This window comes from Vidua macroura, chromosome 3, assembly GCF_024509145.1.
Source record: "Vidua macroura isolate BioBank_ID:100142 chromosome 3, ASM2450914v1, whole genome shotgun sequence".
In the NCBI taxonomy this organism is placed as follows: Eukaryota; Metazoa; Chordata; class Aves; order Passeriformes; family Viduidae; genus Vidua; species Vidua macroura.
In genome coordinates, this window is record NC_071573.1 from 51,484,234 (window position 1) to 51,553,327 (window position 69,094).

Below are 69,094 nucleotides of genomic sequence, written 5' to 3' on the forward strand. Positions count from 1 at the left end.
CAATCTTTATCTTGTCCACAGCAGGGTAATTCCTTCACTCTATCTTTAGATACTATGCTAAAGCATCTGTTTATTCTTTCTTTTTTTTTTTTTCTCAACATTTATTCTTCTGTATGGAGAGGACTTCAATAGTAAATTATTTTGATGACAATGGTGAGGAGCTGAGTAGGACTTCAGCAGCTCTCCCCTTAAAAAAAGAAAAAAAAAAAGGGTTGGCAGCAGAAAAAACAAATTTCTGTAAAACTGGTCTACCAAATAAAGAAATGCCTTCTCTGAAGTGTAAGGCAAATTCATCAGTTCAGTTAGAAAGCATGAGAAATGCTTTTGGACAATGAACTATTACAGACATACCAAAAAACCTTAAACCTATGGCCTCTCAGAAGCTGCTGTCCTATGGTCTGGACTCCATCACTGCCCCATAAGAAGAAGGTCAACACAGAGAGATGCATTTATATGGTCCAGGTGATTCAGATCCGACAGTCCTTTGTTAATGCTCTAGAACCATGTGGACAGAAACAATTATTTGGAGTGTTCCACATACACCACAGATGCATATATTTCTATAGCATCTCCTGGAGGTGATACAATACATTTTCCTATATGATTCTCAAAGCTATCTGAAATTACTCTTACTTCTCTTCACCAGAATGAGTAAATTGGAATTTGTAGCAAGCAGCTACAAGTTTTGCTTCTGAAGGATTAAAAATCACAAAAGTGGGAGCATATGACATGAAAACACACTCTCCCCATGTATGTAGCAGAAATCTTAAAAAATCCTCTCTGTGAAGTTAAGAATCAACGACTATGTTAAGTCTTACTAGCAAATGCTGTCATTGCAAAAATGGGGAGTCCCTTTGCTCTGAAATTAGAAGAAAACAGTGTACTTTTTGAGCTAAAGCACATGATCAGGGTCACCTCGTGGACATTGACTAAACCCATGTTTACAAAGCAAACTCACCATTTCCCTGATGGGAGATGACTGTTAGCTTTTAGGGAAAAAAAAATCTATGGACTCTGTTATGTAGTTCAGCATATTCTGGTAAATTACCATGTGTAAATAAATATCCTTCTTTGGATGTATTTTTCTTGGGGAAATTCTGGCACTGCTGATACAGGGCAGATAGATTTTCTCTACGTTTGGAAAGCTAACTTGAATTTCTGGCCACTCATAAAGCCTCTCATGTTATTCCCCATGCACAGAATTTGCTCTACACAAAAGAAATGTCTTTCCTCTGCTTTTGAAAGCCCAGGAATGAATTCACTTCCTCATTGTCACTGAAGGCTGTGAGCTTTGAACAGCTCCAGAATGTAGTTAACCTCTTAACACACAAGATTCTGAAACCTATTGAATGCTTAGCACTTTTGAGGTAAAACCCCAGTTGAACAGTTTGGTTGAGGGTGTGCCAAGTGAGATTAATTCTCACATCTAAACTAGTAACTCTAAAACAGGATTTACAGTAAGCACTGTTGGTACCAGACCCCTCATACAATTCTGTTCTCTTTAACAAAATCAAAACAGTCTGTTCCTGAAAGAGATGTTGACCATGTGGCAGCAGTTATGGGCCTGACACAGCCCAAGTGGCTCAATAGACTGTGTTGCTGTCTGTCATGTTTAGAAAATTGTGAACATAAAAAGTCAGCCAGAAGCATTCACTAAATACTGTAGAAACTGATATTTCATGGCTATGAAATACAGATGATTTGGGGGAAATTACAAAAATTACAGAAGATTGACAAGCTTCATGCTCTATTATTCATGACTAAAGATTACCTTCACATGGTCACTTTTTATTCACTTAGCCCTACCCATGTAATCACTAACAGCTGCTGAGAAGAGATATTTCCATCTTGAGAGAAAACAATATCAGCAGTTTTCCTATTTTGTCAAGGAATGATACAGTCACTCATTCAAGTTTGCACCAAGTACATGGAAATTAAACACAATTCAAAATAGCTTTACTGATTTTGAAGAGTGTAAGGCTGGCTTAATAAATGGAAACATAGGTAACAAAATACATTATTGGACATATATAAAAGAAATGAGAACAGTTTGCAGTTATTTTTTTTCCATTCAGATTATACAAACTGCTTATATTTTGGGAGAAAGTAAGAACTTCCAGTGAAACTAGAATTTAGTGGGAAAGAAATACAGAATGCTAAAGATCTGAAAGACTGGAAAGTCTGCTGAACAGCAGGTTATTCTATCTAAGAAAGTTTTACTGACTGCATTACAAGTTGAAATTGTTCGAGGAACAGAGGAGAGAGGAGTAAGAGCTTTAATTAAGTGAGCAGGTATTTGCTAGCTACATTCCTTCCCATCCACTCCCAGAGGATATAGCTTTGTGCTAAATGCTTACTTCATACCTAAAGTTAGAATAGCTGATCATCTCATCAGATAGGAATATAGAAAGGAAAATAACAGTAGTCCCTGCTTGATTTAACATGAGGCCTTATCTTTAGCTATTTATTTGTTAACCACTTGCTGACTCATGGATGCTGAAGTGATGGCTGAAGCAAATAGCTCCAAAAGCAGACTCTGCTTTAGAGTCCCCTGCTGTGATGTGCACTGACATTTTGGCAGCACAGCAGTCATGCCAGCCTAAAGATCAAGTTAAAAACTACAATGATTGGGCTTGCACTACCTAAACCCAGCCACTGCTCTGTGCATTAAGGCAGTTTTGGAAAGAAAAGACATCCCCGTGCAGAATCCATCCCTCTGCAGTGCTCTCTATGCACTGCTTTATGCTTACAACCCTCAACTTAAATCAAATATCATTTTGACAGTAGTAGTTCACAGTTAAATGAAGTCTGCTACACATGGATGGTAACTCTCTGGAAGCAGGGACCACACTGCATGGTAAATAACCATGTGTCTAGGTGTTAAAGTACAGCAAACACAACACAAGAAAACATTCTATTCTAAAGAGTCTGTAGTCAAAGTTAAATAAGCATGATAACAGAAAAGTGTGAGGAAATAAACATTCACAAACTTTCCATACAACTGAGAAATTAAGGTACCAGAATGTAAGCCACAAGGAACTGTGACAAAGCACAGGATGGAAAAGTACTGGGAACAATCCAGCCTGTTTCTATGCTCTTTCCTGGACAGCTTTTCAACCTCTGTGAGAAACAAGGCAGTGAGGTCAGTAGGCCTTTGATTTGGCTTACTACTGCTGTACTTACTCAGTTTAGCCACACGTTTAGTCTGAGCCTCCATCAAAATCTACTGAAATCACTTTGCTCTCCTAAGCAGAAATAATGTTGGTCTTCCTCTTATTTCTTGCTGGCGCCTTGTTGGAATTGTCTGTACTGTGCACTGAAGAGGGTCAGTAATGCTGGACTATGCTGATGTCTCAAATGCAGCTATACATAGCTATGTCTGCAGTTTTTAGGGGCCCTGAGGCTTCCTGCAATATCTACAGATATCAGAAGAATAGAAAACAAGTTACAAAGATTTTATCATCATCGCTTAAACTTTTTCATGCATTTCACAGACAACATTGCTGAAACTTACCTACAGACCAGGAGGTAAGTATATGGTTAAATGTGGTTAATGCCATATTTAATCCCCTTACAGGTAATAAAACCTATTCTTAAAAATGTCCAGTGTTTGCCTCCATAGTTCATTTTTCATAGTGCTTCACCAGCCTTAATGGAAGAATACCACCCTTTCAGCTTAACCTTCAGGTTGAAAAAAGGGACTAAGGCAAGATTTGAACTTTCAGCCTCTTTGAACGCACTGCAGTCCCAGCCCTTTACTTCTGATACTTCTCTCACAAATATTAAAAAGAAGGAGAAAATGAGCACACACACAGGAAAAAAAAAAAAAAACCAAAAAAAAAAAAACCCACCAAAAAAGCCAGAGGAAGCCTTGGCCCTGGGCCATAAATAAGAATCCCTACTTCCAGTACACTCACTTGCCAGTATACCCTGGTAAAAGTCTTCTCTGGAATCTGTAGTTTCTTTTACTGTATTCAGATGAGTGTAATGGAAAAAAATCACAAAACCAGTTCAGCACTTGCTATCTAAGTGGCAGACATGATTTGGGTTTTTTTGGTTTTGTTTGTTTGTTTTTTTACCATCATTACTTGATTCAGTAATAAGCACCAATCTTTCTGTCTGATAAATGTTTAGGGGATTTTCCCCCTTCTCTTTCCTTTGCACTGACAAGCTCTTATCACTTCTCCACCAGGAAAAGAAGCAACGGAACAGCTCCTGGAAGACAGAAGTGCTGAACTCAAGCATGACCTCAAGCACTGCTCTTGCATTAAAAGGGATTTCCCTTTAATGATCCTTTTCCTCCCTTCTAGATGAATCACACCTCTTACAGAATTATCTGATATTAAAAGACACAGCAAATTATTGAATTATTAAAAGTCTGAATGTTACTATGCATAAATATTACTATAGTCATCATCCTAGCATTGAATATTATAAGAGTACTGCCTTAACAATGAGTCTTAGTGCAGCCTTTCAAACATTTGGCAATGGTGTTCTGAATACTCTGAGGTCTTGGTTTAATTTAGGGAGCATGAACTACTCCTTCCTGAACACTAAAAAGAAGCAAAGTTATTAAAATAATTTAGAGATACAGAGCTGATTGGGGCCTTAAGAGATTTCTTTTTTTGTTCCCAAGTACAATAAAGAATTGTTATTGATTGATGTGCATGAAACTGATTACTTAAATTTTCACCAAAAAATGGATATTCTGCAATTCCCAGTGACAGCTTTCTCCAGGATTATGTAAACATTACCACTTACAAGGGTGGACTGTTTCACCCTTGTGCTTAACCAGAATGTAGATAGCTGAAAAATAAAATATTTCTTATTCTGTCCTTAATGCCAAGAACTTCCCTCTTCCCTCAAGAGATACAGACATGCATATATATCTAAAAATACATGTGCACATGTACATAGTAATGTGTGTGTATTTGTGGGTATGTGTGCGTATTTACATACACACTTTAAAGAAGAAAATTTTCCTTGACTTTATACATCTGTCTATATGTTTATATTTCATGACATATAAACATTATACTATAAATTATGATAAAAACTATAGGGTATAGCTACAAAAAAAAAAAAAAAACAGGAGTCATTCAGAAAAAAGGAATGTATATCCTTGCATTCTATAACTACTGATGTTGCTGATGTTTTTAATGTATTCCCATATTGCTGAGGAGTTATGGTTGACAAGACAAAACTTTTTATTTTGTGCTGTGCAAACTCAGATCAAATGAATTCCTGCCATCCTGCTCAGACCTGTTTGATAAACATCTGCTCTAGCAATGTGCAATCAACTTTGAGTTTATCAAGGTGTAAACAGTAATTATTAATATTCAGATGTGCTTACCATTTAGAAACCAAAAATAAGCTGTTGCCTTTTCAAGTTTTCCTGAGTCTCAGCATCTCCATCGTGGCTAGGACTACATGTTAATTTATTTGCTGCAGTTTCCTATACAAAGCAAGGTACAATTCAGCTCTTTTTTCCCTACTTCCTACCTTAGCTCATAATTCCTACTCCACAGTGAAACCCTCCATCACTTCAAGTACTCTTTGTAAAACTCTGTGAGGGGCTGAGCTTCATATTATGTAAGAGAATTTTTTTGGATAAAAACATTTTTTTTCTCTAATCAGATCACTTCAGTAATCTGCTACCTCAGTCCCCATGAGAGGACAGAGGAAAATGTCCAGAAGAAGGGAACGGTAAGATGCTAACAGAAACATATACTGTATAAATCACAGCACAGATGCTGCCCTAGTTATGCAAGCCCAGTTCCCTCAGGCATCCAGTTCCCTGGATTTTAGCCGCCTCTCAGGTTATCAATCATTAAATGTGGAGCCTTCCTACCCAACTGTATTTTCCAAGACAGTAGAGAGTCTAGGGAACAAAAAGAAAAATAAAACAACACACCCACAAAAACCTTTAAAAGAAAACTCTCCAAGAGAGGAGGAAAAAAAAAAATGGAAAGGATTATTCTTTTTCTGGCCATATCCCTGACTTCTTTTTCAACAAAGGCAGAGGAGAAGGATGGGCTGCTGTGCAGAGCCAGCACAGGCCTGTAAACCCTGGGAAAGATCATGTTGCCACATAACCCTGCTGTGTGACATGAGCAAATTATCTGAGCCAGCTGCTGCTACTGGAGGTGAGGTGAAGGAGTTCAAAGCTGAACTCTTCCAAAATCCACCTGTTCTCTGAAGGAGTCAATATTTAAGACCTGATTTCAAGGTGTGCAGCAACCCTGGCTTCTCATCTTGCCCCTGGGAGAGGTGGGTACTCAGGAACAAGCAGGAGCTCATTATGTGGGAAGATTAAGTGTTTTAATACTGCAAGAAACTTTGTTCCACTGTATTTCATTTCTGGGTGCCTTCAGACTGTAAGGCTGTTAAGCAAGAAATTGCCCCTTTTCCAGCATACATCCCATCCATAAATCATATTAACAGGCCTTAAATATCGGGGTTTTATTCAGTGAGTTTTTTCACTGCTAAAATTTCACAATATTAGCACATTGTTTAAAGGTGTGCATTGTTTACAATAATTCAATTTAATGATTCCTACAAACTGCTAGTTGCAGTCAAGAATTTCTAATCATATTCAGACACAAAGATCTCCCTGACTTGATCGTTTTAGTCCAAGGTTCTGCTCTTTACCTGACCTTGAGCAGGGCTGGATTAAAGCACATTAAACATCTCCTGCCGAAAATGCCAGCATATTGGGACTATGGGGTTCTATATCGGCCTAACCTCTAATTGAAGAAATGAAGTCACTTGTGGTTACGTACAATACAGAGCCAAAACTGTGGAGCACATACAAGCTAAACGAAAAAAACCAAAAACTTGCTTGGGTCTGAAAACCGTCTGGAAGAACAACACTTTCCATGGGACGGGCCCCCTTAATGTCCTGCTGGAATGCTGGGGCAGGGATGTGGGCAGCTACACCCGAGCACCTGCAGCCCGAGAGCTGTGTGCAAGGGCAGGCGCTTGCCACGCGTGCCCGTGAGGACCTGGACACGGGAAGGGCTGCGGGGCACGGCCGGGGCGCCGCTCTGCGCAGGGACACGGAGCTGTTCCGGACCCAGCGACGCGACAGGGGGCCGGCCCGTGAGCGGAGCGAAGCCTGCGGAACGGGATGGGCAAGCCCCTGCCCGGGGGGAAAGGAATAAGGAAGGAAGAAATGGCATCCCGGCTCCCGAAAATCCCGTGGATGAGTCACGGCGGGCGGGGAGGCGCCGGGGCTGCCCGGCGGCGGCGCCCCCTGGCGGCGGCGGCCGCGGGTGTTGTCACAGGCCGGAAAGTCCCTGCGCTCTGCCGGTGGAAATCCCCGGTGGGGTTTTTTTGTGTTGTGTTTTCAATCTCCTTTTTTTTTTTCTTTTTTTTTTTTTTTTTTTTTTTTTTCACCCGGGCGCTTAAACAGAAAGGGAAAAAAACAAGAGGCTGGGCTCAGCCCTTCATTCCGCAGCGGCGGCAGCGGCAGCAGCAGCTCCAGCGGGAAGAGGGTGGACAGAAGGGAAAGAAGGAGCTCCGGCGCGGTGGGGGTTGATGGATTCCGAGCGCGACTCCGTGCCATCGCCTCAGCCTCGCTGCTGAGCAGGAGTCACGGCAGGATCGGCCGGAGGAGGAGCCGCCCGCGGAGAGGTGAGCGCCGCTCTGGGCAGGGCCCGGCGGAGCCCGGAGCACTTTTGCAGGAGGGCGCCTCGGGGGCCAGGCGGGTCTGGCGGCGGGCTCGGCCGTACCCCGTGTGCCGGCTCCCGGCCGGGCGGGGACGCTGTGCCCGCTGCTGCCGGCCCGGCCCCGCCGGGGCTCCGCCGCTGCTGCGGCTCGCAGAGCGGGCACAGCGCGGCCGGGCTTGCTGCGAGTGCCGCGGGGAAATCCGCCCTGGAGCTTCGGGCTCCTTCTCCTGGGAAGCTGGCGGGCCGTATTGTGTCCTTGCCACCTTGCACGCCCAGCCCCCAGCGGAGTAGTAGGTCAGGGAACTAAGAGCGCGGAACATTTACTGTGTGTAAACCAGCCCTGTGGGATCTTTAAAAGATCCTCGCTCCTCATCTTCTGATTTGGCGAAGAGTAGTACTGTGTTTTGGTTTGTACCGAGCAAAGACCCAGGCAGAAAAATCTCGGGGGGCTTAAAAGGTATTAAGCATGTTTGTTTTAGAAGTTTTAGCACTTTACGGAGAAGTTTATTACTTGCCGTTTTTCAGACAGGGGACAGAAAATGAAAATAACTTTATGAAACTTTATGAAACCATCTCAGAACAGTATTCAGCTTTCCCAAGCCCAGCATCCTCAGCATTACACCTTTAGAAAGGATGCTGTCTCTAATTATTGTTTACAGCTGTTCCTTTCTGGGAATTCCTAGTCATTACTTGTGAGAAGATTAAAGTAGCATAGCACACAGCAAAGCACAGTAGACTACAAACTAATATAACTGTAGGTCAGTTTTCTACTTTTAAATCTCCATCTTAGGTGCAAATTGAATTCGGTTTGTTTCATCACATTGATTTTGAAAATAAGGGTTGCTTGGCTCTTGCCTTGGTTCACATTTATGACTGTAAATAGCACAGGCAGTAATTTCCACGTGTGGAGGGGAAAAAATGCTAGTAGAACATAGTATCGAATAATGTAGTTTCAGTGAGTGCTTCTGTAAACTCAGTACTTTTTGTTACTTAAAGCTGGAAATAACCATTTCAAGAGTCGATGCCGGGTAGTGCTTAGTCATGTGATTGGTCTTTATTCGTGTGAAAAAAAAATCCATTGACTCAATGTTTCTACTAACATAAGTAAGGAATTCAATATTTTGGTCATCTCAGAGCAAAGTAGAGCTGTGGTTATCGCACAGTTTAGTAAGGAGTCGTTTATATTTGCTCTTTAGACACATTCATACATTTAAATACGGGATTACATAAATAGCATGTGTAAAACTATATTGGTGAGGAGAGTGGATGAGAAAATACACAATTTTCATTTTAAGGCTGTGTGCTGATGGGGGACTGATAAGAATATGCCATCTTTATTACCTAAAGGAAAGCTTTTCCATATGTTGCAAGATGTGACAGCTCTGCACTTGGTCCCTAGTGCTCTTAGGGCGTGTGACATCACCCTGAAGTAGGACTTTGTAGCATCACCTGTTTCATCTGCCTCTATTTAGAGCTTGTCGGGTTATCCTGACAAACTGTATCTCTCCATCAGCTGGTTCTCAGAGAGGTTATAGAGCTCAGCTCTTGGCGCCTGGAGTTTGAGGTCCCCTCTCACCCTGTGAGGGTCTTTTCAAAAGCTTTGGCTGGGCATTTGGAGGTGGATGTTGCCAATGGAAATGTCTGGGTGAAGAGGAGAGAGCAGCTGTTTCCCTGTGGGGAAGGAGATGCTGAAGCCCTTCTGTGCAAGAGGGGTCTTCTGCCTCCATAGACTTGGGAATGCCTTCCTGGTCAGTCTGTCAGGCTGGAATTCTTCTTCCTCTCTCTGTGCCTTCCATCTCCATGAAAAAAACGTCCTAATAGGTGCATAAACAATTTTTAGTTGTTTCTTGTTCCCATGTACTTGATGTCCAGAGATTGATACACATATATGGCTTGATACTTGTCCTTAGATTCATAATCACAATGGTGGATGCTCTTAATGTGACTAGTTGTACTCTAAACATTTTAGGCATGCATACTTTTACTTGTCTTGATGCAAATTTTGCTTTGCTTTTAAACAAAGCAAGAATGTTTGTGGACAGCATGTGGACTCCCTGTAAAAACAGGTTATTGTTGTTATTTTTGTTCTTACTGTAGTGCACAGGGGTTTTGAGGGATGTGGTCTGTACGTTTGGCTCTAACTAGCCACAAAGTTAGTGTCCTCTGAGTAAGTATTTCATTGAGTATAGCAAGTTTGAGGTGTTACGGGTTTCTTTTTTTGTTTTTCCTGCTATACCGCATGAGGCCAGAGTTACTGAAGAAAGGGATGCAGAGCAGTAAACATTACATGTCCTACTGTGGAAATATATTGGGGGTTTTGAGCCAAATGGAAATGCTTTTTCAGCTCTGTTGACTTACCACTGAGTAATAGTGGCACTGCACCCCCACACACCAGCACAAGCACTTCTGAGCCATAGCTCTACCACTTACAAAGAGCCTCAAGAAAAGTAACCTAAGCCTGTCCTCGAGTGACAAATTCCTCATCTACCATATCTGGTCACAGTAAGTATGGGACTGATACTAGCACAGCCTGCGATTCTTTGTGCTTTTTCTGTACTCTACTGACCATCACTACTCAGAATGTATGGGCTATGGAAATCTGAAATGGTCTTTAACTGCTTTCTTTTTTTTTTTGGCATGTTATCAAAACAAGAGCTTGAAATGTCCTGAAATTCAGCAAGTGCATATGGGATTACACTGTACTATTATCAATTAGTTAAGTTTCCAGGATAATTTTCCCTTCCCTTGATCTTGCCTTCTCTTATCCTTATTTTGATTTAAATGCTTTTTTTGAATGATTATGCAATTTCCTTAGTTATGCATAAATCCTCTTCAATATCACAGTAAATTATATCAGCAAATGAGTGGGATAAGCTGATCAGTGTCTGTATCTGAATAATGCAGAAAGGTTAGTGAATATGAGCTTTTAAAAAAAGTTATTTATGAAAGGCTCAGTTGGACTGCATCCACTCTGTACTTGTTTTAGGCAAAACTTCATCTCGCATCCCACCCTGAAAGTGCCTTCTCAGTCACTGCACAAGTGATAGCACTGTGATAGAAGGACACTAACATGCCAATAAAAAGATCCTTTTTCATTTCAGATGTCTTCTAGAAACATGGCTGGCCAACACATCCTTCCTCAAGCTTTGTATCAGAGCAATATGCTGAAGGCTATGAAGATCAGAGAGAGGACACCTGAGGATCTAGTCAAACTTCCCAGTGGAATAATTCATCACTTCAGGACTATGCACAGATACACCATAGAAATGTTCAGAATGTGCCAGTTTTGTCCCCAGTTTCGGGAAATGCTTCAGAAGTCCCTGACTGATCAGGCTACCCAGACTTCACTGGAGCGCCACAGGAAGCTCAACTGGTGCAGGGAAGTTCGGAGACTTGTTCCTTTGAAGACTAATGGTAAGTTACGAGCAGGTCTTTGCACTCACAGTAAAACAGGTCGTATAAATGTAGCACCTTTATTAATAGCATCTGAGTTCACATTACTGAAACAGAAGCACACGGCTTTAAAATTGTGCTGCCTTTCAGTCTGTTTTGAAATTAAAATTCTTTCCACCTGATATGCTGTCCTGAGGCTGTAGCAGACCCTTGCCTACACCACAGTATGTGAATATTGTGGAAATTTCACACATATTTTCAAAATATCAGTAACCTGTGGCACTTCAGAGTCAAGAACAAGTTAGGGAAACTTGATTTGGAACCTACTGCTTTCCCATGAATCTGACTGCTACAAGTCAGCTGCCTCATCGGAAGTGCCAAACATCCTTTAATGCCAGGCAAGAGGAGCTTTCAGATGCTTTGAGTGACCAGAGATGCATTCCCATGTATATTTAGCAGAAGCTAATATCCTTCCAATAAGCCCTGCTGTTGTAGCTGGCAGGCAATGCTTGCTTGCTGATCCAGCTTTAACAACAGTGACGGCAATAGCACTCAGAACATGGAGCCTCCCAGGAACCTGACACTGCTGTCCCTGGGGTCAGCGCTCCACTCTGGGGCTGTTCCCTCATCCTCAGCTCCATGCCTGAGTTTGCCAGCTCTTGCCTTCCCTCAGGGCCCACTGGTAACTCCCATGTGTGTGATTGACACCCATCTTTGTGCAGCACAAATTTTGAGGTGCCCTTTTCTTTCAACGGTCAGTGCTGGTTTCAGGACTTGGCTTTTGGGTTACTCTGTGTGTGTATTGCATCAAGTGCTACAAATGAAAAGGCACAGCAGTAGTGCCAAAATTTCCTGAACAGGTTGTGTTTGTCCACAGTCTTGAGCAGGAAACCTTGGCACATGACTGTAAGAGTCACCGGGCATTTTACATTCAGTGGAGGAAAGACTGGGTAATGGCTATGACTTATGGTCACGCAGCTGCAAACTTGGACTCAGGATTCCTTACAGCACAGGTTGCCCCTAACCAGGAACAATAGACTGGGACAGTGAGGACTTCAAGAAGATGAAAATACATACTCTTTGCTCAAAGAGCAGATCACAGCAGTTATAGAAACACTAGGTGTGGTGGACCTGCAGCATTGTTGAAGTCCATGTTGTGTTCTGGGTTTGCTTATTTTCATATCTGCTTGTATACATGTTGCCGTTATCTTCCTAGTCCACATTTTTTCCTTTCCAAGTTCTGCCATATTTCTCAGTCTGACTGTACACAGCTGTGTTGTACAGAAGCCATAAAAATAGACCCACTGAGTAGATGTCATTGCCCAACCTAAAACCTGACGCTGATGTGCATGTCTATAACTGTTGTAGAGGCATTGACCTTCTGGTGGGCTTTTTGGGCTGCCTCCGTATTGATGTAAAATTCTCATGACTGCGATTAGGGGTGTGCACAGAAGTCACAGAATCTTGAGCTTTGGAAGGACCAGAGTTGCAGTCAAGGCAGGCAGTGCTTTGCACATAACGGGAAGGTAACATCACTCCAAGTGTTGGATCTTAAAAATCTCACTCAAACATATTTTCTAGGAAAATGGACAATGTGCACAATTTTTGCCCAGGGCAAAGAGTAGCAGTTTTAGAATCCCCCATCTCCCGTCAATACAAATCCTGCAGGAGTTAATGCTGCCTGGACAGACCCTTGTTGGCGACCACATTACATTCAGCAACAGTGACCTTCTTTATTTCTTGACCATTGGCTAGTGTTACACGTGGGAGTAGTGTGGACTTGGATCCCACCCATGAGCAGGCGTACCTGTATGCAAGGTGCTGAAATATTAGGGCAGGTTGAGGGAAGGCAAAGCAAGATTTGTGGTCTCCCCATACACTGAGCAGACAAAGAACTTGGCTTCAGTTCAGTGCTTCAGGGTCATTAAGTGCAGGAGTAGGAGTGGCTTTGGAGACTTGTGGGTTATGCAAAGTAGTTGCATAGAAGGACCTTTGTAGGTGAAAGAAGGTAGATTTGACTGTAGGAAAGGATCTCTGAAAGAAGTGCAGAAGCCTGGAGAAGCCCTGTATTATCCCAGAAAACAACTTTTGTTTTTCTCCCATGTGGCATGAAAAATATTTTTTAAACATTTAGCTGCTTAACCCATAGATACGGGAGGAATATGTTAGTTCTCTCAGTTAACAGTGGACTTTCTTCAGAAGATTCTGGGTTTTTTTCTGATTAAGGTTGTAGCTGTTGAAAACAGAGAAAGTATCTCCTACGGGATCTTTTGATGTATATTTTACCTAATATGTTTGTGAATCTCTGGAGTGGTGGGGTTTTCTTAATTAAAAAAGCCACTTTGAATCACCACATATTTCTTTGCAGACATCTGAATGGAGATAGAAGGAAAGCAGTAGGAGGTACAAAAATCGAAACTGTTAGGGTTTTTTCTTCTTTTTTTTTTTTTTTAATTTAAAAATTCCAGCATCTATTGGCTGTAGAGATTTCACTTGTATAATGAATTGGCATTCATTCCAGCTCGCCCAGCCACACCCCCTGGGAAAGTCCGAGGGAGGCCACTCTGCACCCGCAGAACAAAAAGTACAACTGTTGCTCAATTGCTAGTCAAACGGTGTGGGGGAATTCCAAGTGCTGTGTAAGGAATTTTGGGCAGTGCTTCTAAATAAAGAACCGAAAGTGAGCTCTCAGAGAGACAAAAAATTCAGTCTTATCTTTGCTCTAGATTTTGCAAAGGGAAAATTTTAATGGGATTAATGTCATCTTTCTTGGTCAGAAGGAAACACAGTCAGTTTTTCTGTCTTAATGGTTGTTCCCTGATTTTTGAGCTCAAGTAAGCAGCCTGCAGAGTTGAAGTAAGCTTTGCAAGATAGCAATCAGAAAACAGAAGGCAGTTGCAGGAACCTGATATGCACCAATCCCATAACAATTTATGAAGCATTGAGTAGATTTCAAATTATATCTTATTTGGGAACTGGAGTCTGTTGTAGGCTTTTCTCTGCAATTTCACAGAATAAGTAGCAACAGTGTTCACAAATGGTGTAATTGAGCTCATCATGTATGTGGCAAACTGGGTTTAATTTTTTTTGTGGGAGTTCTTTGAGTGGGTTTGTTTGGGTTTTTTTTTCACGTGAGAAAAATTTAGTAGCTTTACCAGGGTTGATGTCGTCTATTCCAAGAAAATTGCTGTGGTTTCTTAGCATTATGTGAATCTGTTTACCACTGTGGTAGGCATCAGACCTAGTTTTGCATCTGAGGACGTGACAGGAATGATTCTTGATGTCTCCCTTTCAGGGGAGACATCCCCTTTTGAAGAAGATAGCTAGAGATAGAATTTGAAACCCAGACATAGATATATTTCTTGTCACACCTTTTAATTAAGTTAGTTATCGCCTCTGAGTCTCAATTTCCCCTCTGAAACTGCAGAATATCACAATCTTTCCTACCTGTGAAGAGGAATTTTTCAATGCAAGGAGATTGTGTAAAATAAAATCGAATCAGTTTTTCATTAACTTCGTTTTAATTTTGTGTTTTAAAATCAGCCCTCTAAATAATATGTATGTATTATGTAACAACCCAAAACGCTATCATTTCTGAGAGGAAGACCAGAGGTGTTCCTATGATTGCTTTATATAAATCATCTGCCATTCCCTTTGTGTCTCCTTTTTTATTACAATTCCTCCATCAAGCACAGCTAAGTGCCAAGCAGTGCTCATCAGAAGATGTGAGGCTTGGTGTTACTATAATATTTTCTTAATGGTTTCCATTATCTCAACCTCATGCTATTGGGTGTATATTTGTATAAACACCAATGAGGGAGATTTACATCTTTTTTTTGTAATTTTAAGATGACTTCGTTGTGTTTAAAAAGCTATTTCAGCTTTGTTTGACATTTGTAGTTGACCCCAAAATTTAGTTTGTGATATCAAAGTTAAGTAAGATAGGTAAGGAGCATTGCTGGATGACAGCTTAACTTGGACTGGTACAGAGACAAAACCAGTAGGGAGGGAAGTTTTTTTTTCTGTCTCTGAACAGAGATCATAACTTAGGTCTCCTTTTCTACAACCCTTCTGTCTGAGGATTAGAGAGAAGTGCACAGGGAATATGCATATGTGTGGTGTAATTCTACATCCCTCAGGCTTGTGGCATTTTATTTAAGTAGCCATTTGAAAATAATGCACTCTGTCTTTTTTTCCAGGTGATGGAAATTGCCTTATGCATGCTGCATCGCAGTACATGTGGGGTATTGAAGATCTCGACCTTGTCTTAAGAAAAACATTGTTTAGTGCTCTCAGGGAGATTGACACACGGAACTTGAAGCTCCGCTGGCAGCGAGAGGCTGTTAAATCCCAGGAGTTTGTAGAAACAGGACTCCATTATGACACCCGGGTAAGGCGGCCTGAGGGAGTGGTGCTGTTTTCTGAGTGCTTGCCAGCGTTGCCTTGCTGATTCTGTTTGCTTTGTGGCTTCACGGATTCTGTCATTAATGGAGAGCAGAAATAGTCTTCCTTTGGAGGAAATGGGAAAATGTGATTATTGGAGCACTGCTGTGCTGCAGCTGGTTCCTGACTTCCATGTCTTTGAACCATTGGTGACAGCTGTTTCTTTCCTCAGAACTGGGAGGAGGAGTGGGAATACCTCATTGAAATGACCTCCCCAGAAATATCTGGGGCTCAAAATAGGCTTCCCTATAATGCGCTGGAAGAAATCCACATCTTCATACTTGCTAACATCCTCAGAAGGCCAATCATTGTTCTTGCAGGTGAGTTGCCTGGTCAGTCATCCCACTGGTGTTACCCTTGTGCTGTGTTAGTAATCTTAGGCAACAACTGTTGTTTTCAGGTAGATACACTTCAGAACACGGTGTTTTCAGCAATTATTATAAAACCCCCAGCATACATTTTTTCTTGCCTGTAGCACATACTTATTTGTGTTTTCTTTTTCTTCTTTATGCAGATAAAGTGGTTAGAAGCTTAGAGTCAGGCTCCAGTTTTGCTCCTCTGAATGTTGGTGGTGTTTACTTGCCTCTCCTGTGGCCAGCTGAAAAATGCTACAGATACCCAATTGTGCTTGGCTATGACAACATGCATTTTACACCACTGGTGACTCTGAAGGATAGCGGGCCAGGTATTTTTCAAGTAGCTCATTTGGTATTTATGTTACTTCTTCAAAACCACTCTGCTGATAAAGCATTTGAAATATGATCTGGTTTAGATTTGCATTTTTAAAGTTAAATAAGATTAATTTGAAATATATTCCTAAAATGTGAGCAGAAAGAGCTTTGTCTGTGAATCTGAGTAGAAACTAAAGGTTACCTTCAAGATATTCATTGAAAGTAGAGTACAGCTCACCTGCTTGCAGGCTGGAGTTGGTCAAAGGGTTACCTCTGCTTTATTATGTTCTGGCCTCCTTTCCACATTGTAAGAGAAGAAGCTTTGAAGGATGCAGTCTCACAGCAGAGTACCACTGCCTGACAGGAATAATGAAATATATGCTTTACCATTTTTAATGCATCTCTTCTGAGTGGACAGCAGTTCTCTAGGTTCAGGTTACAGCATCATCCCACCAAAAGGCATAACAAACAATAATAAAGATCTACAATCTTGTTCAAGTGGAGAAGATCATTGCTATGGGGACATTAAAACTACTGTGCAATGGGGCTAAGTTTGTGATGTAGCTGTGTTTGCAACCTCCCCCAGTGGTACCATGCAGAAACTCCTTGCTCTGCCCAGCTGTTCTCCTCTCTCTCAAAAATTTAGTGGTGGTATCTCCATGTGTTGCATTTTATGGTTATGCCTGTCTGGTTATGCTTGTGTAAATATACATATACACACACATATATGTATGTGTGTCTGTGTGTATGTGTGTGTGCATGTGTTAATCCATCTTGTTTTCCCACAGAAATCCGGGCTGTCCCTCTGGTCACCAGTGAGCAAGGCAGATTTGAGGATTTGAATGTGCACTTTCTGACAGATGCAGAAGAGAGGGAGAAAGAGCAGCTGCTAAAAGACTACTTGATAGTGATAGAAATTCCAGTGCAAGGCTGGGATCATGGTACAACTCATCTAATTAATGCTGCAAAGTGAGTGTCATTCCTGTTTCCTCAAAGTTATATTATTTACAGAGGTGGGACAAGCTGGGCAGCCCAGCGTGTCCTTTTGGTCTTTCCTTCCTTCCTAGGTGGCCCATGTGTTTACTACCTGAAATATGAAACACTGGCATTACTGTTGATATGTTTTGAAGTAGTATGAGCTGAGGCCAGTCTCAAATTTAAAGGCAAAAATGTATTCAGATTTAGCTAACTGAAACTAGCATTTTAGAAGAAAAAATCCATTTGATCAGTTTCACTGACTTTTGGATTACACAGGAGGGTGGCTGAAAGGTAGTTAAATGCAGGAACTAGTTAGCCCAAGCTCTTGTGCTTTGTGTAAGGGCACATTGTATAATGGGCAGTTGGTGTAATTTTGGCTGCTCTGGGCAAAGTGCTTGGCAGTATGTTCTGAGCACAGATGCCTCAACACCCTGGGCTGTTCCGTGTGGCAGCAGGCAGGAAGCTGTGGCCAGTGGAGGAACCGGCATCTCTGCTGGTCCCCCTGATTATTGAGCATCAGTAGTATGCAGGGAGCAGCTGGCAACACCCATCAGCTTCTCATATTCAGTGGACACTGGCAATGATGCCCAACCAGTCCCCTCAGAACTGATGGAGGAGAATAACTCCCTGTATCCTCTGTCTTTGCTTCCACTATGACTTGTAGAGGAATCTTCATGCTGTTGGCTGGTTCTGGTGTAGGGGCCTGGAAAATTGAAGTCCTTCTACCTGAAGGATATATGCACACGTAAAGGGTAGCACTTGAGCTTCCCTAGTTGCTCTGCCTAGATGTGTTCCAGAGTATTGCCAGAAATGTTAGCTCCTCATCCTACCAACTGTGGCATGGTGAAGCTCCAGTGTGGGGTTTTCCTTGCAGCTGGAGGCAGAGTAAGCATTGCACACACCACACTGAAGCCCCACAGTTTGTTAGAAACATTCTGCTGGTAGGTACAGACCCAACAGGGCAGAACCAGGAGCAGATTTCATGATAAACTGTATCATGAAATGCTGAGCCCACTGTAGGAAGGGCTTATTCTTAGTGTGTGTTGGTGAAGAAAGGGGTCTCCTACTCTAACCTCTGCTCAGTTGCGCATTGGTCCTCAGAGAAATTCACCATTTGGGGGACTTCTGCTTCTGAGAGATTACCCATATTCTTTGTGCAAACAGCTCTTAGACAGAAAACGCTCACCTGGCAAAGCCTTTTAAGAATACTTCTGTTTAGCATTGTGTCAAGACATTTATTTCAGATGTGAAAGTCTCCATCACTGAACACCTGCTTTTAAAATTATTTCCATTTACAGCAACAGTGTAACATCCCAGATCTTCTGTCTGAGTAATATAGATGTGCATTAAATCTACATTTCCTTCCCACATTGCTTGTATTTGCTTCCACCCCCACCATCTGCTCTTTTCAACCACTGATGCAATCTTCCTTTTTTGGCTGTCAGGTTAGATGAAGGCAACCTACCCAAAGAAATAAACCTCGTGGAAGATTACTTTCAACTTGTACAGCATGAGTACAAGAAGTGGCAGGAGAATGCTGAACCTGCTAGAAGAGAGACATGTTCCAGGAACAGACAGGATCTGTCACTTTCCCAGCTCTCCCTCTTACAGATGAAATGTGAAACGCCAAATTGCCCTTTCTATATGTCTGTGAACACCCAGCCTTACTGCCACGAATGCTTTGAGCAGAGGTCCCAAGGAAACAAAGGAAGAAAGCAGACCTCCAAAGCAGCACCTGAGAAACTGAAGGCAGCTGGGTCAGGCTCCTCCCGTGGGGATATTTGTGAACCTGGGGGATGGACATCTGAAGGGCCTATAACAGAGCCTCGCTCTGCGCCTCCGACCGCTCCGAGCCTTTTCCTGTACAGTGAAACCACAGCCATGAAGTGCAGGACCCCAGACTGTCCCTTCACTTTGAATGTGCAACACAATGGGCTGTGCGAACGCTGCTACAACTCCAAGCAGCTCAGTCCCTGCAACAACTTGGATGACCAGAGACACTTAGATTATGCCACATGTAAAATGTGCCATCAAAAGGCCAAGAGGACCTTCAATGGTATATGCAGCACTTGCTTCAAAAGGTCTACAGAGCAGTCCCCAAATGGCAGTCCCACTTTCCTGCCCACCTGCCACCAGAGATCAACATCTGACCCGTCCCAGATCTCACAGATCCTCCAACACTCCTGCTATCAGGGTCCCAACAGCCATGGCAAGGAGCCCTCACCAGCAGCACTGCCTCCCGAGGAGAACAGGGGAGGCAACCTCTGTAGGAAACCTGGTTGCAAGTTTTTTGGGACATCACAAAATGAGGGCTTTTGCACACTGTGTTTCTTTGAGTACAGGGAAAACCATGGTAAGTGGAGATGAAGTGAGCTTTGACACACTTTGGCTGCAGATCAGCCTCCTTGAACTGTGAAGTTCTGCATGTACTGGGTGATAAAAGAGCAGGGGGTGATGAAAACAGTGTGAGGAGAAGGTGATTTTCTGTCTTTTATTATCCCATTTTCGTGGTTTAACCCCAGCCAGCAACCAAGCCCCACACAGCCGCTCGCTCACTCTCCACCAGCAGCTCAGGTAGTGAATAGAAAGCGTAAAAGCTGGAGAACTCATGGGTTGGGATAAAGAGAGTTTAATAGGAAAAGCAAAAACTGCATACACAAGCAAAGCAAAACAAAGAATTAATTCGTTGCTTGCCATGGGCAGGCAGATGTTCAGGCTGTGTCTTCTCCCATGCACCCTTGCCAGCAGGGCAGTCTGAAAAGCAGAAAAGGCCTTGGCTCTGTGTAAGCCCTGCTTAGCAATAACAAAAACATCTCAATATTATCAACCTTGTGCTCAGCACAAATCCAAAACACAGCTCCATACCAGCCACTATGAAGAAAATTAACTTTACCCCAGCCAAAACCAACATACCATAAAGGGGAACATGGCAGAAGTGTGAGAAATCTGTGAAATCTCCTGTAAACTTCCTTTCAGCTTTGATGGAAGCAAAACCAACTCAAAAGGGGGTGGATTTTGATACCTCCCTATCATGCAGTGCCATCATGGTTTGATATGAATTTTCCTCACAGCTAGATAAATTGTAGAGGTCAGTGAAGGAAACACTCTAAATGTATGGAAGGTACTGAAAATCAGTCATGTTAGCAAGGTGTTTAAAAAGCCTTGAAGAATCTGTAGATCTTTATCTGTTCTGGACGTAACGGGTATAATGCTCTGGAGTAACCACTGTAGTTGTCTTGACCAGCAGAGCAAGTAGAATTTGACTGTAGGTAATTAGCTTGTATTTTGGAGTAACTTTGGAGTGTGTTGTTATACTCTACCTTGAAATCTTCCTTGCTAATACCCTGTGTGTGGATGCACATGTGTTTAAAGACTGACTTTCAAAAAGGCAATAGTTTGTGAATAAATTACAGCATGAAATCTTCATCTTTCATGCTACTGCCCTGTTTCAGAAGTAAAGATCCCTTAGGTATAGAGCCTGAAAGGCATATGTAAGAGAGAATTGTTACTTATCTCTTCAGAATATTTAATTGCTGCTAAGTTTGCCGATACAAATAAAGAAGCATGGAATAGGTTGGGTTGGAAGGGACCTTTAAAAATCATCTAATTCAACTCCCCTGCTGTTGGCAGAGACATCTTTCACAACACTGAACTTTCCACATGCATTCAGATTAGGGAACTTCTGTGCCAGCTTGCAATACCTTATTTTCCAGCATTGCTCACAATGAAATTTTTTTTCCTTCAGATTGTGGAATATATAAGATTGCTTCATGAGACTAAGAAGTATAATGCACTTTTTCCCCTTAAGCTCTGTACCACTGTACTTCAAGTGTCTGATATGACTGAAATGGGGGAGGCTGAAATGGGTAGGTCACAGATGACAGTCAAAGGTGAAATTTGTCGTGACTTCAGTGTGATCTAGGTTTCCTACTTAGGGCAAGTTTTTCCCAAATCATCTGTTTCAACAACTTATATGAAAATCAGGCCGCATTAGCATGCTTATGTATCTAACATGAAGAAAGATGTACCAACTGGGGGAGTCTCAGGATTGTCAAAAACCTATGTTTGAGGCTAGCTGATATTTTTAATTTATTTTCATTTAGGGTGGGGAGCTTTTTTTAGCTGCCTTTTGTCATCAGATCTATTGGACACATTCAAACTGCTCCTATTCATGCTTTGCTTTACAGACAGTGTTTTGCTACGGCACCAGAGGAGATCTCAGAGGAAGTCTTCAGCAGCAGATCAGATGGGGAGCTCCGCTGCCGGCTTCCATAACACGGTATCCTGCCAGCGGCGCGACTGCAGCACCCTGGGCAGCACAATGCTCGAGGGGTACTGCCAGAACTGCTTCATTATAGCCCAGAACCAGCGATTCCAAGAAGCCAGAAGGACAGAAGAACAGCTGGTGAGACAGCCAGAAGTAAGTATGAACTTCTCAAAATCTTCTTCTTGTTTAGCGCTGCATGTTTTTCTCTTGTGGGAACAACTTGGGATCCATACTAGAAAATCCTCAAATGGCTGCATCTTAACTATCGTGGAAAGACAAGCACAGAGCATACCATGAGTTTTTTCTGCTGCAGTTGAGCAGCACTCATAAAAAGTCATTCTCAGTTTACGGTTGTCATGGCCATGCTCAGTTTTACCTCCGCTGGGATTTTGCCAGCAATTCCAGTGGAAGCAATTGGACCAACAGCTAGGTTGTTTTATTGATTGGGGAAGGATTTTTGTTCTTACCCTTAGAGCTGTGCAGCTGTGTCAAGGGGTTCAAGTTGCATTTTTGATTGAGTCCATCACAGATTGTGTTTGTTCCAGATAAAGCTTTTCTAAATTTGGGTTGTTTTGGTCCTTTTAGAATTGAGGGTTGCCAAAGATAAAAAAACCAGTATTTTTTCCTAAGAAATGACAGAATTTGTGATTTTTCTTTGGTAAAACTCAACTTGGCTCTTGGTACTGCACTTTGTAGAAGTACCTGTGAACAATCCCCAGTTGGTTACCTATACAAACCACAAGCAGAGCAAAAAGGAAATGAAAAGCCATTTGTGCTGCCAGCACAGCAACTGACAATGTGTTTTAATATTTTTCAAGAGAACAGGGCAGCACAGAGGAGATGCGCAGCGAGCAGCATTGAGTACCCAGAAGAGACAGTGTGCTGTGGCTTCGTGTAGAAACAACCTGGCCTGCAGAAATGATGACCTGTGCCCGGAGTGCCGGCACCTTGGTCAGCTGCCACCATCAGGGAGTGCCAGGGAGCCAGTGGCACAGGAGCCTCCCAAGCAACGCTGCCGAGCCCCTGCCTGTGATCACTATGGCAATGCCAAGTGCAACGGCTACTGCAATGAATGCTACCAGTTCAAACAGATCTATGGCTAGTGGGGAACAAGAAAGCAATACCAGCTACTTCCTTCCCTGAAATGGTGCTACGTCCAAAACACTTAACCGTCCTGAGAGTGGGAGGCTGGGGGGAAACATAAGCTGTCTGCTCAGATCATGTTTATTCCCAAGAACGGGAATAAATTTCTACTTCCTCTAAACACTGCATACAAGGACTGCTGAGAAGGTCACATTGCCTTCTGCACAGAGCTCTCGTTCATGACTAAGCTCCTACAATGCCATATTTAATTCTTGGACTTCCCAGGAGGAAGTGTGAAGCATTTGAATCCAAAGAACTTCTCAGGTCTGCCTGTTTCTCAATACCTCCCCTCTCCCAGGCAAGGAGCCAGGTCTGCTATCAGAGGTGCAGGACCTTTTTATGGTTGCATACATCAGTCAGGGGCAAGTCCTTCCTAAATGGGATTAGCCGGGACAGACTGATGCTACTTCAGTTGATATCTGAAGAACCATGATTTGGTTTGCCCATGTCCTTGCTGTTCTTACAGAACTCACCAGGGCAGGAGCTCCCGCAGGCATTTAGGGTGATAACTGCAAGCATTTCTGTGTTTGCAGAGCCCTCAGCAAACCACAGCCAAAAATAAGACCAGCACTGGTCTGCTCCTTTAACCTAACCAGCATGTAGATCCTTTCCCAAATTCCAAGACAGCTGGGAAGACAGAAGTTGCAGAAGAAATGCATGTGATGGTGAAAATCTATCCGGCCATTTCCCACTTGTGTGGAAGGAATTACCTCCAACAGACAAGAAAAACCCAAATGCCCTTTGTCTTCACTTCTGAAGCAAGATTGACTCTTGTCTCTCTTGCACTGCAAATTTCAGGAGTATGTGTGTGCTGTTCATACCCTCTTTCTCCATTTCTGTCACACTTTCTGTCATTGTTAATGTGATTCTGTTGCCACGCGAACAGCTGGGAGCTCAGTAACGAATTCTTCAGGGCTGAGATTTTACTCCTGAAGTTTATGCATCCACTTCTCAATCTGCAATACTTTCTTTAGCAACCTCAGGTTTACCATTGTGCCTGTTACCTGCTTCTCTCATCTTCTTTTACACCTTTTAGGTTTTCAGCATCTGTTTTGCTGCTATGATTTTGGAGGTGATATCTCTTCTAACTTGCTTCTCAAGTTTAAAATCTTTTTCTAGTTACTAAAAAAAACAGTTTCTAAAAAGAAAAAAAAATAAATAACTCATCACTTATTTCTGTTAAATTTTATATATTTTGTGAACCTTAATGTGAACATATGTTTTATTAAAATATTTATATTATTTGAAACAATGCAATTTGAAATTTGCACAGCTAGGATTTTTTTACATATATTTACTCTAGTGTTGAAAGTTACAAACTTAAATGTATAATTGAAAAACTTTCTCTGGTATAAAGAAATAAATTATTGAAGGATTGAATTTGTTATTTTTATATCTGTGCGAGAGAACACAGTTGAGGAGGGGACACTCCCAGAAGGAAGCCTTTCTGTTCAGCATTACCATTCAGCATGTTACTACTGCTCCTTGGTGCAGATGATGCAGCCAAGTGCTTTGAAGAGGTGATAGATAACTTGCTGTAAGTGGGCGTTCTCTCAGGAAGGGCTCTTGGTTCTCTTGAAGGACCTGGGCGTAAGGAGTTGGTTCCTGTGAGCGCAGAGTATTTTCAGTCCCCAGAAGAATGACTGTGGGAGAGTATGGATGGTGCAGGAGCAACAAAACCTAAGCTACAGTGATTTGCCTTGGCTTTCTGTGTTAATCCATCCGTTATTTCCGCAATTCCCAACAAGTGCTGCTTGAGTGCCACCCTGGGAGGTGGTGTTGGCAGCACATGATCCCAGCCTCCACACAGCTGTGTGTGCAGCCCCAAAGGCACAGATCAGGCCTACAACCTTCCTTCTCCCAGGGACAGCAGGGAAGCCTTGGCATCAGAGTTGCTCAGGAGTTCATGAAGAGCAAGTTGCCAACTGCTGTTTGAAAAACTACATGAAATCAGTGTTTTCTTCTCATCCCAAGCTCAGCCTAACCCAGCCTCCTTGCCAGGGGATTTCTTCACCATAACTCCTGTGCTGGCACTCAGGTGTTTCAGACCTCTGCCTAGACAGGCAATACTGCACACTATCATGGCTTTTAGGTGTTGCTCATGACCTGAAATAAAAATATGAGCCCAGGCTGCAAACACCCCTGTGCAGTCAAAGACACTTTCCTAAGAGGCTGACCTCAGCTCAGTTGCTGTCTGTCCTGGCTAAATCTTTAAGCCATAGCCCAGCTCCCTCTGCACTCACAGAGCTTACCTCTGCTTTCAGAGCATACAACCTAGAAGTCAGCCTACACCCCAGAGCAGAGCCTGCTGGAGCTACCAACCCCATCTCTACAGCATAATTCTCTTTTACAAAATCTGTTGACCAGTACCCACCTTACCCTTTCTTTACAACTCATGCAACTCACACATCCCTGTGATTCACTGAACTTTGCACCAGGCAGACACCTCAGTGGTGAAAGAACAGACAAATATTGGGAGGGACATCTGCAGCCAGGCAGCAGGAGATGGAAGCAGCTCACAGCATCCACTCTCAGCAGCCACCAGCCCCCGCCCACTGAAAAGACAGGACCTGCATCATGACGCTCTCAGAATCAGGAGGCTGATTTACTCCACTTGCTATTAATTGCAACTTCTGCAGAGAGGAAGGATTTCAGATCAAATGCCCCAGATCCCACTGATTTTTCTCTGCTGTTTTCTGGGCCCATTACTCATAACCCTTGTGTCACATGAGGCTGGTCTCATTCTGAAGCTCCCATGTAAATGAGTGCCCAGCTTGTCTCTTGTGATTTACTTGTGTGGGAATATTAGAGCTAGCGGGGCCTTTTTTAATAAATACTCTGGTATTTCCCTTATGTCCCATGGGGATTTTGACCCTCTTGATGCTTTCTGCTCTTTGTCCAGACAACTCTTCAAGTTCATCTATTTTTCCTTCCTGTTCTGCAAGAGAGAACTTTTATTTGGAGTCTCCCTTTTTGTGACCACTTCACTTAGAAAAGAAGGCTCTTTTCTAAGACACATATCTTTGATAGCCAGAGATTTTTCCTTAGCAGAAAGGCAAAACTAGTAGAGAATCTTAGAATTGTTAAGATTGGAAGAAATCACCAAGATCACACAACAGTCCAACTGTTAACCTAATACCACTAAACCATGTCCCCAGGTGCCACATCCACACCTTTTTTGAACACTCACAGGGATGGGAACTCAAGCATTTTCCTGGGCAGGCTGTTCCAATGCCTGATAAGCATTTCAGTGAGGGAACTTTTCATATTACCTAATCTAAAACTCCCCTGGTGCAATTTGAAGCCATTTCCTTTTGTCCTGTCACTTTTACCTGGGAGAAGAGACTGACTCTCACCTGGATACAACCTCCTTTCATGTAGTTGTAGAGCATGATAAGGTCTCTCCTGAACCACTTTTTCTCCAGGCTAAACAATCCCAATGTGAAACAAATGGCTTAATGACTACTTCTATTATACTGGAATTCCTTGTAATATAATGCAGGAAGGGATTGCTGCGCAGGCTTACACATTCATTTTATTTGGGGAAGGGAGATACTTCAGATGAATAGAAGATGATCAGAATATTATCTATGTTTCTGGATTTCTCAGGGATATAACCACTCAATTCACAGATAACATGATACAGAGAAGAAAAAAGCAACTTTTTGCAGTATAGAGAGTACATAGATTTATCTTTTGATATTTTAGTGTTCTGCCTGGTAAGTCTTTGGCATAATCTGAAGTGCTAGGCCGCTTAACGCGTTTGGATGTACTGTGTTAGATTGAAACACCTAACACTGAGCTACTGGCCTGATAGCCATTTTGCCAGCTGTTTTTCATCCTGATGTCTCTGCATTTGCTGCAGACTGTCTAATCTTTACCACCCCATTTCTCAAAGGTGCCTGAAGTCAGTTAAACCACTCTTACCTGGCAGCTATGGCCTTTATACTGCCAGTGATAGGCACAGGAGAAAGGGCATCTCAGTGACTAGGATAAACACACAAAAATAGGCCCCCATCATGAGACCAAAGCTCTTGGGTTATGCTGAGGTGTCTTTCCCATCTAAGACTGGGGTACTGGATGCTCAGCTCCTCTTCTGAACAGGCACAGCAGGGACTTTTGAGCAGCTATGTTAAGAGGATAGTCAACCTACCAAACAAAAATTATAAATTTCCCCTGCTCATCTCTAGTTGTGTTTAGGAGGCCATGAGTAAACAGGGATATCTGGTAGAACCAAGATCTGGCAGTCCATGTGTCCAGGCTGACGCTTTGTTTGAGAGTCTTGCTGAGACTTTGGCAGCAGGAAGGCTTCTGCAGTATGGGACCTGGGACACAGACTCACCACAGATATCCCCAGTACCTGGAGATTTTACTGACAGAGGTGATGAAGGACTTCTGAGGCTGAAGGATTTGAGAGGATTCATGGAGACTTCCCTAGTGTTTAGATGTTGAATATGTGTTTTGGGTATAAATCCCAAAAAAATCACGCTGAGCATAATTTTGTACATGTAAGTTCATCATGGTGACATAATGTATGGTTTGTTCAGGTGAGAGCCACAGGGGAGCAGTGGCTACATAATTTTATCCTGCACACTTGAGTAGGAGATTATAGTGTAATACGTATATCACCAAAGGAGAAAACCACAACAAAAAAAAGTTATAATTTCAGACTATATTAAACTGCAAAGCCCCCTTAAAATCTGGAGTTAAAAGTACATTGGAGTGCTTCAATTCTCAGGTCCCATATCTAACACACAGAGCAGCAAACGTGTCTCTTATGGGAGCAGACTCAATGGACTAAACTGAACTTGTTCAGTCATTCCTGTGCTGATCCTTTGTCCCACATTAGTGATACTCTTAGCATCAACCCTGCTTGGTTCAGAAGGGTTGTTCTACCTGAATAGTAAGAAAGATGAGGGGTTTAATTGAGTTTCATTTAATTCATTTAATTGCTGCTTCATTAACTCCCCTTTCCTTGACCATCTGTGGTTATTTTGGAGAAGACTGCCTCTGGCTGTCAGGTGGGTTATTCATCTAGCTGTTCAATGCAGTAGGACACACATATGTACCTCACAGCCCAGTCCTGCACCTACACAGATGTTATCACTTCCCAAGCTGTGGTCAAGCCAGCTCAATGAGTCTGCCCAGGTTCCAGCAGCTGCCTGCTGCTGATGTCTGGTCAGATACATGGCTGTCTACCCACTGCCTCTGAGGCAGCCCAGCACCCTTGCCAAGGGCTCTTGCAGCACTTTTCAACCAAACCAACAGCTGCTGTAGGAAACCTGGTCAGCCCCATGTGATTACATCTCCATTTGTCAAGATGAATGTCAATTGGAAAAAAGCTTATATATATATATATATATATATATATATATATATATATATATATACTAAAAAAAACCCCTATTGTACCATCCATCAAATCATCAAAGACAAAATAAGAGCAGGTAATTTTGCTTGGGAGTTTTATGATGATTTCTTTTTGTACTAATCTTAATTTTCAAAAAAATTCCCTCTGTCTAATACTGAAAGACAGTCTACAGCATGCTATCCAGACTGCCCCCCTCCTCCAGCCTCACTAAAGTGAATGTTATGAGTGCAAACTCCCCTCCCTCCCTCCCACCACCCCTCATCTCTGACAGCAATAATGCTTCTTGTTACTAGTTTGGCTGGTTTTTTCCCCACAATTTTTTTTTTTTGGTTTTTTTTTTTTTTTTTTTTTTTTTTTGTTTAAGGTCTAGTACACATACATGGTGTTGGGCAGGAATTCAGATTTCCCCTGGTGAATTACCGGGGAAGGGGGATCTTAGGTTTTGTTCTCTGTTTGTGGCTCAACGTCAAGGGGGGATTCATATGAGCTCATAGAAATGCACATCATGAGTTAGTCCAGTTCCCAGCCAGTACTGTTTTTTAAAAGAGCCACTACTGGGTGTCATGACAAGACAAGAAGGAGTCAAAATCCCCTTCTCATTTACAATGTAAAGCAAAGCCAGTGAGCTGGGGATCTGCTAAGAGGAGCACAACTCCATGTGGTGCTTTGTGCTTTGAAAACAATGCTTTTCCTACTGACCTTTGTCAGATATGCTGCTGAGCACCGTGGGGCAGAATTTGGTCACGGCATGAAGTATGGTGTAGCATGAGATTTTCTGCTCAGAGATCCCACGTGCTAACATTATTTTTTGTGGGACTCATTTAATTTCCTGTTGCCTGACACTGGTGACAGAAGAGTGTAAACTGCAGTGATGCTGGATAAACGTCTTGCTGCAAACTCCAGTAACATTTGTATTTAAAGCTGTAATAATTCTATTTGTTCCAGGTGTTCTGTTGGGGATTTGTCCAGCTATTATAAGAAAATAGTCTGTTACTCCTTTTATATGTTCTGGAGTGAAAATATGCACTCCCACTTACTCACACCTTCATGATGGGGAGGAGAATCAGAAAAAAAATTTAAATTCATAGGTTGAGATAAGAACAGTTTAATAACTGAAACAAAGTAAAATACTACTAACAAAACCAACAAAATAAAATAATAATTATTATTATAATTATAATTATAAAGAGAGAGAGGAATAAAACTTGAGAAAAATAAGTGATGCACAATACAACTGCTCACCACTGACCAATGTTCAACCAGTCCCTGAGGAATGAGATATTCTGTAGAATAAATAAGATGGAAATTTGGTCAGATAATGTTTAAAAAATAGTCTCTTGCTTCCTTTTTGGAGGGAAAAGATGCACCTTAAATTTCTGCTGTTGGTACCCTCATGCCACAAAGGCATGCCTACCTGAGCAAGTCTCGTTGCTAAAAGTCATTGCATTTAAATGGATGCATGTCTTGATGGATTGCTATAGTTTAATGGGAACTAGGTGTTTTAGCCTTTGCTGTGGTCCTGAATGCACAGCTACTTAAAGGCAACAAAAGTAGCCAAACTGATATTTCAGCATGATAGATTACAGCTTATTTATCCTGTAACTTATTACCTGCAACGGGGACAAAGTTCATTTTTTTGGTTGGAAGAGATGACATTATTATTCATTTACATATTAGTAAAGTGCAGCGTAAAAGAAAAGGATGATATTGCATAGCTTTTTCACAATCACGGGTATGTCTAGACCGGCCTACATTTGCCTAAAAGAAAAGTCATCATTTCCAGAGACTTTTTTTAGGAAAAGGGAAGTTTGGGCAGTTGTGATAGAACAATAAATGATAACCCCTGGCAGAGCCCTTCTCTTTGAAGGCTGGTGCCAGGTCAGGTGAAAGGAAAGCCTGCGGTGCTTGCTGGCACTCTTGTGCATTTGAGTCATATCAGAAATGTGCACCATTAAAGTTCAAAATGCATTACTCACACTAAACATGTAACTCAACCCCATCAGGCCCGGCCAAACCTAAGTTTATATGAATGTCAAATTTAACATATTCATCACCAGAATTTCTTCCTCTTGCTTTTTCTTTTGTGCACTCAGCAGAGAGGACTTATCAAAGCAGAATTTCTTGTCACCAGGCTTTCATGATTTAATTAACCAACTTTCAGTTCAGATAGTTTGATGTTGCATCAGACTTTTATCTTTGCTCATCTCCTCTGCAAAGGGGCTGCACCAGCTTTCTACTCTGAGCACCATGATACATTGAGTCCTCCTCAATTTGGTAAGATTTTTTCTGAGGATTGGTTTGTTTGTGCCCCTGCACACTGTAAGTTGACTTCCATCCACAATGTTGAGTTATCTCACTGCCACATGTCTGTCCTCTGATACAAGCTCACTCTCCCCTCCCAGAAGAGAAACTTGCCATCCATTGGCTGGGATCAGGAACAGTATGATCTTTAACACGCAGAGCTTTGTTATATTTTCCACATCTGCATGTGCTAAATAGATGACACAGCATTTCCAGTTTTAGTCAACTTCCCAAGGTACCTGTGATTGCATTTCACAGTGCAATGAGGTATCTGCTTCACTGTTTTCCTGCTATCATGCTGGTATAGGTGCATCTTCATTTGATAGCACTGTTGAGCCAGCTCCTAGGGCATCGCGTTCTTCTATTTCCTGAGGCTTTGGAGAAGGTGAGGGTCACAAATGCAGCTTCCTGAAAATTTCTAGCCCCTAAGGTTCCTCCTTTATGCTTGCCTTCTTTGTCTTGAAGATGGATTTATCTGTAGAAATGCAGAAGTCCGGCCATGCTTTGCAAAATGCTGACCTTCCCAATTTCACAGTATTTATCTATTTATCCTTTTTGAGTTAACAACACTTCCTATTTGCACATAACTTCAAATCAAGCTCTCAACGAAGTCCAGCAGCAAACACAGCAGGTATGGGTAGGTTGTATCTCTTTTCTTCTTGTCAACAATGAAATCTCAATCTGCAATAATAACATCTGTATTATAGCTGCCAGAGGTGTGTTTGAGCTTAATCTTTTATCAATATGCTTTTTCTATTGCAATTCAGGGTGTAACTAAATATTTTCAGTTCCAGAGAAAGTCTAGATCACATTGTGATTTATTTTTCCCCAGCCAAAAAGCCATAAACTATTTAAAAATACTTGCTAATGCATAAAAGATTGGCTATATCTCTATTTTAATACTGCAATGATGAAAATATCAGCAGATAATGCAGAAAAGCCTGCAATAAATTGAAAATAAGCACAGGACATCAGAGACATCATAAAAATGAGAAAATGATAAGTTTATAGGCATGTGGAGCCCGTAAATGTTTAAAATCTCTTTGTTTTGAGCTGATTGAAGCAGAGGCAAGTACACACAAGAAAAAGTACAAATGAGTGCTTTATTCCAAAACTGAATTAGAACACTAAAGATAACATCAAGGACTGTGTGGAAATCCCCTGGATATGTTTTGTAATGTTTTTCCAGTGAATCTCTGTATATCAAGGGTAAGTGGATGACCACAGCTGGGGTAAGTTGTGTTTTGGTATTCCACTTTTGCGGTGCAGACACGCAGGGCGGAATTCATCTCTGTTGTCTTAACCCTCTTTGACTACCAGGAGTGTTCAGGTGATTGATGAACTGAATCCCACAACCCATTTCTAAGGAGATGTTTCCTCTTCGAGAAAGTTAGAAAATGAAGGCAATACACATTCCTGACTAATCAGTTAGATGGCAAATGACAGAGCCACTCCAAATGTATGACAGTGAGTGGTTCCTGAAATCAATGGGTGTTAGGCATTTAAATGTCTTGTGTTTCTGGGTAGTTAACTTCTCACTTCTTTCATTATATTTGTTCCAAATAAAATTGGAGAAATAGCACTTAGCTCTCCTCAGTAGTTAAGAGATTAAATTAACTGATGATTAAAACATTCATTGGCATTCTGAGGTGAAAGGTATGATATGTAAGTAACAATAATTATTTCTATCTGCATCGAGAATGTACTCACTGCACACTAGCAATACCATAACTTTGGGATCAACTGAGTCTTACTTTTTTGAGACATTTCATTTTTCTGAAGTCACTTTGTCTTGTTTTCTTTCAGGTACTCCATGGGATATAGAGGAATCAAAATGAAACTTGCCCAAATGGAGCATGTGAAACCACACACGTCTCAGGACTGGACAACACCTAAATATTAATGAATTACCAATCATTACCATTGCTTCATTACCATTTCCTTGGTTATTTTAACAGTGTTCTAGAAATTTATTTCAATTCTAAAAAAAATTCCTATTTCAAGGCCAACATGTTCTCATTTGTGTAGAAAATCAGACCAAATGGATATGTATCAGGACAGAGCTGTTTGGAATAAGTGTTCATGGCAAGGCAGTCGCCAAAACAAATATATCCTTGACATGCATTAATTTTCTTCTGTAGACAATGGAATTACATCAAACACCTAGCTGGCTCCATTATCAGTTTCTTTTCTGACAAAACAAAAATCTGAATTTTTTTCAAACAACAAGGAAAAGTACTGAGTCACAATTTTCTGTACATCACTTGCAGCTGGCTGCAGATCAGTGTTCAGCTTCTTTGAATCATAATACAGTTGAGATGTACCAGGGAATTTGTATCCGGCTTACACGGTGATTAATGTTATAAACTGGGGCAAATAAAGGACCCACTTGTTTACTCTGAGGTTTTCAAGGTTATCAAGGGAGATGAGAATAAACCACTGTGGCATGAACAAGGAAGTGAAGTGAGAAGTTAATCTAGCTGGCTTTCATCTGTTACTATATTGACTTACTGACATAATCAAGGGATAAACACCCTCTTTGTAGTGGAAAAATATTCATAATAAAATTGTGATTTTAGTGAGACCTGAGAAGAACCAATAAAAAGTTTTAGAATTACTAAATCTAAGCATGGAAAAAAAATCTCAGCAATGAGAAATACGGGGGCAAGAAACATCTTTTCTGTTAGCTTACCAGGACATCCCTAAAGAGTTTTACCCCTGTAAAACTCTGAGCTCATATTGTGCTATTTGTTCACTGTGCCCCCAAATCTCTTTGTTGCTCTCAGGATGTAATACCCCACTTTGTACTTTCCTGTATTAAAGTGCATTTGTTTCAATGGGTCTAGTTTGCTAATCCAGCCATTTTACACTGACTCCTCTTCCTCATCCATACTTAGTTTTCCCAGTTTCTTGGGATCTTTGGTTTTTACCAAAAAATATTAAGTAATGACTTAATATTTTCTTCTTGGACAGAGATGAAATGAAAATGTAGAATGAGATTAAATCTGGCACTGATCTCTGCAGAAAATAACTAGAGAAGTCATGTGGTAAAGATTTCTTATGGCCAATGTATTAGTAATTGTGCCAGGGTATCAGTTCTTAGTTTAATGGGCATGGGGTTTTTTGCTAGCAAGAGTTGCTAGATTTTCCTGTCCAAACATTCTACATTACCAATACAAATACCTCACAGAAGTCTATGTATTTCCTTTTATCAACCAGGCTAGAACTTTACATCAGCAAAGCACTGAATCAGGTTTATTAAAGAAATTTTTTTTCTAATAATTAACATAGAATGACACTGGCTGTTTTCCTTCTTCTTCAAGCAACTCTTGTAGGACTTGTGGGTGTAAGTTGCGTTAAAAAAGAAGTGATGTCATTTACTTGTACCACATATGAACAATAATTTCCATTACATTATTATTTAAGGGAAATATTATATACAGAACCAAGATGTTTGCTGAACATTTTCTCTCTCTAGTCTTAGAATTTTATTATCTCCAAAGGATAATGACTGCTATTAATTGGATTATAAAAATCCTTCATAAATTTTAGATTTCCCTCCATGTGGGCACAATTCAGATTTGGGAAGATATACAAAATGTTCCTAATGTATTCCTTCTACTAATGTTCATGTTCTGATAAAGCAGAATTCCTTTGAAAAGGTCTAATCATTTTAGCTCAGTTCTGAGCTGCAAGGCATTTTGACTTCAGACAAAAATTTACCTAGGGAGATCACCTACTGTATAAAGGCTTTCCAGTGTCATTAATGTTTAGCACTCCCAGTGTATCTATCTAATCCACAAGAAAAATAAGCAAAGTCAAACCCTTGAAAGTTTCATACTAGGTAAAACTTTTTACCTACCTCTGTGGAAAAGGTGTAAACCACCCTATCTCCTGGCATCTGAAGTTAAGACTTCAGGGAGTTTCAATCCCTCTATGTGGGAGAGATATATTCATGCTGTAAACAAGTCAGATGTCAAAAGAACAAATGGGTGACACACAGGGTGCTGGGTTAGGGTTCAAGTTTTGGCATTATGTGGCAGTGCAAGAAGTTCCCTACTCCTACATGTCTGCACCATCCACGCAACTCTTCTGCTGAGCTGCTCCAGCACAGCCAAGGGAAGGACTTTTTGGTGCCTCAGTCTGGAAAATGTGATGTTCTTGATTTTTAATTCTACACAACTGCTGTGTTGTACTAGGGCTAAATGAACTGCAAACACAATAGGAGCAAATAGCGTGATGTTGGTTTCCTCCATCAGGTCACTGAAAATTTTCAAGAAGACAGCATTAATTAAAAAAAAAATTAAAATATTTGTATTAAGATTTAATAGAAACACAAGTGAAAGAACCTAAAGTATATTTGCTATCAGTAGCAAAAGTGCCATTTAAGTGAGAATTAAATAGTTCTTGGATTAGTTTATATGCAGGAGTAAAAAAAAAGCTTAAGAAGAAATGAAACATTTTTCTTTTTCTAATTAAAAGAAATAAAAAATAACAAATTTTCAGTAGACCAGCTAGCATCAGCCTCTGTGCTATGGGGTGCTCTGTGGTGACTAGAATTCAGCGTGACCACACCTACACTTGTCTATGTTTGCTGAATCCTGAGGCAGGTTGCTAGGTTCCCCCTGTCCAGCACCAAGCCTCTTTGCAAGCTCAGCCCAGATTTGGGCTGTGTTCAAATGTCATGAGTGCTATCAGCAGTCCCTCTGGCAGGATCCCAGGCGTGGTGCTGCCACAGAGCAGGTGAGATATGTGGCAGCTCACCTGGACAGAGCATAGGATAGCCTATCCCCAGAGGAGAAATTAAAAAACCCTTATTCTACAGGGGGTATTTCTTTCTCTGGGAAAGAAACACCCTGGCCCCGCTCAGTGGTGAGCTGGTGTTGGAGCTTATTTTGTACATAATCCAAGGGAACTCTGTTAAGGCTTGAACTCAAGAGAAACATCCTTTTGGAGTTCCCTGTCACTCTCAGTTCTGAGGACTTTAGGTTGCAGCTTGAAGAACTAAGGATACCTCAGGACCATTTTTCTGCATCAGATTCATGCCTGATAGGTCTGAAGAGGAATTTTCCCCTTTGCAGGCTCTGTCTGGAGAGAGTCTGAGTGGTGCTTTTACAAGGTGGTGTGCAAAGAGGGGGTTTCCCACTTGTGACCACAGGAGATTACCATACTGCCTGCATAAAGAGTTAGTTACAACAACAGCACCTGTTGACTCTCAGGGCAGACTGCTGGGCAGAATCTGCGTGAACCAGCCAGGGGTTCACACCAGTGTCCAGGTGCTTGGGCAGTGTGATAGTGCTGGGAGGGGACAGCACACCTCTGTGCAGCTGGCACCTGGCCACCTCACCTTTGGCAGGACTTCCAATTTTTTCCTCATCTCCATGCACTTTGTATGCCAGCAAGCACCAGCACTGCCACTTTACTCTGAAGTCCCCGTGTTTGTAAGCTGAGGCATTTCCTGGCAGGGTACTCAGGCAAGTCAGGGCATCCATACCTGTCCAGCAATACCCTGAGTGATCCCTGAATGCAAAGGCCAGAGCACTCCCCTTGGGTTCAAAGCAGTATGGAAAACTGGGAAAGTCAGCTCATTGAATCCTATTTTCACCCCAAGCATAATGCAGCCTCCATCAGTTCCCCCCATACCACACAAAATAACAGCCCAGGGTCTTTAAGGTATATGGCAAAACCTCTTGAAATCTCTTTGTCACATCTCTTTGTCAATGTTTTGTCACATTTTCTGTGAATTTTGAAAGCATGTGTCTCAAGAAGTCCCCAAACAAGTGTGTTTCCAGCATGGGAGGAAGGAACACCTCAGCAATATTTCTCCTGCCCAACCCAGCCATTGACCCCAATCCAAAATGTGCAGTGAAGCATGAGTTAGATCTTAGTTTCTAACACTGACATCACCCCAGTCACCACAAATAGACAAACTTTATTGCCATTAAAGTCTAGTTCATCCATTCATCTCTCTTCTGAAAGATTCTCTAGAGAGCTGGAGGCATGAGTGTGGATGGACACATTTACACTGCACCAGTCACTTGGGGCAGATCAAGGTGCAGAGCTGTTCTTAGCCTTGCTCACAGCAAATGAACCTGGGTATCTGTGCCCTAAATAATTCTAGGCTTTGAAATTTCAAGGGAACTGTAATTACAAATTTAAGAGGCAACATTTTGCAGAAGTAATTTTTCCTGAAAACTTCTGTTCAGGGTGAAGAAAGAGAAAGCAGACAGTTTTGTTTCTTTGTTGTTTTTTGGAGTTTTTTCAGACTGCAGATTATCATTATAAAGTTATTTCTGTCAAAGCAACATAAGCTTTTTCCAATATCATTGTATATAATGTCAAAGCCTTAAGTCCTTACCTAGCACAATACAATATTACTGAGAGGCTGGATAAGAGGACAGGGTATATTTGCATTGTACCTTGCCTTCCTCCATAACTAACATAAGTTACTTAACCAAAAAAACTAGTAACAGGAAAATGAGGTCTTGCTTACAACACTTTATCTTGTCACCAGAACTAAGTTTATCACGTAAAGATAATAACTGCAATTACAAAGCCATCTTCTCACTGAACAACAGTGAGAAACAGGAAAAGATAAGTCACACCACATCCAGAAATTTCTCTTGCAGGTGATTTTTTTCCAGCCTTCAAACATTCACTTTAGTCCTCCTACTTCTAGCTTTCACAAAGACCATGTGAAACACTTCATTTAAAAATTTACCCTTAAATACTCACCCAGACTGTATGAGTCTGCCTTCATGCTTATCAGCATTGCAGTGCATGGGCTCCTCTCAGCAGATCTCCCCCTGTCCCACCTCCTCTGCCCCTCCAGGCATGAAGCAATTGGTGGGATGATGTTCCACCAGGCCACATCACAGCTCCCCTGCTACTTTGCTTGGACCCTCTCCAGAGGAATATTGCTACAAAAGTATATTTTATTTCATTTGTTCAATACCCACTTGAGTGTAATGGGGGATTGCTTCACCATATGTTCCCTGCTTTTCCCCTGGGTATTAATTACGCATATTCTCCCCACCTCTTCTCATTAAGACACAGGGGAAATTAGCCACTGGTGATGGCTTATCTGCACAGATTTCATGTGGTTTGTCATCACAAGACAGGGTTTAGTAGATCATGCAGCTTTTTGCTAGACTGAGTGGTTTATTCTGTCACTTTGCTTTTTTTGTCTAAAGTCTAGGATTTCCAAAGATGGATGTTTTAAAAACAAATTCTGCAAAATTTAGATGGAATCTTTCCTCCTTAAAACCTCTCTACTGAAAATCTAAATTGGAAGTATATAATGGTTCATGCAAGTTCTTCTTTTCCCCTGTGAAAATAGTTCTAGATCCTCAGACACTTTATCTAGGTACTTTTCTATGTACCTTAGGTGGAAACACTCATTACATAAGTCTCAGTTATTCTTTATTTCAGTTTATGATGAGTTGTTTTAGACACTCTCTTATCTCCAGCCACATCTCTCCAAGCAACATGAAAATATTGTCATATTTTTTCAAAATGTCACAGGTACTTTCGTACATTTCAAAAGTGATTGTGGCCAGAAGATGTCAGATGGGAAGCAGGCCTTTGACTGGAGCAGCACATCCTGCACACTCATCCAATGTCCTCAAACGATGCCTTCAGTTCCCACTGCTCCACTGTCTTCCAGGGGCTGGTGGACCTCCAGAGCTTTGCTGTGAGCATGGTTTCCTGTCTGCTCTGACATCTCCATGTCTCTGGGACGGTGCTTTCCAATGGCAGAGGCTGGGTGTGCTCAGAACGCTGAGCCAGCTCAGGCATCAGGGCAGTGCCCGTGGTTGGCACAGCTGCCATCGTGCAGTGAGAGCTGTCACACTGGCAACTAAAATAAGTTCCCTAGTGGGCAGATTCTCCTTCCTAGTTCCTCTTTTAATTTTTTTTTTTTTTTTTTTTTTTTTTTTTTTTTTTTTTTTTTTTTTTTTTTTTTTTTGCCTCCCCCTGCTTGTCACAGCCTTCTCCTGCCTGCTTGGCCAGCAGCTGGCCTGCCCACTTGTCGCATTTCACCCTCCCCTCCGCAAAGGAGCCCTTTGCGCCGTGACCAGCCCCAGCCAGCCCCGGCCCAGCCCGGCTTTCCAGCATCAGTCCTTGCCGGCGCGCCCCGCGCTCCACAGCTGCTCGGGGAGGCCCACAGCACTTCACAGTGGCTGCCTGCCTCTGCTACATCTCAGTGCTTCTCTCCCTCTTTAAGAAGGTGTGGTATCAAAAGGGAAGAAGCGTTTGCCTTTGTTCTAGGAGGTTATTTAAGGCTGCCTGTTGCATAATTAGGAAATGTTTCCACCAAGTGATTAGCAGCCTACCCAGCTGTATCTTTTTTTCACCATGCACTTGGGAGCACACCCGATCTTTTCCTTTGTGCTGAGCCACTTGCACTTTTCCCCTGCAGTTGTTTTCAGTGGAAAGGGCCGAAGGCATGCTCATCTTCTGGGAAGAGCCATGCAAAGGCCCCCGGAACGGCAGGCCCCAGATGAGCTGCATCCATTCCCTTGCCCCACACCGGACAGACAGAAGGGGCTCCATCTCAACTGGGTACGGCAGGGCTGACTCTCACACTGTTCCACTGCACTGTCTGTGTTTCAGAGAACGTGATGTGAGTGTAGCACTTCACCTTGTCCCTTGCTAGCCAGATCAACCAGCACTGCAGCTGCTCTGGCACAAGATGAGGTTTTATTTCTAATCATAACAAAAACAAGGAACTTTGCTACATAGTGGACAATGAAAGAAGAAATTTTCTAGACTTCCAAGAGAAACAGTCTAGTTGTCTGTAATCCTCTACAGACATTTTCTATACCTACCTTTTCTGAGGCATCCCCTCCCCAGTGCCACGCAGGTGCCCTCTCTCCCTCTTCACTCAGACTGTGCAGTGTGCTTGCACATGCCCCATGGAGCCAGCGGCCCACGCATGTCTTTCAAGAGCTGCTGTGCTCTGCTTACATGGTCAAGCCTAAAAGAACATGGCACAAGACCTTGGGAGAATTATTCCCTTAAGAACCACTTCCTGACATTTAACTGCCTTTTTCTGTTTGTTTGTTTTGTTGGTTAGTTTTTTTGGCTTGAGAAGTAACATAGCTACTATTTGTAAATGTTTCCTTCCTCTTCAATAACGTTCTCCATGTCTTTCCAGTGTCTGTTGAAAGCAGAGAAGAATACCACAGGCTTCAATAGCCATCATGCATTACAGAGTTCAATAAAATATTCACATACTACAGCAATGAGCAAGATACAGCAATGGGGGCTACAGCTTGATCTAGAGTTAGAGCTAGCTAGCTAGCTAGGGCTAGAGCTTCATGAGAAATTCTACCCAGAATCATCCCTCCCCAGAGGGATGATGTGAATCAGGTAAATAGCCCATACTTCCCTGAGCACTTAATTTATGGACTGCACTGTAGTCAGCTTGAAGGAGGCAGACAGTCAGTGACAGCTTTCCCTGTGAGCAGAGTCAATTTGAAGTCCTCAGGTTCAAATCCATCACTCTGAGGGCTGGGTTACCAGCACAGCAGAGGAAGGCACATTTACCTAAGCATCCTCATTCATTGATTAAAACAATAAAAGGAGAAGACCAGAGAGGAATCTCTTCTTAAATTTCATGCAAATTTCAGGAAGTGACCCAAAGGGCCACTAATACAGTTACTGTCCCAATGGACAAGCCAGATAAGATGTTGCTTGTCAATACACTTCAGTTCTTCCATAAAGAAGGCCCTAGAAAACCCCACAGCTACACTCTGCCTCTCTGCCTGCAGTTTTACAACTTGACATCTTTTTCCTTAGGAAGGTGTCAGCTTCACCACCTTACAGAAAACCATACAGAACTGACCTGGCTTTACTTGCAGCTTGAAGTCTGCCATCCTTAAAATCTAGTTTCAAGAAGCAAGCCAATGCCTGGGTTAAGACCACAAGCTTTCCAAAAAAGCTTCCTCTTCACTTCAAACCTTGATTGTTGGTGGAACAATCTGATACCAAAGATAGAAAATGCTTAAAACTACAAGTACAGAGCAGCAAGGGGTATTGTGTGTGGTTGAGTAAGGGGAAGTACTTGACCTCGTGGCACCCTTAGTTCCAGATGAGCAGTCCTGAGCCTTGTGAATCAGTATCTGACAGCTTGCTTTTTCGTCCGTGTTCATCCTTGAGGTTATGTGTCATATTTTTAATGAAATAATCATAACTTCATATAAACAGTTGCTATAGGTATTGATGACAGCTGTTAAAAGAATGCAGATCAAGCAATATGTACCCACAAGAAGCTGCTGCAGCCCCTTTAAGCCACAGAGAGAAAGAAGGAAAAGGTAAACAACACATTCATTTTACAGAGAGAGGAAATAAACATTGGAGTTCAGTTTCCAAGGAATATAGCATTTAGATGAATCCTTCCTAGAGGCCTGTCTATGAATAAGATGATTTTGTGAGTTTGGGAGAATGTGTGGCAGTTCTTAAATCTACCACAATTTTCCTATATAAGCTAGACAAGTCATTTAACCTTTGTTAAAAATTGTTGGTGTTTTTTAAGTAGCATTCCTAGCAACACTGCTCTGCATAACATTTTCATACACTAGATCAGGTGTTTGAGATATTCTATACAAATATATATTATATATGCACACCCCATCCCATCTTCTAGTGCTGGTGCAGCAAACAAAAATCACTCTCACCTCTTGAAGGTACAATGTTTCTATAAGAGAAGGAGATAGAATGAATCGGACTCATAGCTGACAAGCACTAAAGGGAGGCTCATAATCTCAGCTCACTTTCTATTTGGCATCACAATGGGCAGTTTCATCCAGGACTGACTATACAGAGGTGCAAGATTAGCACGACAGCCTGTTAAGAAATCCATCATTTACCCATTTTAGAAGGCTGCAACTTTGTGTTTTCTCCAAATTTGCATGAGTCTTGCTCCTGTTATTAGAAACAACAGACAGAACTTTGGACATTTACCGGCAATTGACAGAAATTGACAAAAAGTTAATAAATAAATCACCACTCAGCATAAGAAAAGTCTCTAGAGTATGCTTGTGTAACATTTTATTTGCATACTTTGAACTTGATTCTGATTTACATCAATGCATGACATTGACAAAGAAATGTTTGAAAGAGTTTTGCACAATTTTAATTAACTTCTGTAAATAAATTTGTAGTTGCCAGTTTACATTATATACTCTGGAAAAAGAGCCTTCTTTTTCTGAAAGACTAAGATGAAGATAAAACTTTGATTAAACTATTTCAGCCTCAGATAAATCTCATTGTAGACACATTCTGCTGACCTCAGTAGTTTTATTTTGAATATTGTAGCTAGTAATGTAGATTCAAATCTCACTGCTGGAGCAGAGAAAAGGTGTAGAAGAAACACTGTTGTCTTCATCAGGGAATTTGTGAAAAGATTTTGAAAACAATTGTCATGGTCAACAAGATACACCAGTCTGTGGGTCAGTTATTTCAGTAGCTATTGCCTGGCCTGCCTGCCATTCTCCATCAGTGTTTTCTTCTTAATCCTGGCAGTGCACATCAGAGTTCCCACCCAGGAACTCTGCCTTGCTGGGCAGAGAAGGTTTGTGGTCCACATTATTCTTCCAGAAAACCCTAGTGATTAACCCACAGCTGTACTGACTGCTTACATTTCACTGTTTCATGTCAAGAAATAGGAACCTAATTTAAAGATTTTATCAGACACAGATACAGAAGGAAAAAATTTTTATCACTGGGCATTCATCTTAATGCTTGGCAACTGGGATGCAGCATTGCTTCAGCTCAGACAGAACAAGCTTGAACTTTGGCTCCTTTCCTAAGATGAATCCACAATTTTCACATTTTACATGTACAAGTAATTGTTAAAGACTTTCCATTAAAAAAAAAAAATTACTCTTCTTTTTCTAATCTATGTAGAAATAAAACAGCTGTTTTACAAGGAAAAAGAAAAATCCTTAAAACAAGTAATTTAGTTGCTTGACCAAGAATGAGACAGGTCAAAGGATCATAGATGGAAAAATCTTGCCATACTGAAGTCAATGACAGATTTTCCTCTTGTCTGTCTGTGAGGCCAGGTTTCCGCATTCTGCTTTGTAAAATCAGCCTATCACAGTATCATCACAGTTCTAAAAAAGCAGGTAGTCAGGAAGAAAATGCATTAGAAAAGTAAACTGCATCCAAAGTGATTGAAAAAAAAACCAGATACAACACTTCAGAATTAAAAAGAAGCAATGTTATCAAAGCAGTATCTGCAATATCCAGTCAGTTCTGCCAAAATACTATTTAACAGAAAGTGAGAAACTTATTACATAATCAGATTATCTGCTTAAAATTCTCATTTAAAACAACACTGAAACTACAGATTTTTGTTAAAGTGAAATTTCTGTGTGAGTCTGAGCTACAGTAATTGCAGGCTTAGATTTCTTCTGCTGAATTTTTATCATTTATCTAGAGTTCTTTGGTGACAAGTTTAATATTCAGGTTTCAAAATTTTCAAAATCTTTTGTGAAAGAAATTCTTCAGCCCCTCTTAATGATTTTTAATTTGCCTTCTCTAAAATTTTTAACATAAGAATTTGATTTTTAAATTGTAATAGAACCAAGACAATTATTAATATGCAATGTTTCTTACTCTGAGTGTTATATTTCCCCTATGGAATGGATCAACATTTTCACACAGGGGAGAGTACCACTTCTACACAGCCTCTCAGAGGCACTGAAGAAATTCCAGATGTGCTCAGACTGCTCCCATGGCTGTAGAAATGTCGTGAGCCCTTCCCAGTGCACCCAAGGGCAGGCTCTTCACAGCTGATCATTGACAGAAGGTTCAACACCAAGTAGACACACTAGGTATTACTCTTCCATGATTTCAAAGGGAGTAGAGACTAAGGAGGAGGCAAAAATGAGGGAGAAGCAGCATGGGAGGGAACATGAGGGATGCACATTAGAGCACATGAATATTTCTGAAGGACTGCATCTTGTAGAGAGCACACATCAAAGCAGATTTTTCCTGACAGCAACTGCAGTTCATGGGCAAATCAGAGGAGCAGAGGAAGTGTGAGGAGGAAGGATTAGCAGAGAGAAACCACTCTGTACTGATCATATCCACCCCTATCCCACTCTACACCATTTGAAGTGGGTGGAAGAGTACAGATTGAGGGAGTTAAGTTGAGACTGGAGAAGTGGAGAGGAAGGGTGTTGTTTTAATATTTTTCTTTTTATTTTCACTATTTTAGTTGGCAATAAATTAAGTTGATTTTCCCTTAAGTAGTCTGTTTTGCCCATAACAGCAATTAGCAAGCACTGTCCCTGTCTTTATCCTGGCCCATGATCTTTCTCATCCTATTTTCTTCTCCCTGTGTCCTATAGGAGAAGGAGGGGAGGGAGGAGGGAGTGAGCAGCTGGGTGAGTATTTGGCTGTTAGCCAAGATTAACCCACCAAAGCCTTCTTTTGGCATCCAAGGACTTCTCCTTTGTGGGAAGGGGCAGAGATGTTGTACTTTTGCATTACCCTTCCTCTGCCACCCAGAAGTATGGCTGGCACAGCCACTGACAGACCAGTGCTCCATATCTGGCATTTCTAGCAGCATCTCAAACTGAGTCAGGGGTGTCTCCCCATAGTTCTGGCAGGAAATGTCATCCTTGGCCTCTGTTAGGATCAGGCTGAGTCCAGCACTAGGGGACAGCCCAGAACCTACATGCTCAAGCTCCACGCTGTCCAAGGGGTCCTGCTCAAGCTGGTTCTGTGAAGAACTTCTTCAGGGTGGGTTGTCCTGCCTCTTTGGCCTGTCCACATTAATTTTACTATGAAAAGACCAAGTGATTTTATGAAAATGGTACTGCATTTTTATTACAGCTTATAGCAGAATAAGAAGGCACGTGTGGCCTTTTGTTGCTGAATACAGACATCTAGTGGCTATGTCTTGCTTAGTTTTCAAAAGAGACCAGTGCTTACAGAAGATCAAGAGAATGAAAATTTCCTTCCTTGTACCTCACATAGAGTTACCCTGGAAGTCTTGGCCCTCTTAGGGACATAACCATCTCAACTTGTGGCTATTGCCAGAGTTTCTAAAAAAAAAAAAAAAAGCCATAGTAAGGCCCATCAATACCAAATGGGTAATGCCTGACAGAAATGGCAACAGTTCTATTGCTCCTTGTATTAATTCAGTATTTATGTGAATACATAGCTATAAAAACCCCATACACAAACACTTAGCATCTTGGTATACTTTTGATGCTTTTCTTTTGCATGTAATAAGTTCATTTCCTAAATAAAATACTTTGTTACTTATTTTTTAAAAAATCTTAGGCTATTTTAGCATTTCCACTTTGGTTAAGAGAAATGTTGACTTAAGAGTCTTAAAGAAATGCACAAAAACTGAAATAAAAAAGAACACAAGTATTTAACAGCTTTATTTTATATAAATTGCTTCATACATCCTAAGCAGGCTATGTGGGAACACTTACTATTTAGCTAACAGTCAAATAATGAAATAATGAAAAGGAGCTGTATAAGAAACTGCAGAAATGTGTGACAACAATCAAATCATGCCCATGCACCATGCAGAGGATTGCTGACGAGCCTACCCTCTCAGCCCCCTGAATCACCAGGCCAGTCCAGATATGCGGGGTCTTGAGGGAAGGCACGTCAGGAGATGGGCACAGATACAAAAGAGGCTCCAATTCCCGATGTGGTTCTCCAAGCTTGTTTAACTCATGAGATGGAGGGGGAAAGAGAGAGCGAACAGGAAGGGTCATGGCCTTATCTAGGCTCTGGACAGGGAGGGCTTTCTGGCTCTCCGCCAGCCCCAGGGGAGCAGGAAGGAAGGGACCCTGTTTATCTGATTCCAGTCACAGGGGTCCCCGAAAGGGAGGAAAGTATAGCCCGAGCACACGGTAACAGATAGCAGCTCGAGGAATGGGTGTATTTTAGCCAGACAAAAGGAACAGCAGTTGTGGTCACTTACGCCCAACCATAGGCCCCCCAGTGCTCCATTGCCTATGTGCTGGAGGACCTATTTAGGGACCCCACAAAGCTATAGCACTTCAGTGCAATGTGTGAAGGAGGCAGGACTCCCCACTCCATCTCTTAATGCTGTTTGCTTTAACCAGGGACATGCACTGCAGATGTAAAAGTGTCAAAAATAAAATTAAACAGAATAACCTGTAGCAGCTATGTGTGTATTCTCATGCCAGTGTAGTTTGCTCTACCTTGTGTGGCAATCTGTCTAGAGAAACCAACCAACATTTTAATATGGATGCATACTAATGAGCCAAATCCTTTTTTAGCAGATTATAGACACATCAGCAGGACAAAAGCCCTTTCAGCCACGTGTTATTAACATAAGAGAATATATGGATTTATACATATGGATTTATACATATGGATTATATGGTTTGAAAGTAGACATCTAGGGTTAGAGGAAGCATTCCAGTTCCCTGGTTTAACCTCCTGCATCACATCAGCCATGCTTCACTGTCAGCCTTTTATCAGACTGCGAATGAGTGTGAATAATATTCCTGCAATGGGAAATAAACAGTCACAAATTGTACTGAGCTGAGAACATCCTATAATCCTAAGAACACAGTACTGATACAGTGTGATCTTCACATCAAGATTTCCAGTGAGAAAGAAGGGTTCAGGGCCTTCCTGTTGAAAGTTCTTTTATTTTTGTGCTATTTAGTGTCACTGAGCTTTCAAGTATTATAGGGCTGGCTGGGCACTGACCCCACAGGTCTCTTGTGTGTGTCCTCAGCTCCTGAAAAAAGCTACAGCTCAAAGTAGTGACAGGGGTCATCTACAGCATCTTCCTCATCCCTTGGGAGAGGTCACCAATCCACATGTCTGTCCCCATCTGGGGAAGACCTAGCTTTAAGTCCAAGGTACTTCTGGGACCCCGTTCCAATTTTCCTATGAGTAGTATGTGGCAATCAGGCGGACAAGGCAGTTTCCAGGCTGTTGCCTGGCTGCTGCTAATCCCTTCTTGGAGGCAGCTGAGGGCAGTGAAGCCAGGACCGCCGCTCGGGAGCCCAGCGGCTGCCACCAAGGAGCGGCGCCACCCACCCGCACCGTCCCGCGGCCGTGGGAGCTGCTCCTGCCCCGGCCACGGGAGCCTCCCCGCCCGGCCCTTCGTGCCCTTAACACTGCACAGGGAAGCGAAGAGCTCTGCCCGCTCCCCTTCGGCCGTGGGAAACGCCCAGCCTCCGACCAGCTCTTCTACGGCCGATTGCCCAAAGCGGAAAAGCAGCAGCCAACCTTTGTTCCGCCTCTGCCGCGGTGCTGAGAGCGGCCCGGCTGGCGAGGCCCGGCCCTGCCCCGCCCCTCCCGGGACTGCCCCGCCCCTCCCGAGCCTGCCCCGCCCCTCCCGGGCCTGCCCCGCCCCTCCCGGGCCTGCCCCGCCCCTCCCGGGCCTGCCGGTGCCTCCCCGCGGCTGCTGTGCCGCCGGACACCGGCAGGGGGCGGGCGCGGGCAGCGGCGGAGGCGCGGGCGGGCAGGCCCGGTGGGAAGAGGCGGGGGAAGCGCAGCGAGCCGGCAGCGGCCGCCCGGGAATCGCTTCACTCAGCGCTGGCTGCCTGTAGGAAAACGCTGCTCCGTCCTCTGGCAGAGATAGGCAGGCACTGCCCCCTCTCTCTCTCTCCGTCTCCTTCTCCCTCTTCCTCTTTTCCGCTGCTCCTTCCCGGGGGCACTGAAGCATTTTCTCACAGGCCCTCCCCAGCCCAGCCCAGCCCAGCCCAGCCCTCCTTTCTGCATGGCAGCTTTCATGTGTCCGCCTGTAAAGGTTTGCCGATTCTCCTAGCACTGGCCAAAGGAAACATTACTTTGTAATCTAAAAATGAGCAGGTATGAAAGAGCAGCCATTCTAGAGGGACCTTACTTGGCTTGACGTGTGAACCTCATGACGTTCAACAAGGCCCTGCTTGTGGCTCAGGGCAGTCCTAAGCACAAGTACAGGCTGGGTGAAAAATGGGTTGAGGGCAGCCCTGAGGAGGACTTGGGGGTGTTGGTGAATGAAAAGCTTCACATGACCTGGCAATGTGCACTTGCAGCCCAGAAAGCCAAACATGTCCTGGACTGTGTCAAAAGCAGCAAGGCCAGGGAGAGGATTCTTCCCCTCTACTCCACCCCCCACCTGGAGTACTGCATCCAGCTCTGGAGCCCCCCACATAAGGCAGCCATGGACCTGTTGGAGTGAGTTCAGAGAAGGGCCACAAAGAAGATCAGAGAAATGGAGCCTCTCTTCTGTGAAGACACGGTAAGAGGGATGGGGTTGTTCAGCCAAGAGAAGAAAGAGAAGGCTCTGGGGAGACCTTATAGCATCGTTGCAGTACCTAAAGGGGACATACAATAGAGATAGGGACTTTTACAAGGGCATGGGGAATTGACAGAGGGGAGTGGCTTCAAACTGAAAGTAGGTTTAGGTAAGATCTAAGGAAGAAATTCCTTTGAGGGTGATGAGGCACTGGCACAATTTTCTCAGAGTTGTGGATGCCCCATTCCCAGAAGTGTCCAAGGCCAGGTTGGATGGGGCTTTGAGCAATCTGGTCTAGTGGAAAGTGCCCCTGCCCATGGCAGGGTGATTGGAACTGGATGATCTTTAATGTCCTTTCCAATCCAAACCATTCTATGATGTTACATTAAAAAAGGCACATCATTTTGCATGGCAAATCTCTCCATGGTATCACTCAGAATTGAGTAACTATTCCACAAAAGCTGAAAGTGGCACTTGCTGCAGTCTGTGACACCTTCAAAGAGCAGCTCACCATTTAAGTGCCTCACTGTGATAACTTGGAGTCACTGTGAGCTTGACACTATCACATAAGTTCACAACCCTTCAGTATGTTTATGCCTACAGTTTGCTCATAAATATTCTCTGCACTTTTGTATCAGAACTAATGTCAAGGACTCTGAGCTGGGAGCCTGCAGTAATTATTTCTCTAACAAACATAATAATCAGAATTAAGTCTGTCAAGGACACTGTCTCTTAAAGCAGACAAGGCCTTGCATGAGAAAAGTGATTCAAATTAATTTGGTGACTGACTGATTTAACCATATTTGGAAGATCACAGCTTTTCATGCAGTGTAAGCCCTTAGGGTCACCATCATATATTTCTTCAGGCAAAGGAAATAATCTGGGTTTTTTGTCAAATTCCAATCTGGGTTACTTTATCCAATGTACTGGAAGCTCCCCTGCAGGTTCAACCACCTTTGTTGCTTCTAATGCAACATATAGGTACTTTCCCACTTCTCCCACTGCTGTGGTATGCTGTAAATCAGCTCCTTTATTATAACCTGCAGTGTGAAGAGATGAGAAACAAATTCCTGTACAAATTGGTGACACTGGATTCCCTTTGAAAGAGAGCTGCTACAGTGGACACACTTATGTAAATCTTTTCCAAAGAGATGTGCAGGTACAAAATTAATCCCTACTGCCAAACCCAGGCCACCTTGTTCCTTTCCCGAGTCTGGCCTAACTCCAGAATTAGGGCAATTGAGTGTGACTGGCAGAAAAGCGAGATGAGGAAAGAGTATTTCAGTGTGGAGTTGCAACTCTGTACAAATCCCTTTGAACTTGTTCTTCCTCCTGCACAGGGGCGAGGCACCATGCTGTGAATATGGCTCCAACAAAGGGAGGCAGAAACTACTCTCAAATCACGGAGCCGCTTTATCTTTTCTCCAACCTGTGAACCTGCCGAACCAATTTCAGGAGACATCAGCTTCCGCCAAGGATATAATCATGGGTAACTGCCTCAGTGCAGAGTAGCTTAGGAGTTGGAGAGCTGTACATGTTTTCTGCTTTCTGTGCATGCAGCAAGGCAGGACGGGCAGATTGACAGGTGCTTTCTGTCTGAAACCACCCCAGTTTGGGTGGAGCAGGCTTCAATGGTTTCAGCTGGGGGATTCACTCTGTCACAAAGCCAGTGGAAGCAAATTAAGCTGCCTGGAGTTGCTACAAATAGATATTAATCTCTGCCTCGATTATGATTAACTCCTTAATGCCATGCTGCCTTACCAAACATTTTGTTAATCAGCCATAAACATGGGTCTCTAACAGCTCACTGCCCCTCCTGCAAGCACTCAAGCAGTGACTCTTCTTCCCAAGTCAATGGCTTTTGTTGCCATAGGGACTTGACAGAAGTAGTACCATCTCCTTGCCTCAGGACTAGCAGAGAGCTCCAGTCAGAAGCAGTAGCTAAAGAAGACACCTGCTTCAGGAGAAAGGATGTATCCAATAGAGATGGAGATCTCCATCACAGTTCTTAAAGTGCTTTTAGAATAAAGGCAGTGCCTGACAGTGTTTGCTCATGCTTCTTTTGTGGCTTTGAGAGGTCTGAAGCTGATTCTCCAAGCAACAGATAATCAAAATGGGGTTATGACATGGTTAAGATTTTCAGTAACTGGACAGGAGCCAGAATGTGTCTATACAGGCTGAAATTGTATCATTAGATGTGATTAATGTTCTTGCATTGGTTGGAAAGGAATCAATTAGGTAACTACTTTATCCCTAACTCAGGGAGCACAACATGTTAAGTGATTCTATTCTAATTTTGCAACCTGTTGGTATGGTATGCTTATTCCTGCAGTTTACTCATAAATATTCTCCTATCTCTCCTCAATATTGAGCAGAAAGATGGAGGTATTAAAAAGACTTAGGTAATAAATGGTGCATTGTCAGAATGAAGCACACATGTTCAGATCAGCAAATTCTTGTTCAGCTGCTCTCTGTTCCTGAAGGTTTCTAAATACCATAAGTGCCTTGTTTTTTGACAGGCTCCAGCAGGCAGAGTTGTCACAACGCCCAGGAGCCTGAAGTTCAGCTATCTCCCACAAAATACATGGCCGTAGCGATTTCTCTCATGCTGAGTCTCATGACTTCACATCCCTCTGGTCTGCAGAGGTGGCACAATTCTGCAGCACAGTGATGAAGATGCTCATGTGGCAGAGAAGGGAGAGAACCAGGAAACTGAATTATAGCCACCCTTGTCCATGACCATGAATATATGCACATAATCATGTCTATGTACCAGTTCTTAAATGTATAACCAGCACTTAGAGAAAGGCAGAATCTTAGACAGAATCCCTAAAGCCATGCAAGGATGCTAATCTCTGAGACCAGGGCACATCCCTTCCATCTCTTGCTTTGCTGTTTTACTTATCTTTATTTTTCCTCAGTGTCCCCACCTCAGGAGGGAGTGTAAGTGCCACCTGGCAGAGAGATGCAGTGTTTAAAACCACCCTGCACCTTGTCCTAGCACTACATGCCCATGTAAAAAGTTATTCTCCCTCTTTTTTACAAGCTTCCTTTAACTACTGGAAAGCCCCAGATAGGTGTCCCTAGAGCCTTCTCCAGGCTGAACAACTCCAGCTCTCTCAGCCTTTCCTCCAAGGAGAGATGCTCCAGCCTTCTGATCACCTTCATGGCCCTCCTCTAGACCTGCTCCAACAGATCTATGTCAAACCACTCTATGATTATGTAATTTAACTTGTATTATTTTACCTCAGTGGCACCGAGCTGCATAAACCACATTTCTTCCTCTGATAAATAGTGCAGACAGCACTCCTATTGACCATGACTCCCTTCCAGCACCTAATGCAACCTGCTCATTTGCAGCACCAGTCTGACCACATCACTCTTTGTGTGTTTGTACTCTCACAGGTCACTCTCCCTCAAACACAAATACGCAACACGTTCTGCATCAGCAAGTTTGGAAAATGGAATCTTCCCTTCTCTAATCTGCTGAATAAAAGTGGATTGAAGAATGGCTCTGTAACTTCCCTTACCTGCAAGAGTTTAATAGCTCTTAATGTGTGAACAATGTCATTTTAATGTGACATGAAAGAGGGAAACAATGCTCTCACCTGTTGCAAATGTATGAATCTTGTAAACAATGTGGACATGTGCCCACCAAGTGGCACATGATGACAGGACTTGGCCAGTCCATTACATGATTCACTGTCAATCACTTGAAACCAGAATTGAGAAATTGAGCCTTGGTTTCAGCCTGAGGGTCTAGCACCCTTGAGCAGGATCCTACTCTGGAAAATATGTCAGAGAATATATGGATAAGGAGATTTCTGTACATTTGTCCATCTAAACAGTTGATTCAGATATCACAGCTCTGTGTGTTGGTCTGCTTCTGGCTCAAATCAACTGAGGTTTTGCTGTGTGCTTGAGTGTGGACAACATGAGACCAAATCTAGACGTATTACTCACAACAGCTCTGTTTGCAGGTTTTCGGCCTCTGGGAACTTTCAACCTTCTTGTTCACCATGTTCATGTTCAAAAAACACTCAGGTCACTGGACCTGCAACCTGGGCACTGACAGCAAAAGCCATCTGCTACCAAAGGGGGCAGAGAACCACTCTGTCTGTCACTACAACATTTCCATCATCCTTTCCTATATGGGGGAAGAAGTGATTTTATTTACACACAAGGAAGTAATTCCATCTTATAGAACAATGAAATCTGAACTGTTTACCAAATTGACTCCTGAACTTCAAGCTCATCATACCACTGAGTCTTCTACATTTCTTATTAAAAACTCAGTGTAAGCTGCTTCATGCACATGTCCATTGAAAAAGGCTAAAACTTTCTCTAAGAGCAGGTGAATGGAATATTTAGACAAGACAGTTAAAATGCAGATGGCCCAAATATTATATAGGAATGGTCTAAAATTGTCACAGTGGAGGCAGCTTCTCAAAGAATCTGAAGGGAACTGGGAGCTCGATTGTTTTCAAAATTAATAAGAATGGGAAACATTTGCAAATCTCTGTTTAAAAATCCACGTTTTGTCTCTTATTTTCAAAGAAATCTTTCCGTTATGTCAACTCATAAATTATGATCAGCTCCAAAATAAACAAATGAACAAGAGACATACAGATGTCTGTGAGACTGAATTTCAGCCTTATCCATGTGAAATGCTATGCCCGTATTTCAAATTCTTGATCCACCATTGCTTCAGTTTAATGCCAAAAGGGACATAAGACAATTCAATAATGACTGGCTACTGGAACCTTCTAGGAATTTTTCCAGGTTTCAAACTAAATTTTTAAATGCTGGAGCTGAGAGTCTTAAAAAGCTCCCTAAGACCATCAGACCATCTGCACTAGTGTTTACAGCCCTTCTTTCCAAAAACCAGCACACCTTTATAGCCACAAGGTCTAAATGGCCCTGTCCACTGAGGAAACAAGCTGAGAGCAGATGCTTATAGTTTGCCAGATAATCCCTGACAGGGATTACAGCCTCCTTACTACAAAAACTATGTCTCTAGAAATGAAATCAAAATGGGCCAGTGTAGCCACTAATAATAGAGAAAGCTAAGGTTGCTTTCCAAAAAACTGAGAAAACTATAAATTCAGAAATCAACTGGCCACCTCATCAAAAACTAGGTTGCGATCCTCGACAGAGCTTTACATGAGATGACTCACCAATCAATTTTAAAGTTGTTACAGCTTTGAATAACAAATTATTTTTTTTCCTGCTCAATAACCAACTTCTTACTTGCAAAATGCTGTTACAGGGATGATGTCCTTGCTGTTTGCCACAGATATAGAAAGGCTCAAGCTAAGCTGCTCTCGTGGTTTAAACAAGCAAATCAAGATGTAAAAAAAAAAAAAAAAAACCAACCCAAAACAAAACAAAACAGCCCCCCCAAAAAAACAACTAAAAATCAGCAAAATGCCAAAAACAGATCATTGATACTGCAAAGTTAACTTTAGAAGCTACTGTTCTGGCTCTTGTACTCAAACTAGAAAGCAGACTGCCTCTTCCAGAGCAGTTTCAAAAGGCTAAGAAGAATCCTTGAGATTCTTGTGAGATATTTTTAGGAGAGCCATTGAAAGTCCTAGAACTTTTCTACCAGAAAGATAAAATTGCCTGGTACAAGAGGATTAATAAATATGAATCCCTTGTGCCCTCTGATTGAGACCCACACCCATGCACAGCTAATTATTCTTTGCCTGGATTTGTTTAAGATAAATTTCAAAGAACTCCAGAGCATGGTAAGCTGGAGCTGAACTTGTGAGTCTTCCTAGTTAAAAGTGCTTCTAAACCCTGTCTTCTGACTATTTTGTGCCATAAAAGAAAAATCAACACAGAGTGGAATAGGTCTGTTGGTAGTCTGTTATAGTTGCAGAAGGTTGGCTTGGCAAGGTTTTCTCAAAATAAGTTTGCACCTGAAGGTTGCTCGTACTGCTATCAGGTGGCAGTAGTGCCAGTAAGTATTGGTAGCCTTTCTGAATGCATTCTTTCTCTTATATGCACTGTCTCCTACTAACTGTAATGTCTGTGGCAGGGGGTCTGAGTGGGTTTTGGGGGAGTTTTTTGCGGATTGAATGGGAAATTCCCTCTGTATGTTTGGTTTAGCTCAATAGGGTGTAAAGCAAAGAACCAAAGTAAAGAGCTCCTGTGCTGTGTCCGTGGCTGTAGGATTAATTTCAGTTACATTATGGAGCTCTGGCTGCAAAAAGCAGGATCACATAATCTCTGGAGAAGGAGATTTAATGAACCATTGAGCTGCAATCCATAAAATGTAGTCAGAGGGGATTTTGCAGTTCACTTCCCCTGGGAAGAGGCCTGCAAGAAGTTGGAGGGGCCACAAATGCAGAATCATTTACACGCTAACCCACAGGAGTTAGCACTGCTGTGCTTCCTGGCAACCGGCTGAAGTAGGCTTCCTCAGCTGCTGGGGAGCAGTTTAGAGATGGCTGTGCTGGAATCCAGCAATGTCACCGACTCTCAGGGATATAAGCCTAGAAATTCCAGCAAGAAAGTTTCAGATCTTTGCTTTATATCACATTGAGCTCAGCCTTTTCATCTCTTAGAGAAAAAAATTATTCCAGTCTTATGGCTTATGACTTTAGACAACAGAGGACAAGTGGCTTGTTAAAATTTACCCAGTGAAGGCACTGAAACCAAATCTTTTCAGTTCTTCTTTGTTTTACAGGCCTTTTGTGCCCAAGGTCTGCTGGACGCCAACGACTGAGCCCCTTCCCTACAAAATAAATGGAGACTCATCCTTCCTTCCTGGCAATTCCTGATCCTCAGAGTGTCACTCCCAGCTTGTTCCAGGAGAGGAAATCCCGGGCCTATGCAGGCTTCTTTGGGTCAAGAGGACTCAGCAAAGCATTGGATCGTAAAGCTCAGATCTCTATGAGAACTCAGTCTCAAGCTGATCCCAACTCAGCAGTATGGAAAAAAAAGCTGTGAAATCTGAGCAGCATTTCCTTCCCACCTTAAGACTATCCAGGGATTAGAACAAGCAAAGAGGGTTTTGTTTTGGTTTATTTTGTCCTATTAATTCTTCAAAGGAGTAAGCATTTAAAACGTTGAAAAAGTGATCTCACTATAAAGGCTGAGTTTGGCAGTATTGACATTTTACTCATTTAAAAAATAACATTATTTCTTGTGTCATGCAAAAGGCAAGACTGTAGTGGTAAGTCCCTTACAGCCTTGAAATCTGAGATCACTAACATTGATACATGAATTAAGAGAAAAGAGACAGTCACATAGATTGGTTAACCTCTCTCAGGTATCTATGCCAAAGTTGCTCAATCAGGGCTCACCCCCTCAGGGGAGATGGTTTTCCTCAGACTCTGACAACTAGAAAATTATTGACTGTCAAAGGAGGCTGCACTGTGCCTAAAATTTGATTTCAGATCTATGTCAAAGGTCTCTTCCTAACTTTCCTTATTTTCATGTTTCTTCACACTTATTTCTCATGAAATGCACCCAGCTGACAGTGGTGGTAGAAGACACAGTCCTGCCTTTGGTTTACCAGCAGGTGCAGCGTAAGAAGTAATGATGAGATCTTCTCCAAGACTGCTTTGGTAGTGTGCTCCAACTCCTGATTTAAGAAAGGAGGAAGGTTGAAAAGTTGCTTCAGCTCAGTCAAGTCCTTTCTCCTGATAGTGCCAATCAATCAATTAACTCCATTTGAGTTTTTGGGACTCATAGAAAACAATTTTGGGTCTCTGCATCAAAGGAGAATTTTTCTTAGAATGTAGAGTGCCCGAACCAAATACAGAGCTGTTGTACTCAACATGTGACTTAGAATATTAATATAAACAAAAGGTCTTGGTTTTGCTTTGTTAGTTTGTGTTATCTGCTTTAAATACTGATAAAGCCAGAAGACCCTGAGCTCCTGTAGATAACTTTCATGTCCACTTGAAAATATCTTGATCATTTATGTGTTCTAGTATCTTTTTTTCCCCCCCCAAGGTACAATGGATTTTTGCTCTGAAACCAGAGAAAGCATTAATGGAGAATGAGCTGCATGTGTGGGCTACAGAGAATTGCTTTATATTACCACTTTATAGAAGTGTTTCTAAAGGAGGTCTGTGGGATTTTGAAGGAAGCAGTTAAAGAATTAAATGTAGTTTGAAAAATATAATCACATTTCACATATTCCTGAAGACAGGCTTGCCAAAGACCTTGATGAAAACATGGTAGGGCCCAGCTAGAGAAGCCTTCAGAGATACACTTCATAATGCAACAGCAGGGGCTCTCTTCTGGGTCCACTGACAGTAGATAAGGGATTCTCAGCTACTTTTTTCTTTCACAGCTCTTCTGTTAACATCACAATTGCAAAAGCATTTTCTAGTTCATGTCACTGTAAATCAACAAAGCTAATTCAGTGGAAATTAAATCAGAGGAAATTAAAGACTTGGTGGAAGAAAGTTTGAAATATTTCAACTGACTGTCTTTGAAACAAGATAGGGAACACTAAGAGAAGTCACTCTGCAGGCAGATCAGTGAGGTATAACCTATGGCAGGAAGCAATGACAACTAGAGAAGGAAGTAAGAAGAAATTTAACTGGAAGAAGATCCATCTCTGCAGGTTTGAAAGACTGTCACAGCCACTGCCAGATTCTGGGAAAGCAAGAGCTCTAGTCTCATCTCATTTTTATGATGAAAAGTGTTTTTCTAATATTAACAAATGAGAACACTTGCAAATCAGGGAACTTCTGATATGAACAGAAATCCTTATGGTTCAAGCAAGCTCAATTTAGAACAGGGATTGCTAAATATCTGGGTTGAAACTCAGTCAAGGTTGATTTATGTTTAAAAAGGAACAATAAAATTAGTGGTTTGAGATACAGCCCCACGATACATGGTGTAAAGGAAAAGTTTTCAGTCAACTACTTTTACATTCTCAAGTGGAGGCTCCATGGTGAAGAGTTTTGCCACAGCTCACATATAACCGAAACCAAAACCAAATGTATCACTATTTGCACAGCTTTCCATTAGTGGAATTCTAGATTTACACACATAATCAATCAAAAATTGCATTTCATGGGTTGGTTTGCTTGTTTATCTGCCAGACTTACCAACCAACTGAGAGTGCCCCACCATTCATTATTTCCAGTTTAGTTAGCAGGGAATAGGAATGTTTGCATAATGCTTACTATGGAATATTAAACTCTCATAAATCTGTTTAAAGTTAAAAGAAAAAATTATTAAAATAATCCATTCTTTGAATTTGCTTAAGTTTCTCAAATTGGTACTAAATTTCAAAGCTTCTAATTCTTGCAGAATCCCTAAAATCCATTAAAGACACTGTTCTGCCAAAAGCTGTTGGCTGGATCCTGTTAACCTCTCTATGTTCATCTCCACACACACACAAAATTTAGTTTGTTTTATGGTCACTACCTGGCTGCCTGGCACAGCCAGAGGATTTTTCCTGTGAATAGACTGTAGTTTATTGCACAGGCTGGTCCCTGATCTGGACAATGACAACACTAGTGTTTTCTTGGATTTGTACAAGATTTGTTAGGCTTCCTTGTTTAATGCTTTCCCCAAGCCAAACCCTGCTAAGCCTGAACAACACCCTCATGATTCATCATCCCCCCATGCAGCAGCAACATGTTGCTCAGCTACCAGAACAAACCAACATCTGTCACACCACAACTTCCAAGACAGCCGGGGTAATCACTGCTGTGCCATAAACTGGGAGGGGAATGACAACACTAGCACTGCTAATGCCACAAAGATTCTTTTTCTGGCGTTCCTGGGGCACTGCACAACTGCTGCTGATTACAGAGGGGTAGGCTTCCACCTCTCTAGCAATAAAGAGCTTGAACTTTTAACCAGGTCTGCAAAAAGAAGTAATGCTGGTTTCTGCTAGAACATATACAACTCCCAAACAGTTTTCAGGTTACTCAGAATCATCCAGAAAAGTTGAAATATTGAAAATATTCTAGCTACTTTGAATATGCTTCTAATGAAGATATTTTCAGCTGTCACAACTACACTCTCTAATACATGGGAAAGGACATAAAAGGCAGTATTGCTTCACTTGCTTCAATTGGTGTCTGGTGTAAGCAAATTGGGATGTGAGGACAGAGAGGACTAAGAGGAAGACAAGCAGCTTCTTCCTTTCTTTTCAGATCAGGGTGTTGGTTTTGTTGCCTTGGGTGTTGTGTTTGAGGAGTGGCTGTGTTGGCATCCTGAGGAACAACAGGCTTGTTTGCCAGCTTTAGAAATCAGTTAAGTTCAAAAACATCCACAGTTTCAGTGTACCTTTCAAATATTCATCCTTTTAACAACTCTGCAAAAGATGGCTATCCCTATTTTACATAGAAACACATGGTTGGAGGGGGTAAGTGCCAGTGGAGGATTCCAGCACTGTTCCTGCACTCACTGGGTTATTGGACGTGCTTTTCTGTTCGTCCCTCATATCCCTGTAGCAGCGAAACTGAAGTTCCCACTCAATAAAATAACAGGTAAGGTCAAGCCCCCATAGGTTCCCTTTCCTCCTAAACCCTCACCACAACAAATTGCTGAAAGATGATGACATTCCTGAAGCAAACCATCACACTGAAAGCCCAGGTTGCACATTCAGCTCACTGAAATCTTTCCCCATAGTACACCCACATGAATCACAAGCTGCAGCAGTAACAAGATGCAACTGAAGAAATAACCTTAAGAGCAAACCCTTCCCATACTTGGAATTTTTGCATTTCACATCAGGACTACCTGCCATTTCAAACTCTTCTTGAGCTGCTCCCTCACTGTCACATTTTTCTTACTCTCAGGATGGCTTCCTCATCAGCATCACTCGCTTCTTCTGTAGTTCACTTACTGACCTGACCAGTTACAGTCACTCTGCATTTTCTGTGGGAAAATGAAAGTAAAAAATAGAAGTAACTCCTGATCCTTCTTATCTTTTCTGTGTGGTTTCAGGGTTTTCTTCACTAGGATACCTAGGAAAAGTCATTTTTTGGAAGGACAAGTTGTCCTGAGTTTCTGCTCTCAGAGGACTTCAAGTGTAATGAGACAAGAGCAGATAAAAAGTAGGTTAATATTAACTAATTGAAACTGGAATGATTCTTGTCTAGAGCATGTGAATTTGTCCTTTGCTCCCACGACTTTCTTGATTGATGGCTGAGAGATTTCCAATTACAGCAGCTGATAATTTCTCAGTCCACTTTTTAGTCCAGGGTAGCTTTAAAAAGCTTTAACACTAACATCTGAAGAGCTATGAGCACAAACTTTGTCTTTTATGTGAGAAATGGCTCCTTGTTTGTGCTGTTATAAAAGCTGCTACTAAATTAGTAACATTTCAACACATATAATTTGCTATTTGTACAATTAATAGTCTTCCCTTTGCTTGTAATCCATCTTGTACTACACAGAGAGCACAGAAAGCGTCATGGATGCCACCCTGGACTGAAGAAGAAGCCAGTACTTCACAACATATTATATTCAGCAATAGCAGCTGCGTCGTTCCTAAACTGCTCATGTTGCAACACTTCCCATTCCAAAGAAAGAGGCAGATCCAGATTCAGCTTTGTCCCTGTATCCAGCTGTGTGTCCCCCACAGCCTTGTCCCAAGGCTTTTCCTCATATAGACCTAAGGAGTCCGATGTGCCAATAGACCTAAGCAGCGCAGATGGTGCTGAGCACGGCTTCACTTTAAAGCAGTGTCTGACCTACACAAAGAGGCTGCAGCCCCACTGACAGAGCTCAAGGTTTGGTCCTCACTCTTCAAATGGACAGGACATTCACTGTCCCTCCAGGATGGACATTTCTTCCACCTTTTCATTTCATTACGTGTAACTGCAAGAACATTTATCTTTTCAACGTTTACTCTCTTTTCTTCTTCCTGTATAGAAGTTCCTTAATGAAAACTAAGTCATGGTGATTCACCAGAATCAAAACTTCCATAAAACTGATCCCTAAAAATTCCATTTATTGACAGTGGTCAATGAAGAAATTTCTTTTCTACTATTTATGTTTTAATGTTTTTATATTTCCATCTGTTGTGAGATAAATCTACAAAATCTGTAGGAAATGTTATTTAGAAACATAAACTAAGGATTTACTGAAGTGATTTTCTTAAATTCTTTTGTTTGGATAAGATTAAATATTTCATCTCATTAAGCATTGCTTTTGTTGTTCTACAAGAATAAAAGGAATATTACAATTAAGTGCCTATGTCTGCAAATGGAGTGTTACAGTCTTATTTTATCCAGATCTGCTTTTTCCAGTGGGAAAGGTTTCTGTATGATTTTTTTTTTCATTTTCAGTTTTAGTGGCCATGCAGGCTCTTATCAGCTGCAAAAACAAACAAGAAAACTGCAATGTCTAGAAACAGAAGCAGGGTGGTACAGGGTTTTATACAAGCCCATAAATCTCTAATTATATAACTTATATTTGTTGATAATAACACATTCTGCTAGTCACAGTTAATGGAACAAGGACTATTAAAGTTAAAAGGAAACTCTTTATTACACAGAGGAAGAGAGAAACATCCTTTTAACATCCTATAGGAGATATTACATTATTATTATTACTACAATGGGCAAAGTTGTTGCTTTAAATGGCACTTATGAGATTATGGTCTTTCCTTAATTTAAACCCACATGAAAAGAATGGATGCTGCAGAGTTGTGAACAAATGAGGATGCAAATGAGGAGGAGCAAGAGGAGAGAATGTCAGAGGAAGATTTGTGTGTTGAGTAAGAGGTGTTTCCTTCACAGCTGCAACCTCCTGACCAAGCAATATAACCAAGGGGAGGAAGACCTATTCAGATATGATAAGACAGAGGGTTCTTAGCAGCACCTTTCTTCCTCATTAAAGCAGGTGCTGCCAGCCTCCATCACAAGTCTAACCACAAGTTTCCTCTGTGCCATTTGGCATTCAGAACAGTTTACTGGTCATTTAAAGCCACCAGGAAATTTTTAATGACAAACTTTTGGAGATGAAAATGTTGGTCTTATGCATTCGGAATCTGAATCAGATGTTGCAACACTTGAAAAAAATATATATAAACCTGCAGTGGTTTATAAAAACTAGGAGACTGTTCACAAAACTTAAGTGAAAAAGTATATTAAAATACTATTAGCTGTACAGTTTTGATGTTCTACCTTTCAAAAGATCAAGATTACTGAACAACTTTGGTTTCTAGGTGCTCTATCTGGGTCACCTAGGATATAAGGTAGGGGTAAAGAGAGGAGTCCTACGGAGAAGACACTAACATCTAGGTATGGTTAGGAAAACAAACTAGTAAAAGAATATCTCTTACTGATACATCCAGCCTAGCACTCCAGACAGTCACAGTTGGCTGACAATAGGAATAGCATAGAGACTGAAGCACTGCTGTTTTTCCACTGCTTTGCTGCCTTGTATGTTTCCCCTCTCCTTTTGTTCCTACCACTTTTCCATTCCACTCGTTGTCCATTTTTTCCTTTTGGCTTTAAACACACCATCAGTAATTCTAGAAGAGACGATTAATTAGGTGACAAGGCTGAGTAGCTGCTGGTTGTGGCATAAAAGTAATTCTTCAGCTTGCTGTCTACTACTGATCCACACAGAATGGTCCTTCTTGGCCTCCTCCCCCTATTCGTAGGATGTTTGCAATCTCTCCTGGGAAGGGTACAACTTTAATTGGAAATTAGGGCAAGAGGGCGGAGGCTCCTAAAACATAATTATAAAGCACCCTGCTATGTCCCAGCACAGCCATGGGAAAGCAGCCTGTAAATTTAATTTCGGTGCCATGATGGCTTCTCTGCCAGCTGTCTCACTGCCCTCAAGCGATTGCAGAGGAGCTGCTTCCCAGCACCAAGTGCTGGATGACTGTGCCTCCAGTCTCCTTGCCAAGGAGGTTTGGAGAAGCCCAGCCCTAGCCTGAGGGGCATTTTCTACCCAAGAACTGATACTGAATATCTCATCAGCAGCGTCTCAGCCCAGGGTTTTCTGTCGATTCAGCTCCTTAGGACAGCACAGTGTATTTCTTACTCTCTTGTGACAGTAGAAATACACTGGCTGCCCTAAAGCTCGAAGAGAGGCCTTCTGTTACCCAGACCAACTGCTTCATGCTGAGCTTAATTTCATGGGAGTAGATGTTCTAGATGCCTACTATTTGCATCTATATAGTATTTTGTCAGTCCCAAAACCTGATGGGAATTGCCCTTTAAGGGATATTAATTCATATATTTTTTGTTTGCAAGAGGTAGATAATAGTCCTACTTACCATAGCCATGGGGGAAAAAGGAAGCACGATGGTAAAGCTCTGTGAGACTGACAACATGAGCACTCCCTTTTTGAACATCCCTTTCATGTTAGTTCATTCTTTTTTTTTTTTTTTTTTTTCAGTTGTTGTTGCTAGGCCAGCCTACATTTTCTTTATATTAATACAGATAAAATGAAGTACCCTTACATTAGAAAACTAAAACACCTGTAGAGCTGTAGCAAGGTCACATTTTTAGTGGCAGGAGCATAAGGCGGAGGCACTGTGTTATTTGGCACTTCTCTGCCTTCAAAACATTTTTCAAGGCTGTCAGAAAGTCTTTATGTTTGTGTTTGACTTGGCAGGGACTCTCAAAACCAGAGAGTAAATGCAGAGGAGCAGTACAAGCCCGGTCATCTGTAACTTGCCTTAGTCCTCTGTGATCTCTCATCTGATAACCTTCAAAGCCTGCCTCTCTGTTTGGATGGTGGCTTGAAAGAATCTCTTAGGATTACATTAGCTTTACATTAGCTGTACTACTGTTTTTAATAGCAAAGCAGTCACTGTATTTACAATAGAACCAGGCCAGTTCTGGGGCAAATAGATTACTCACTACAAAGCAAGTCAGTTCTCAGCTTCTCAGATCTCTTTAAACTCTCAAATTTGCTATTTATGACTATTTTCATGCACTAGAAAATAAAAAATTAAATATCTAAAATGTCATGCCTACATACTTTGGAAGAAAGTTCAAATTTTTCATTTCAAAATTTTATTATTCTAAAATTTGGAAAAAAATACACCAGGAAAAGGAAGCTGAAATAGGTATTATGTTTTGGGATGATGTTAATGAAAGTAAGCTAAATTTTAAAAAATGCCCTAAAGAATCAATCATTTAGGCAACACTACTATCAGACTTCTGAGGTTTTTTATGCAGTAAGCTACAAATAAACACAGCTCAGACTGAAGCTGTTTTGGTGACACAAGGTTGATGAATATCAAATATTAATCCAAGCTGGTACACCAGCTGTAGCAATGTTTACTACATTAGAACAAACCATCCTTTTCCAAAACATACACTGCATATGATCTGTGTAATATTCTGTGTAAACTAATATTATATATAGGAAGTGATAGTCCACTTCGGTGCCCGAAGCCACCTTTCCTCCTCGGAACTATTCTGGTTTGCTTCTTTGTGTTACACTCCTGTTGCTGATTCCAGAGCAAGCTTTGAGTTGCTTCACCAGGAGGAGGTGGAAATGTATGTTAAGAAGAATTCTTTCCACTTTTTTTGCACCTTTAAAGGACTCATTCCTGCAAGCAGCACGGTTCCCAAGTGCCCTCAGGAGTGTGGGAGGTGAAGGCAGAACATGTCATTTCAAGTCCACCGCTGCAAAAAGAGCTTTAGCAAACAGTTCATGCATCCTTACTTGTCTTCTTGTCTTTACTGTGCAGAGGAGAACCAAAGAAGTTTGTTTTAACCTTCTTCTTCTCCTTTTTTTTTTTTTTTTTCTTTGCAATGCTCCCTCATGCTGCCCTTGATGGTCTTTAAGCATGCACTGCCACAGAGATGAGCAAGGCTCCCCTCCAGCCTGCTCACACAGCCGGGGTGAGGAGTGCTCCAAATCTGGCTGCTGTATGCCAGCTAAGAATAATTGTGCTCTAGGCTGGGCAAGAGAAAGGATTTAAAGGGTGCCCAAGACACTGCTGGGGATGACAGTAATTACCCTTTGTGGCAGTCATGGGAAATCAGGCAGCAGCTGAGGCAGGAGCACAGATTTGGAAGGCAGTCTGCTGCTTGAGAAAGGATGGTTTGAAAGGTATCGAGCAGACAAAATGCAAGTTTTTGTGGTTGAAACAAGAAGCTGTGCAGGAAGAAACTCAGCATTGTCACCTCTGAGTGACAATGCCGCCCCTGGATATTCCCATAGGCAGTGCCAGAAGTTTAGGTGCTCTTGTTGTCTGGCCAGTGATACATGTTGGATGGAAATCAAAGGCCGACCCTCAGACTGTTTTTCAGATCAGCCTCCTATGACAGATGGATGACAAAGCAGAGCTGGGATAAGATAATTAACAAGATGATAAACGATTTCCTCTGATAGCCAGAGACAGCACTTGGTGACTCAGGAGATCCTCAGCTGTGATGTGACTAAGGGCAAAGCGTAAAGTTTCACCTCTTTGTACTCCTCCTCCTGTTACTAAACCAAAGACTTTGTATTTCTTGGTGTCAAAGCATCAGGCCTAACAATTATGAACATAAATAGATGTGTCTGTTCCCTCCCTATTTCTGTGTATTATACATGGGAGTATTTTAAGGAAGGTTGTAAATCTTGACATGGTAAATCCTCGATTTACCAGAATCTTGGGATAACCACTGTGAACCTCCAATCTCTAACCATCCTCTGCCCCCACACAAAAGCCTCTCAGATGAATAAAATGGCAGTTTCAACTTGCTAGTAACTTGTTTGGGACTGTAGGCTAAAACAGAAGGGAACTTTCCACTTGAGTGGGCAACCATCCCACCCTGCCAAGAAGACACCAGCCATGTCACACAAGGGCCAAATGAGTCATTTGGGCTTCCACCTTAAAAGTTCCTTCCCTGGGCACTGTAGGAGGCAGATGTGATGGGCAGCTCCTCCTTCTGCATACTGGTGCCTTCAGAAACCAGTGTCCAGAAGGTTTGTTGATGCTACTGAAAGACTGCAAGGCAACACAGAGTATACACTCACATGAAGGAGGGGGCTGCAAAGGCAATTTGGCTGCTAATCACCCCAAGCCATTTTGCTATCAGGACTGTGAGGAGATTTTGGGATACTATTTTTGTACTGGACTGGGTTTTTCTCTTTGACCTCAGTTCTTGCTTCTCTCTTCTTTTGAGAGTTAATTCTAAAACAGCCTGAGAAAGTCTCCATTCTCCTAATTTTCCTAATGTCAGCAGGATTTTATTACTTCAAGCATTTTATTTAAGAAGAAGAGAAGGAGGGTTAAGGGATAAAAGCCTAGTTGCATTAATATTTTGTATAAGCGTCAGATATGAGCCTGGCAAGCACATGTGTTCTTGTCAAGACAGGGTGTGTTAAAATCAGGACAGCTTATGAAAAAAGTAGTAAGGTTTTACAGAAGTGAGGTGAGAAGAATTCCTTATGGGAAAATATAAGAATAAAAAACTGGAAATAACAGCGCAGTCCCAGCTATGATTTATACAACTTTGGTCCCTCCTCATTCACATTGAGGTCAGCTGTGGACTAAATTTTGATACTATGGATGTGTTCGTGTAGATACTTTATATAATATTTTTCCTTCATTTTTCATGTTTGCATTTTACCTGTTTGATGTTTTCCTGAGGGCAAGGTTCTAGGGCACCAGTTTGTAAGAAATGGGGAGCTGGGCATGTAAGCCAGGTCTACAGCCAATAATTAAATCTTCTGGGTTTACACTATCTGTGCAAAAATCCTACAGACACCATCTGCCTCTCTGTTTGATCTGCATTTCAATAATCAAGGGCAATTTAAAGTGCTTTATGATGGATTCTCCATGGATACCTAATATAATTTCCTTTCATTATGATACTAGAGTAGGTTTTCACAAAACTGTTTTTACAAAAAAACAGATGGCTTGGGCAAACTAGGACACAAGTAAAAGGATGTCTCATAAAAGCTACCCAAGAGAGGACAGTTTGATCTAATCTCACCACATTCATGTTACACAGGAAAACTTTGCAAGTTTGAAAATTTGAAAGTTGTTCCTGTAAATTTTCCTCACTCCCAGTAGTCACATGCAAAATCCTATGATACATCCACATTTTCACTTTGATAATGAAAAATTAAAAAGAAAATTGAAAAAAAAAAATTAATGCATCACTTCATATGCAGGAAATCTAACTAACCACTGTGTGCAGATGGGCATATGAGCCCTAATATGTCAAATCATTTAAGGAACCATCTATGAAAACAGCTCTGATGGCCCTATTGGAATAATCTGCAGCCTTAAGGTGCAGGTTTGCATTTTGGCACTCAGCACTGAAGAATTTTGCAGATAAAATTGAGGCCCAAACATTCCTATGGAGCTGCACCAAAGCAACAGGTTTTTTTCTGAAAACAAAATTTCTGCAAAAGCAGTATTTTGATAGTGTGGAAAAAGATAAAGGAAGGCCTGACTGATTTAATCTCTCCCCATTATTATCAGTCTTTTAAATTTCAGGTTGGAATTTCCAGTATGATTCAGAAGGAGCTCTTTGTTCAGGTCACTATCCTTCTAATAAGATGGTTTGAATCCCACTTTCTGAGAGCGTGCAAATGTGCCAAGCCCTTTTCCCCTTATCACGAGCTTGATTGTTTCATTCTTCAATCTGTTTATCTTCAGAACACTGAGAAATCTACTGGATATAGAAATGTATGAGGAAGTGTTCCAAGAGATTGAATCACAAGAAGTAATAACTGTCACACAACTGAGATGTGTCAAAAGGAAAGATAGATCTTATTTATGTGGCCATATTGGCCATCTAACAAAATGCGATGTAATTATGACCCGAATTCTGCTAATCTTACACACGCTGAATTGTCCTTTATTTTGGGAATGATATGTCAGCTGTAACTCTTGTTTCTTACCTTATACGTACCAGTGTTCTATTCCAGAAGTAAACAGAGCTGCTGAATGGAGCGTGCATTAGAGATATTATTGATTCTGAACACATAAAACAAAGGGCTTGCACTTCAACAATGAAATGTCACACTCAAGAAAACAAATGAATGTTTTGCAAGTGATGTCAGTGTGGTCAAAACTTTGGTCTTGTCAGTAGTTCATACAACAAACTATGCACAACAAATACAATTGCAAACTATATTGCATTTGAATTAGTGATTAAGCAGGATATATTTTAAGACCAAGTGGCAGGTGCCTGAGAAATGTAAAGTGAAATATGGATATATTTGCAGACAAAATTGAAAATACTGAGGTGTTCAAGCTCTGGCAGAAACACTAGAAATTAAATTGAACATATTAACTTACTAGCAGGAAGTTCTCTTTTTTTTTTTGTTTCAGTTTGTACCTGTAGGACTGCTTGACATTCCACTTGTTTTCAACACAATTTCTTCATTGCTTTTCAGTGGTGAAGTTGAATTAGATAAAATACGTTTATTAGAGGATGTTTCCCTAATTCTTAATTTGGCAGGAATAGAAGCAATGCCTTTGGCAGTCTTCTTTATTTCTGTTGTTGTAGCAGACCTAATGTTCCCAAAAGCTTCAGACATCTGTTCTTCCCTGCTCTTTCTTTAGCATTGTCACTAGGCACAATGACAGTTTAAGTCCTTTATTGTGCTGCTCTTAGTGTTTCAGTGTCCTTTTCTCTTATAGACAAGACTTGGATCAAGAAACCTGGCTAGCAGAGGTGAAGAACTAAGGAGATGTCTTCTCTTCCTCTAACTTCTCCTTTGCTTGAAAATCCAAGCTTAGTTCAAATCAATTTAACAATTTGTTTAGTTAACACTGTACTTGACTTAAATGTAACAATTTAGTTCAAAATCGAGAAGTTGATCGTTAGTTAATAATCTAATAAATTGAGGCACATCTTTGGCTCCTGGATTCAGCTTCCATTTCTGTCAGAACTGATTATATTTTGCATGCTGTTTTTGTCATGCACCCCTGTTGCAGCAGTCACAGGAAACAATACTGGCATCCGTAAAACAGTTTTATCCTTCTCACTGTTTTTCTGCTGTAGGGTTTAGGATGTGTTTTTCTAGGAATCTGTGTTGAACTGGCTGGGCATGACTGGAAGCAAACTACCCTAAAGGCAGGATTTCACTTGACTACTTAATACCTATGGTATTTCTGCTTGTTGGATACCCACCCACCCATGCACCTTGTTCTTTAAGGGAAAGCCTTTCCAGTGAGGGCCTGGGGCAGGGAGCCAGGCTACAGTCCCTGATGCTGTGCTGGGGTCAGAAAGTTGCTTCATTCCTCCTCTCTCCCAGGAATACAAAGTGGCAGTGGGAAATGGGGACTGGGGCTGTGTCCCACAGTCATCAGCCCTGTCACTGCTCAGATACCTTTAGGGAGGAGGAGGAGGAAAAGGGAAGAGAGGATATGATGAAACTGCTGAGATCAGCAAGGGAGAGGAGAGAGGAAGGGGGATGATCACCGTCGATTTTCTTTGCTTTTTAATTATGCTCTGCTGTCTCATCAAGGTTGGAGTCACACTCCTAAACCTTGTTTTGTGCACCTTTCCCCACCTTCAGGCATTTTGTCAGTGTCCAGCTAATGCAAAAGAAGCTGTAAACACAAACGGTGGTTGCTTAAGTTTTCTTTAGCTTCCTCAGGGGTTTGCCACATCTGGTGGAGCAAAAGTGCTGAGCAGGACCATACTGGTTTCCTGTTTGGTGAACACGAGTGCATTACTGTCTGTAGCACATCATGGCACAGAATCACGTGTGTAGGCACTCAACTCCATAAGCCCAAAAGCAAACAGAGCGGTCCATAAGTGTCCACTATTCTCATGTGCTTGTGAGCAAGGCCTTGGGAGACAGCCAGCGTAGGACTGAAGAGTAACACAAACTGTAGTTGTGATGCTGGATGTCAAATTTCAACCAGCATACTCAGGTACTCCCTGAGAAGAGGAGGCTTTGGGGGCTTCCACAATTCCCCACTCTCAGTAGAGAGCAAAAGTTAAGACTAATTTTTGAAATAATACATAGATACCATATTTTATTAGGTGTAATAAGCATAATTAAAATATTTATTATAAGTTTTTTCTCATGAATGGTTAATATTACACAAAGAATTACAAGTCATTTTATACTAATTGTGTTCTCAGCTGTATTTCACTTTGATTTTCTTCCAGCTAGGAAATATTTTTTAAGAGTATTTACATGTTCTTGCCTAATTATTCCTTGCTGCATATGCTCTTCCCATTATTTATACTCTACCCATCTCTCAATCTTGTTGATCAAGGTTGGGAGACACTCCATAAAAGTGAATGGAGTTAACTGCTTAAAAAAACCAAACAAACAACCAAACAAAAAACTCCAAACAACCCAGATGAAGCCCTGTGTTTTATTAATTTTAGCTACCAAGAAGTTTTAACTGAAAAATTTTCCACCTCTAATTTGTTGAAACAAGGAACACTTAGCAGGGCTTTTCATAGTACACACAATTACAAAATTGCAGATGTGTTACAAGCTAATAAGCCTCAGTAGTTAAGGATTTAGATGAGACTCCTTTTCCATATCACATATTATCCTTTTTTTTTTCACTTAAGAGAATAAATTGAATGTTATAAAGTTAGGTTTAACAAGGCAGAAACCAGCAGAGTATACTTCATTGCTTGCAGTATATTGAGGCTTGAGGCACTGTGGAGTATAGGATGCTATAAGATGTTTTATGATGTGATTTTCTCTATGAGAGCTTTGGTATGAATTGGTAAG

General features: G+C 41.8%; 1 protein-coding gene and 1 long non-coding RNA gene across 2 annotated transcripts; both read left to right on the top strand.

Moving 5' to 3' along the window:
- Nucleotides 1-7,589: 7,589 nt before the first annotated feature.
- Nucleotides 7,590-23,837, top strand: TNFAIP3 (TNF alpha induced protein 3). The gene is made up of 9 exons (XM_053974579.1): nt 7,590-7,635; nt 10,772-11,084; nt 15,263-15,453; nt 15,679-15,826; nt 16,021-16,191; nt 16,966-17,146; nt 18,601-19,508; nt 21,343-21,575; nt 22,241-23,837. Exons 2-9 carry the CDS (start codon nt 10,772-10,774, stop codon nt 22,523-22,525), a joined length of 2,430 nt encoding a protein of 809 aa, XP_053830554.1. The 5' UTR covers nt 7,590-7,635; the 3' UTR covers nt 22,526-23,837.
- A 22,887-nt stretch (nt 23,838-46,724) lies between these two features.
- LOC128805258 (uncharacterized) lies at nt 46,725-49,522 on the top strand. Its single transcript, XR_008436341.1, has 2 exons — nt 46,725-47,482; nt 48,820-49,522. It is a non-coding gene; the product is annotated as an uncharacterized LOC128805258 (long non-coding RNA).
- Nucleotides 49,523-69,094: the final 19,572 nt, after the last annotated feature.

Excerpts from the sequence above, each read along its gene's own strand:
- TNFAIP3 (XM_053974579.1), top strand. The coding sequence starts at position 10,772 with ATGTCTTCTAGAAACATGGCTGGCCAACACATCCTTCCTCAAGCTTTG. Across the intron at positions 17,147-18,600 it reads CATCTAATTAATGCTGCAAA|GTTAGATGAAGGCAACCTAC; the intron begins GTGAGTGTCATT and ends TTTGGCTGTCAG. Across the intron at positions 21,576-22,240 it reads AGCTGGTGAGACAGCCAGAA|AGAACAGGGCAGCACAGAGG; the intron begins GTAAGTATGAAC and ends ATATTTTTCAAG.